The sequence below is a fragment of the Stegostoma tigrinum genome, chromosome 4 (assembly GCF_030684315.1).
Source record: "Stegostoma tigrinum isolate sSteTig4 chromosome 4, sSteTig4.hap1, whole genome shotgun sequence".
Taxonomy (NCBI): domain Eukaryota; kingdom Metazoa; phylum Chordata; class Chondrichthyes; order Orectolobiformes; family Stegostomatidae; genus Stegostoma; species Stegostoma tigrinum.
This window is the reverse complement of record NC_081357.1, coordinates 83,241,518-83,313,389: the sequence shown is the minus strand read 5'-3', so window position 1 is coordinate 83,313,389 and position 71,872 is coordinate 83,241,518.

Below are 71,872 nucleotides of genomic sequence, written 5' to 3'. Positions count from 1 at the left end.
CCAACATTAAAAGTTGACACGTTTTGACAATTTGAGATATCAGTCTTCTGTAGTGCTTATCTCACTGAAATAAGCATTTCAGTGAAACCAACATTAAAAGTTGCTACGTTTTGACAATTTGAGATATCAGTCTTCCGTAGTGCTTATCTCACTCAAATAAGCATTTCAGTGAAACCAGCAACTAAAAGTTGAGTCGTTTGTTGAAGTTGAGATTATGATATCCTGAAGTGCTTATTGTACTGTAATAAGCATTTCAGTGAAACCAGCATGAAATGTTGAGTCAGTTGGTGAAGTTGAGATTTTGCTCTTCTGAAGTGCTTATCTCACTGAAATAAGCATTTCAGTGAAACCATGCATGAAATGCTGAGTCAGTTGGTGAAATTGAGATTCTGATATTCTGAAGTGCTTATCTCACTGAAGTAAGCTTTTCAGTGAAAGCAGAATCAAGAGTTGAGTCGTTTGGTGAAGTTGAGATTTTGCTCTTCTGAAGTGTGCATCGCACTGAAATAAGCATTTCAGTGAAACCAACATTAAAAGTTGTCACGTTTTGACAATTTGAGATATCAGTCTTCTGAAATGCTTATCTCACCTAAATAAGCATTTCAGTGAAACCAGCGTCAAAAGTTGCCTCGTTTGGTGAAGTCGAGATTTTTGTCTTCTGAAGTGCCGGTAGAATTGAAATAACCATTTCAGCGAAACCAGCATTAAAAATTGAGTCGTTTGGTGAAGGTGAGATTGTGATATTATGAAGTGCTTATCTCACTGTAATAAGCATTTCAGTGAAACCAGCATGAAATGTTGAGTCAGTTGGTGAAGTTGAGATTTTGATATTCTGAAGTGCTTATCTGAGTGAAACAAGCTTTCCAGTGAAACCAGGAACAAGATTTGAGTCGTTTGGAGAGGTTGAGATTTTGGTCTTCTGAAGTGCTTATCTCACTGAAATAAGCATTTCAGTGAAACCAGGAACAAGAATTGAGTCGTTTGGAGAAGTTGAGATTTTTGTCTTCTGAAGTGCTTATCTCACTGAAATAAGCAGTTCAGTCAAAGCAAAATCAAAAGTTTAGTCGATTGGTGAAGTTGAGATTTTTATATTCTGAAGTGCTTATCTGAGTGAAACAAGCTTTCCAGTGAAACCAGGACCAAGATTTGAGTCGTTTGGAGAGGGTGAGATTTTGGTCTTCTGAAGTGCTTATCTCACTGAAATAAGCATTTCAGTGAAACCAGCATGAAATGTTGAGTCAGTTGCTGAAGTGCAGATTTTGCTCTTCTGAAGTGCTTATCTCACTGAAGTAAGCTTTTCAGTGAAAGCAGAATCAAGAGTTGAGTCGTTTGGTGAAGTTGAGATTTTTGTTCAACTGAAGTCCTTATCTCACTGAAATAAGCATTTCAGTGAAACCACCATCAAAAGTTGAGTCGATTGGTGAAGATGAGATTTAGCACTTCTGAAGTGCTTATCTCACTGTAATACGCATTTCAGTGAAACCAGAATCTAAAGTTGAGTCGTTTGGTGAAGATGAGAATATGATACTCTCAAGTGCTTATCTCACTGAAATAAGCATTTCAGTGAAACCAACATTAAAAGTTGCCACGTTTTGACAATTTGATATATCAGTCTTCCGAAGGGCTTATTCTCACTCAAATAAGCATTTCAGTGAAACCAGCAACAAAAAGTTGAGTCGTTTGTTGAAGTTGAGATTATGATATTCTGAAGTGCTTATTGTACTGTAATAAGCATTTCAGTGAAACCAGCATGAAATGTTGAGTCAGTTGCTGAAGTTGAGATTTTGATATTCTGAAGTGCTTATCTGAGTGAAACAAGTTTTCCAGTGAAACCAGGAACACGATTTGAGTCGTTTGGAGAAGTTGAGATTTTGTTCTTCTGAAGTGCTTATCTCACTTAAATAAGCATTTCAGTGAAACCATGCATGAAATGTTGAGCCAGTTGGTGAAATTGAGATTTTGATATTCTCAAGTGCTTATCTCACTGAAGTAAGCTTTTCAGTGAAAGCAGAATCAAGATTTGAGTCGTTTGGAGAAGTTGAGATTTTGGTGTTCTGAATTGCTTAGCTCACTGAAATAAGCATTTCAGTGAAACCAACATTAAAAGTTGCCACGTTTTGACAATTTGAGATGTCAGTCTTCTGAAGTACTTATCTGACTCAAATAAGCATTTCCGTGAAACCAGCGTCAAAAGTTGCCTCGTTTGGTGAAGTCGAGATTTTTGTCTTCTGAAGTTCTAGTCTCATTGAAATAAGCTTTTCAGTGAAACCAGCATGAAATGTTGAGTCAGTTGGTGAAATTGAGATTTTGATATTCTGAAGTGCTTATCTCACTGAAGTAAGCTTTTCAGTGAAAGCAGAATCAAGAGTTGAGTCGTTTGGTGAAGTTGAGATTTTGCTCTTCTGAAGTGCTTATCTCAAAGAAGTAAGCAGATCAGTGAAACCACCATCAAAAGTTGAGTCGATTGGTGAAGATGAGATTTAGCACTGCTGAAGTGCTTATCTCACTGAAATAAGCATTTCATGAAACCAGAATCAAAAGTTGAGTCGTTTGGTGAAGATGAGAATATGATACTCTCAAGTGCTTATCTCACTGAAATAAGGATTTCAGTGAAACCAACATTAAAAGTTGCCACGTTTTGAAAATTTGATATATCAGTCTTCCGAAGTGCTTATCTCACTCAAATAAGCATTTCAGTGAAACCAGCATCAAAAAGTTGAGTCGTTTGTTGAAGTTGAGATTATGATATTCTGAAGTGCTTATTGTACTGTAATAAGCATTTCAGTGAAACCAGCATGAAATGTTGAGTCAGTTGGTGAAGTTGAGATTTTGATATTCTGAAGTGCTTAACTGAGTGAAACAAGCTTTCCAGTGAAACCAGGAACACGATTTGAGTCGTTTGGTGAAGTTGAGATTTTGTTCTTCTGAAGTGCTTATCTCACTTAAATAAGCATTTCAGTGAAACCATACATGAAATGTTGAGCCAGTTGGTGAAATTGAGATTTTGATATTCTCAAGTGCTTATCTCACTGAAGTAAGCTTTTCAGTGAAAGCAGAATCAAGAGTTGATTCGTTTGGTGAAGTTGAGATTTTGCTCTTCTGAAGTGTGTATCTCACTGAAATAAGCATTTCAGTGAAACCAGCATGAAATGTTGAGTCAGTTGGTGAAGTTGAGATTTTGATATTCTGAGGTGCTTATCTGAGTGAAACAAGCTTTCCAGTGAAACCAGCATGAAATGTTGAGTCAGTTGCTGAAGTTCACATTTTGCTCTTCTGAAGTGCTTATCTCACTGAAGTAAGCTATTCAGTGTAACCAGAATGAAGAGTTGAGTCGTTTGGTGAAGTTGAGATTTTGCTCTTCTGAAGTGCTTATCTCACTGAAATAAGCAGTTCAATGAAACCACCATCAAAAGTTGAGTCGATTGATGAAGTTGAGATTTAGCTCTTCTGAAGTGCTTGTCTCACTGAAATAAGCATTTCAGTGAAACCAGAATCAAAAGTTGAGTCGTTTGGTGAAGATGAGATTTTGATACTCTGAAGTGCTTATCTCACTGAAATAGCATTTCAGTGAATGCAGAATCAAGAGTTGAGTCGTTTGGTGAAGTTGAGATTTTGCTCTTCTGAAGTGTGTATCTCACTGAAAGAAGCATTTCAGTGAAACCAACATTAAAAGTTGCCACGTTTTGACAATTTGAGATATCAGTCTTCCGTAGTGCTTATCTCACTCAAATAAGCATTTCAGTGAAACCAGCAACAAAAAGTTGAGTCGTTTGTTGAAGTTGAGATTATGATATTCTGAAGTGCTTATTGTACTGTAATAAGCATTTCAGTGAAACCAGCATGAAATGTTGAGTCAGTTGGTGAAGTTGAGATTTTGCTCTTCTGAAGTGCTTATCTCACTGAAGTAAGCTTTTCAGTGAAAGCAGAATCAAGAGTTGAGTCGTTTGGTGAAGTTGAGATTTTGCTCTTCTGAAGTGTGCATCGCACTGAAATAAGCAGTTCAATGAAACCACCATCAAAAGTTGAGTCGATTGATGAAGTTGAGACTTAGCTCTTCTGAAGTGCTTATCTCACTGAAATAAGCATTTCAGTGAAACCAGAATCAAAAGTTGAGTCGTTTGGTGAAGATGAGAATTTGATACTCTGAAGTGCTTATCTCCTTGAAATAGCATTTCAGTGAATGCAGAATCAAGAGTTCAGTCGTTTGGTGAAGTTGAGATTTTGCTCTTCTGAAGTGTGTATCTCACTGAAAGAAGCATTTCAGTGAAACCAACATTAAAAGTTGCCACGTTTTGACAATTTGAGATATCAGTCTTCCGTAGTGCTTATCTCACTCAAATCAGCATTTCAGTGAAACCAGCAACTAAAAGTTGAGTCGTTTGTTGAAGTTGAGATTATGATATTCTGAAGTGCTTATTGTACTGTAATAAGCATTTCAGTGAAACCAGCATGAAATGTTGAGTCAGTTGGTGAAGTTGAGATTTTGCTCTTCTGAAGTGCTTATCTCACTGAAATAAGCATTTCAGTGAAACCATGCATGAAATGTTGAGTCAGTTGGTGAAATTGAGATTTTGATATTCTGAAGTGCTTATCTCCTTGAAATAGCATTTCAGTGAATGCAGAATCAAGAGTTCAGTCGTTTGGTGAAGTTGAGATTTTGCTCTTCTGAAGTGTGTATCTCACTGAAAGAAGCATTTCAGTGAAACCAACATTAAAAGTTGCCACGTTTTGACAATTTGAGATATCAGTCTTCCGTAGTGCTTATCTCACTCAAATAAGCATTTCAGTGAAACCAGCAACAAAAAGTTGAGTCGTTTGTTGAAGTTGAGATTATGATATTCTGAAGTGCTTATTGTACTGTAATAAGCATTTCAGTGAAACCAGCATGAAATGTTGAGTCAGTTGGTGAAGTTGAGATTTTGATATTCTGAAGTGCTTAACTGAGTGAAACAAGCTTTCCAGTGAAACCAGGAACACGATTTGAGTCGTTTGGTGAAGTTGAGATTTTGTTCTTCTGAAGTGCTTATCTCACTTAAATAAGCATTTCAGTGAAACCATGCATGAAATGTTGAGCCAGTTGGTGAAATTGAGATTTTGATATTCTCAAGTGCTTATCTCACTGAAGTAAGCTTTTCAGTGAAAGCAGAATCAAGAGTTGATTCGTTTGGTGAAGTTGAGATTTTGCTCTTCTGAAGTATGTATCTCACTGAAATAAGCATTTCAGTGAAACCAACATTAAAAGTTGCCACGTTTTGACAATTTGAGATATCAGTCTTCTGTACTGCTTATCTCACTGAAATAAGCATTTCAGTGAAACCAGCGTCAAAAGTTGCCTCGTTTGGTGAAGTCGATATTTTTGTCTTCTGATGTGCTAGTCTCATTGAAGTAAGTATTTGAGTGAAACGAGCATTAAAAATTGAGCCGTTTGGTGAAGTTGAGATTATGATATTATGAAGTGCTTATCTCACTGAAATAAGCATTTCAGTGAAACCAGCATGAAATGTTGAGTCAGTTGGTGAAATTGAGATTTTGATATTCTGAAGTGCTTATCTCACTGAAGTAAGCTTTTCAGTGAAAGCAGAATCAAGAGTTGAGTCGTTTGGTGAAGTTGAGATTTTGCTCTTCTGAAGTGTGCATCGCACTGAAATAAGCAGTTCAATGAAACCACCATCAAAAGTTGAGTCGATTGATGAAGTTGAGACTTAGCTCTTCTGAAGTGCTTATCTCACTGAAATAAGCATTTCAGTGAAACCAGAATCAAAAGTTGAGTCGTTTGGTGAAGATGAGATTTTGATACTCTGAAGTGCTTATCTCCTTGAAATAGCATTTCAGTGAATGCAGAATCAAGAGTTCAGTCGTTTGCTGAAGTTGAGATTTTGCTCTTCTGAAGTGTGTATCTCACTGAAAGAAGCATTTCAGTGAAACCAACATTAAAAGTTGACACGTTTTGACAATTTGAGATATCAGTCTTCTGTAGTGCTTATCTCACTGAAATAAGCATTTCAGTGAAACCAGCGTCAAAAGTTGCCTCGTTTGGTGAAGTCGATATTTTTGTCTTCTGATGTGCTAGTCTCATTGAAATAAGTATTCGAGTGAAACGAGCATTAAAAATTGAGCCGTTTGGTGAAGTTGAGATTATGATATTCTGAAGTGCTTATTGTACTGTAATAAGCATTTCAGTGAAACCAGCATGAAATGTTGAGTCAGTTGGTGAAGTTGAGATTTTGCTCTTCTGAAGTGCTTATCTCACTGAAATTAGCATTTCAGTGAAACCATGCATGAAATGTTGAGTCAGTTGGTGAAATTGAGATTTTGATATTCTGAAGTGCTTATCTCACTGAAGTAAGCTTTTCAGTGAAAGCAGAATCAAGAGTTGAGTCGTTTGGTGAAGTTGAGATTTTGCTCTTCTGAAGTGTGCATCGCACTGAAATAAGCATTTCAGTGAAACCAACATTAAAAGTTGTCACGTTTTGACAATTTGAGATATCAGTCTTCTGAAATGCTTATCTCACCTAAATAAGCATTTCAGTGAAACCAGCGTCAAAAGTTGCCTCGTTTGGTGAAGTCGAGATTTTTGTCTTCTGAAGTGCCGGTAGAATTGAAATAACCATTTCAGCGAAACCAGCATTGAAAATTGAGTCGTTTGGTGAAGGTGAGATTGTGATATTATGAAGTGCTTATTGTACTGTAATAAGCATTTCAGTGAAACCAGCATGAAATGTTGAGTCAGTTGGTGAAGTTGAGATTTTGATATTCTGAAGTGCTTATCTGAGTGAAACAAGTTTTCCAGTGAAACCAGGAACACGATTTGAGTCGTTTGGAGAAGTTGAGATTTTGTTCTTCTGAAGTGCTTATCTCACTTAAATAAGCATTTCAGTGAAACCATGCATGAAATGTTGAGCCAGTTGGTGAAATTGAGATTTTGATATTCTCAAGTGCTTATCTCACTGAAGTAAGCTTTTCAGTGAAACCAGAATCAAGAGTTGAGTCGTTTGGTGAAGTTGAGATTTTGCTCTTCTGAAGTGTGTATCTCACTGAAATAAGCATTTCAGTGAAACCAACATTAAAAGTTGCCACCTTTTGACAATTTGAGATATCAGTCTTCTGTAGTGCTTATCTCACTGTAATAAGCATTTCAGTGAAACCAGCGTCAAAAGTTGCCTCGTTTGGTGAAGTCGATACTTTTGTCTTCTGATGTGCTAGTCTCATTGAAATCAGCATTTGAGTGAAACGAGCATTAAAAATTGAGTCGTTTGGTGAAGTTGAGATTGTGATATTATGAAGTGCTTATCTCACTGTAATAAGCATTTCAGTGAAACCAGCATGAAATGTTGAGTCAGTTGGTGAAGTTGAGATTTTGATATTCTGAAGTGCTTATCTGAGTGAAACAAGCTTTCCTGTGAAACCAGGATCAAGATTTGAGTCGTTTGGAGAAGTTGAGTTTTTGGTCTTCTGAATTGCTTATCTCACTGAAATAAGCATTTCAGTGAAACCAACATTAAAAGTTGCCACGTTTTGACAATTTGAGATGTCAGTCTTCTGAAGTACTTATCTCACTCAAATAAGCATTTCAGTTGAACCAGCGTCATAAGTTGCCTCGTTTGGTGAAGTCGAGATTTTTGTCTTCTGAATTTCTAGTCACATTGAAATAAGCTTTTCAGTGAAACCAGCATGAAATGTTGAGTCAGTTGGTGAAATTGAGATTTTGATATTCTGAAGTGCTTATCTCACTGAAGTAAGCTTTTCAGTGAAAGCAGAATCAAGAGTTGAGTCGTTTGGTGAAGTTGAGATTTTGCTCTTCTGAAGTGCTTATCTCACTGAAATAAGCAGTTCAATGAAACCACCATCAAAAGTTGAGTCGATTGATGAAGTTGAGACTTAGCTCTTCTGAAGTGCTTATCTCACTGAAATAAGCATTTCAGTGAAACCAGAATCAAAAGTTGAGTCGTTTGGTGAAGATGAGATTTTGATACTCTGAAGTGCTTATCTCCTTGAAATAGCATTTCAGTGAATGCAGAATCAAGAGTTCAGTCGTTTGGTGAAGTTGAGATTTTGCTCTTCTGAAGTGTGTATCTCACTGAAAGAAGCATTTCAGTGAAACCAACATTAAAAGTTGCCACGTTTGGACAATTTGAGATATCAGTCTTCCGTAGTGCTTATCTCACTCAAATAAGCATTTCAGTGAAACCAGCAACAAAAAGTTGAGTCGTTTGTTGAAGTTGAGATTATGATATTCTGAAGTGCTTATTGTACTGTAATAAGCATTTCAGTGAAACCAGCATGAAATGTTGAGTCAGTTGGTGAAGTTGAGATTTTGATATTCTGAAGTGCTTAACTGAGTGAAACAAGCTTTCCAGTGAAACCAGGAACACGATTTGAGTCGTTTGGTGAAGTTAAGATTTTGTTCTTCTGAAGTGCTTATCTCACTCAAATAAGCATTTCAGTGAAACCATGCATGAAATGTTGAGCCAGTTGGTGAAATTGAGATTTTGATATTCTCAAGTGCTTATCTCACTGAAGTAAGCTTTTCAGTGAAAGCAGAATCAAGAGTTGATTCGTTTGGTGAAGTTGAGATTTTGCTCTTCTGAAGTATGTATCTCACTGAAATAAGCATTTCAGTGAAACCAACATTAAAAGTTGCCACGTTTTGACAATTTGAGATATCAGTCTTCTGTAGTGCTTATCTCACTCAAATAAGCATTTCAGTGAAACCAGCGTCAAAAGTTGCCTCGTTTGGTGAAGTCGATATTTTTGTCTTCTGATGTGCTAGTCTCATTGAAGTAAGTATTTGAGTGAAACGAGCATTAAAAATTGAGCCGTTTGGTGAAGTTGAGATTATGATATTATGAAGTGCTTATCTCACTGAAATAAGCATTTCAGTGAAACCAGCATGAAATGTTGAGTCAGTTGGTGAAGTTGAGATTTTGCTCTTCTGAAGTGCTTATCTCACTGAAGTAAGCTTTTCAGTGAAAGCAGAATCAAGAGTTGAGTCGTTTGGTGAAGTTGAGATTTTGCTCTTCTGAAGTGTGCATCGCACTGAAATAAGCAGTTCAATGAAACCACCATCAAAAGTTGAGTCGATTGATGAAGTTGAGACTTAGCTCTTCTGAAGTGCTTATCTCACTGAAATAAGCATTTCAGTGAAACCAGAATCAAAAGTTGAGTCGTTTGGTGAAGATGAGATTTTGATACTCTGAAGTGCTTATCTCCTTGAAATAGCATTTCAGTGAATGCAGAATCAAGAGTTCAGTCGTTTGCTGAAGTTGAGATTTTGCTCTTCTGAAGTGTGTATCTCACTGAAAGAAGCATTTCAGTGAAACCAACATTAAAAGTTGACACGTTTTGACAATTTGAGATATCAGTCTTCTGTAGTGCTTATCTCACTGAAATAAGCATTTCAGTGAAACCAACATTAAAAGTTGCTACGTTTTGACAATTTGAGATATCAGTCTTCCGTAGTGCTTATCTCACTCAAATAAGCATTTCAGTGAAACCAGCAACAAAAAGTTGAGTCGTTTGTTGAAGTTGAGATTATGATATTCTGAAGTGCTTATTGTACTGTAATAAGCATTTCAGTGAAACCAGCATGAAATGTTGAGTCAGTTGGTGAAGTTGAGATTTTGCTCTTCTGAAGTGCTTATCTCACTGAAATAAGCATTTCAGTGAAACCATGCATGAAATGTTGAGTCAGTTGGTGAAATTGAGATTTTGATATTCTGAAGTGCTTATCTCACTGAAGTAAGCTTTTCAGTGAAAGCAGAATCAAGAGTTGAGTCGTTTGGTGAAGTTGAGATTTTGCTCTTCTGAAGTGTGCATCGCACTGAAATAAGCATTTCAGTGAAACCAACATTAAAAGTTGCCACGTTTTGACAATTTGAGATATCAGTCTTCCGTAGTGCTTATCTCACTCAAATAAGCATTTCAGTGAAACCAGCAACAAAAAGTTGAGTCGTTTGTTGAAGTTGAGATTATGATATTCTGAAGTGCTTATTGTACTGTAATAAGCATTTCAGTGAAACCAGCATGAAATGTTGAGTCAGTTGGTGAAGTTGAGATTTTGATATTCTGAAGTGCTTAACTGAGTGAAACAAGCTTTCCAGTGAAACCAGGAACACGATTTGAGTCGTTTGGTGAAGTTGAGATTTTGTTCTTCTGAAGTGCTTATCTCACTTAAATAAGCATTTCAGTGAAACCATGCATGAAATGTTGAGCCAGTTGGTGAAATTGAGATTTTGATATTCTCAAGTGCTTATCTCACTGAAGTAAGCTTTTCAGTGAAAGCAGAATCAAGAGTTGATTCGTTTGGTGAAGTTGAGATTTTGCTCTTCTGAAGTATGTATCTCACTGAAATAAGCATTTCAGTGAAACCAACATTAAAAGTTGCCACGTTTTGACAATTTGAGATATCAGTCTTCTGTACTGCTTATCTCACTGAAATAAGCATTTCAGTGAAACCAGCGTCAAAAGTTGCCTCGTTTGGTGAAGTCGATATTTTTGTCTTCTGATGTGCTAGTCTCATTGAAGTAAGTATTTGAGTGAAACGAGCATTAAAAATTGAGCCGTTTGGTGAAGTTGAGATTATGATATTATGAAGTGCTTATCTCACTGAAATAAGCATTTCAGTGAAACCAGCATGAAATGTTGAGTCAGTTGGTGAAATTGAGATTTTGATATTCTGAAGTGCTTATCTCACTGAAGTAAGCTTTTCAGTGAAAGCAGAATCAAGAGTTGAGTCGTTTGGTGAAGTTGAGATTTTGCTCTTCTGAAGTGTGCATCGCACTGAAATAAGCAGTTCAATGAAACCACCATCAAAAGTTGAGTCGATTGATGAAGTTGAGACTTAGCTCTTCTGAAGTGCTTATCTCACTGAAATAAGCATTTCAGTGAAACCAGAATCAAAAGTTGAGTCGTTTGGTGAAGATGAGATTTTGATACTCTGAAGTGCTTATCTCCTTGAAATAGCATTTCAGTGAATGCAGAATCAAGAGTTCAGTCGTTTGCTGAAGTTGAGATTTTGCTCTTCTGAAGTGTGTATCTCACTGAAAGAAGCATTTCAGTGAAACCAACATTAAAAGTTGACACGTTTTGACAATTTGAGATATCAGTCTTCTGTAGTGCTTATCTCACTGAAATAAGCATTTCAGTGAAACCAGCGTCAAAAGTTGCCTCGTTTGGTGAAGTCGATATTTTTGTCTTCTGATGTGCTAGTCTCATTGAAATAAGTATTCGAGTGAAACGAGCATTAAAAATTGAGCCGTTTGGTGAAGTTGAGATTATGATATTCTGAAGTGCTTATTGTACTGTAATAAGCATTTCAGTGAAACCAGCATGAAATGTTGAGTCAGTTGGTGAAGTTGAGATTTTGCTCTTCTGAAGTGCTTATCTCACTGAAATTAGCATTTCAGTGAAACCATGCATGAAATGTTGAGTCAGTTGGTGAAATTGAGATTTTGATATTCTGAAGTGCTTATCTCACTGAAGTAAGCTTTTCAGTGAAAGCAGAATCAAGAGTTGAGTCGTTTGGTGAAGTTGAGATTTTGCTCTTCTGAAGTGTGCATCGCACTGAAATAAGCATTTCAGTGAAACCAACATTAAAAGTTGTCACGTTTTGACAATTTGAGATATCAGTCTTCTGAAATGCTTATCTCACCTAAATAAGCATTTCAGTGAAACCAGCGTCAAAAGTTGCCTCGTTTGGTGAAGTCGAGATTTTTGTCTTCTGAAGTGCCGGTAGAATTGAAATAACCATTTCAGCGAAACCAGCATTGAAAATTGAGTCGTTTGGTGAAGGTGAGATTGTGATATTATGAAGTGCTTATTGTACTGTAATAAGCATTTCAGTGAAACCAGCATGAAATGTTGAGTCAGTTGGTGAAGTTGAGATTTTGATATTCTGAAGTGCTTATCTGAGTGAAACAAGTTTTCCAGTGAAACCAGGAACACGATTTGAGTCGTTTGGAGAAGTTGAGATTTTGTTCTTCTGAAGTGCTTATCTCACTTAAATAAGCATTTCAGTGAAACCATGCATGAAATGTTGAGCCAGTTGGTGAAATTGAGATTTTGATATTCTCAAGTGCTTATCTCACTGAAGTAAGCTTTTCAGTGAAACCAGAATCAAGAGTTGAGTCGTTTGGTGAAGTTGAGATTTTGCTCTTCTGAAGTGTGTATCTCACTGAAATAAGCATTTCAGTGAAACCAACATTAAAAGTTGCCACCTTTTGACAATTTGAGATATCAGTCTTCTGTAGTGCTTATCTCACTGTAATAAGCATTTCAGTGAAACCAGCGTCAAAAGTTGCCTCGTTTGGTGAAGTCGATACTTTTGTCTTCTGATGTGCTAGTCTCATTGAAATCAGCATTTGAGTGAAACGAGCATTAAAAATTGAGTCGTTTGGTGAAGTTGAGATTGTGATATTATGAAGTGCTTATCTCACTGTAATAAGCATTTCAGTGAAACCAGCATGAAATGTTGAGTCAGTTGGTGAAGTTGAGATTTTGATATTCTGAAGTGCTTATCTGAGTGAAACAAGCTTTCCTGTGAAACCAGGATCAAGATTTGAGTCGTTTGGAGAAGTTGAGTTTTTGGTCTTCTGAATTGCTTATCTCACTGAAATAAGCATTTCAGTGAAACCAACATTAAAAGTTGCCACGTTTTGACAATTTGAGATGTCAGTCTTCTGAAGTACTTATCTCACTCAAATAAGCATTTCAGTTGAACCAGCGTCATAAGTTGCCTCGTTTGGTGAAGTCGAGATTTTTGTCTTCTGAATTTCTAGTCACATTGAAATAAGCTTTTCAGTGAAACCAGCATGAAATGTTGAGTCAGTTGGTGAAATTGAGATTTTGATATTCTGAAGTGCTTATCTCACTGAAGTAAGCTTTTCAGTGAAAGCAGAATCAAGAGTTGAGTCGTTTGGTGAAGTTGAGATTTTGCTCTTCTGAAGTGCTTATCTCACTGAAATAAGCAGTTCAATGAAACCACCATCAAAAGTTGAGTCGATTGATGAAGTTGAGACTTAGCTCTTCTGAAGTGCTTATCTCACTGAAATAAGCATTTCAGTGAAACCAGAATCAAAAGTTGAGTCGTTTGGTGAAGATGAGATTTTGATACTCTGAAGTGCTTATCTCCTTGAAATAGCATTTCAGTGAATGCAGAATCAAGAGTTCAGTCGTTTGGTGAAGTTGAGATTTTGCTCTTCTGAAGTGTGTATCTCACTGAAAGAAGCATTTCAGTGAAACCAACATTAAAAGTTGCCACGTTTGGACAATTTGAGATATCAGTCTTCCGTAGTGCTTATCTCACTCAAATAAGCATTTCAGTGAAACCAGCAACAAAAAGTTGAGTCGTTTGTTGAAGTTGAGATTATGATATTCTGAAGTGCTTATTGTACTGTAATAAGCATTTCAGTGAAACCAGCATGAAATGTTGAGTCAGTTGGTGAAGTTGAGATTTTGATATTCTGAAGTGCTTAACTGAGTGAAACAAGCTTTCCAGTGAAACCAGGAACACGATTTGAGTCGTTTGGTGAAGTTAAGATTTTGTTCTTCTGAAGTGCTTATCTCACTCAAATAAGCATTTCAGTGAAACCATGCATGAAATGTTGAGCCAGTTGGTGAAATTGAGATTTTGATATTCTCAAGTGCTTATCTCACTGAAGTAAGCTTTTCAGTGAAAGCAGAATCAAGAGTTGATTCGTTTGGTGAAGTTGAGATTTTGCTCTTCTGAAGTATGTATCTCACTGAAATAAGCATTTCAGTGAAACCAACATTAAAAGTTGCCACGTTTTGACAATTTGAGATATCAGTCTTCTGTAGTGCTTATCTCACTCAAATGAGCATTTCAGTGAAACCAGCGTCAAAAGTTGCCTCGTTTGGTGAAGTCGATATTTTTGTCTTCTGATGTGCTAGTCTCATTGAAGTAAGTATTTGAGTGAAACGAGCATTAAAAATTGAGCCGTTTGGTGAAGTTGAGATTATGATATTATGAAGTGCTTATCTCACTGAAATAAGCATTTCAGTGAAACCAGCATGAAATGTTGAGTCAGTTGGTGAAGTTGAGATTTTGCTCTTCTGAAGTGCTTATCTCACTGAAGTAAGCTTTTCAGTGAAAGCAGAATCAAGAGTTGAGTCGTTTGGTGAAGTTGAGATTTTGCTCTTCTGAAGTGTGCATCGCACTGAAATAAGCAGTTCAATGAAACCACCATCAAAAGTTGAGTCGATTGATGAAGTTGAGACTTAGCTCTTCTGAAGTGCTTATCTCACTGAAATAAGCATTTCAGTGAAACCAGAATCAAAAGTTGAGTCGTTTGGTGAAGATGAGATTTTGATACTCTGAAGTGCTTATCTCCTTGAAATAGCATTTCAGTGAATGCAGAATCAAGAGTTCAGTCGTTTGGTGAAGTTGAGATTTTGCTCTTCTGAAGTGTGTATCTCACTGAAAGAAGCATTTCAGTGAAACCAACATTAAAAGTTGCCACGTTTTGACAATTTCAGATATCAGTCTTCCGTAGTGCTTATCTCACTCAAATAAGCATTTCAGTGAAACCAGCAACAAAAAGTTGAGTCGTTTGTTGAAGTTGAGATTATGATATTCTGAAGTGCTTATTGTACTGTAATAAGCATTTCAGTGAAACCAGCATGAAATGTTGAGTCAGTTGGTGAAGTTGAGATTTTGCTCTTCTGAAGTGCTTAACTCACTGAAGTAAGCTTTTCAGTGAAAGCAGAATCAAGAGTTGAGTCGTTTGGTGAAGTTGAGATTTTGCTCTTCTGAAGTGTGCATCGCACTGAAATAAGCAGTTCAATGAAACCACCATCAAAAGTTGAGTCGATTGATGAAGTTGAGACTTAGCTCTTCTGAAGTGCTTATCTCACTGAAATAAGCATTTCAGTGAAACCAGAATCAAAAGTTGAGTCGTTTGGTGAAGATGAGAATTTGATACTCTGAAGTGCTTATCTCCTTGAAATAGCATTTCAGTGAATGCAGAATCACGTGTTCAGTCGTTTGGTGAAGTTGAGATTTTGCTCTTCTGAAGTGTGTATCTCACTGAAAGAAGCATTTCAGTGAAACCAACATTAAAAGTTGCCACGTTTTGACAATTTGAGATATCAGTCTTCCGTAGTGCTTATCTCACTCAAATCAGCATTTCAGTGAAACCAGCAACTAAAAGTTGAGTCGTTTGTTGAAGTTCAGATTATGATATTCTGAAGTGCTTGTTGTACTGTAATAAGCATTTCAGTGAAACCAGCATGAAATGTTGAGTCAGTTGGTGAAGTTGAGATTTTGCTCTTCTGAAGTGCTTATCTCACTGAAATAAGCATTTCAGTGAAACCATGCATGAAATGCTGAGTCAGTTGGTGAAATTGAGATTCTGATATTCTGAAGTGCTTATCTCACTGAAGTAAGCTTTTCAGTGAAAGCAGAATCAAGAGTTGAGTCGTTTGGTGAAGTTGAGATTTTTGTTCAACTGAAGTCCTTATCTCACTGAAATAAGCATTTCAGTGAAACCACCATCAAAAGTTGAGTCGATTGGTGAAGATGAGATTTAGCACTTCTGAAGTGCTTATCTCACTGTAATACGCATTTCAGTGAAACCAGAATGTAAAGTTGAGTCGTTTGGTGAAGATGAGAATATGATACTCTCAAGTGCTTATCTCACTGAAATAAGCATTTCAGTGAAACCAACATTAAAAGTTGCCACGTTTTGACAATTTGATATATCAGTCTTCCGAAGGGCTTATTCTCACTCAAATAAGCATTTCAGTGAAACCAGCAACAAAAAGTTGAGTCGTTTGTTGAAGTTGAGATTATGATATTCTGAAGTGCTTATTGTACTGTAATAAGCATTTCAGTGAAACCAGCATGAAATGTTGAGTCAGTTGCTGAAGTTGAGATTTTGATATTCTGAAGTGCTTATCTGAGTGAAACAAGTTTTCCAGTGAAACCAGGAACACGATTTGAGTCGTTTGGAGAAGTTGAGATTTTGTTCTTCTGAAGTGCTTATCTCACTTAAATAAGCATTTCAGTGAAACCATGCATGAAATGTTGAGCCAGTTGGTGAAATTGAGATTTTGATATTCTCAAGTGCTTATCTCACTGAAGTAAGCTTTTCAGTGAAAGCAGAATCAAGATTTGAGTCGTTTGGAGAAGTTGAGATTTTGGTGTTCTGAATTGCTTAGCTCACTGAAATAAGCATTTCAGTGAAACCAACATTAAAAGTTGCCACGTTTTGACAATTTGAGATGTCAGTCTTCTGAAGTACTTATCTGACTCAAATAAGCATTTCCGTGAAACCAGCGTCAAAAGTTGCCTCGTTTGGTGAAGTCGAGATTTTTGTCTTCTGAAGTTCTAGTCTCATTGAAATAAGCTTTTCAGTGAAACCAGCATGAAATGTTGAGTCAGTTGGTGAAATTGAGATTTTGATATTCTGAAGTGCTTATCTCACTGAAGTAAGCTTTTCAGTGAAAGCAGAATCAAGAGTTGAGTCGTTTGGTGAAGTTGAGATTTTGCTCTTCTGAAGTGCTTATCTCAAAGAAGTAAGCAGATCAGTGAAACCACCATCAAAAGTTGAGTCGATTGGTGAAGATGAGATTTAGCACTGCTGAAGTGCTTATCTCACTGAAATAAGCATTTCATGAAACCAGAATCAAAAGTTGAGTCGTTTGGTGAAGATGAGAATATGATACTCTCAAGTGCTTATCTCACTGAAATAAGGATTTCAGTGAAACCAACATTAAAAGTTGCCACGTTTTGAAAATTTGATATATCAGTCTTCCGAAGTGCTTATCTCACTCAAATAAGCATTTCAGTGAAACCAGCATCAAAAAGTTGAGTCGTTTGTTGAAGTTGAGATTATGATATTCTGAAGTGCTTATTGTACTGTAATAAGCATTTCAGTGAAACCAGCATGAAATGTTGAGTCAGTTGGTGAAGTTGAGATTTTGATATTCTGAAGTGCTTAACTGAGTGAAACAAGCTTTCCAGTGAAACCAGGAACACGATTTGAGTCGTTTGGTGAAGTTGAGATTTTGTTCTTCTGAAGTGCTTATCTCACTTAAATAAGCATTTCAGTGAAACCATACATGAAATGTTGAGCCAGTTGGTGAAATTGAGATTTTGATATTCTCAAGTGCTTATCTCACTGAAGTAAGCTTTTCAGTGAAAGCAGAATCAAGAGTTGATTCGTTTGGTGAAGTTGAGATTTTGCTCTTCTGAAGTGTGTATCTCACTGAAATAAGCATTTCAGTGAAACCAGCATGAAATGTTGAGTCAGTTGGTGAAGTTGAGATTTTGATATTCTGAGGTGCTTATCTGAGTGAAACAAGCTTTCCAGTGAAACCAGCATGAAATGTTGAGTCAGTTGCTGAAGTTCACATTTTGCTCTTCTGAAGTGCTTATCTCACTGAAGTAAGCTATTCAGTGTAACCAGAATGAAGAGTTGAGTCGTTTGGTGAAGTTGAGATTTTGCTCTTCTGAAGTGCTTATCTCACTGAAATAAGCAGTTCAATGAAACCACCATCAAAAGTTGAGTCGATTGATGAAGTTGAGATTTAGCTCTTCTGAAGTGCTTATCTCACTGAAATAAGCATTTCAGTGAAACCAGAATCAAAAGTTGAGTCGTTTGGTGAAGATGAGATTTTGATACTCTGAAGTGCTTATCTCACTGAAATAGCATTTCAGTGAATGCAGAATCAAGAGTTGAGTCGTTTGGTGAAGTTGAGATTTTGCTCTTCTGAAGTGTGTATCTCACTGAAAGAAGCATTTCAGTGAAACCAACATTAAAAGTTGCCACGTTTTGACAATTTCAGATATCAGTCTTCCGTAGTGCTTATCTCACTCAAATAAGCATTTCAGTGAAACCAGCAACAAAAAGTTGAGTCGTTTGTTGAAGTTGAGATTATGATATTCTGAAGTGCTTATTGTACTGTAATAAGCATTTCAGTGAAACCAGCATGAAATGTTGAGTCAGTTGGTGAAGTTGAGATTTTGCTCTTCTGAAGTGCTTATCTCACTGAAGTAAGCTTTTCAGTGAAAGCAGAATCAAGAGTTGAGTCGTTTGGTGAAGTTGAGATTTTGCTCTTCTGAAGTGTGCATCGCACTGAAATAAGCAGTTCAATGAAACCACCATCAAAAGTTGAGTCGATTGATGAAGTTGAGACTTAGCTCTTCTGAAGTGCTTATCTCACTGAAATAAGCATTTCAGTGAAACCAGAATCAAAAGTTGAGTCGTTTGGTGAAGATGAGAATTTGATACTCTGAAGTGCTTATCTCCTTGAAATAGCATTTCAGTGAATGCAGAATCAAGAGTTCAGTCGTTTGGTGAAGTTGAGATTTTGCTCTTCTGAAGTGTGTATCTCACTGAAAGAAGCATTTCAGTGAAACCAACATTAAAAGTTGCCACGTTTTGACAATTTGAGATATCAGTCTTCCGTAGTGCTTATCTCACTCAAATCAGCATTTCAGTGAAACCAGCAACTAAAAGTTGAGTCGTTTGTTGAAGTTGAGATTATGATATTCTGAAGTGCTTATTGTACTGTAATAAGCATTTCAGTGAAACCAGCATGAAATGTTGAGTCAGTTGGTGAAGTTGAGATTTTGCTCTTCTGAAGTGCTTATCTCACTGAAATAAGCATTTCAGTGAAACCATGCATGAAATGTTGAGTCAGTTGGTGAAATTGAGATTTTGATATTCTGAAGTGCTTATCTCCTTGAAATAGCATTTCAGTGAATGCAGAATCAAGAGTTCAGTCGTTTGGTGAAGTTGAGATTTTGCTCTTCTGAAGTGTGTATCTCACTGAAAGAAGCATTTCAGTGAAACCAACATTAAAAGTTGCCACGTTTTGACAATTTGAGATATCAGTCTTCCGTAGTGCTTATCTCACTCAAATAAGCATTTCAGTGAAACCAGCAACAAAAAGTTGAGTCGTTTGTTGAAGTTGAGATTATGATATTCTGAAGTGCTTATTGTACTGTAATAAGCATTTCAGTGAAACCAGCATGAAATGTTGAGTCAGTTGGTGAAGTTGAGATTTTGATATTCTGAAGTGCTTAACTGAGTGAAACAAGCTTTCCAGTGAAACCAGGAACACGATTTGAGTCGTTTGGTGAAGTTGAGATTTTGTTCTTCTGAAGTGCTTATCTCACTTAAATAAGCATTTCAGTGAAACCATGCATGAAATGTTGAGCCAGTTGGTGAAATTGAGATTTTGATATTCTCAAGTGCTTATCTCACTGAAGTAAGCTTTTCAGTGAAAGCAGAATCAAGAGTTGATTCGTTTGGTGAAGTTGAGATTTTGCTCTTCTGAAGTATGTATCTCACTGAAATAAGCATTTCAGTGAAACCAACATTAAAAGTTGCCACGTTTTGACAATTTGAGATATCAGTCTTCTGTACTGCTTATCTCACTGAAATAAGCATTTCAGTGAAACCAGCGTCAAAAGTTGCCTCGTTTGGTGAAGTCGATATTTTTGTCTTCTGATGTGCTAGTCTCATTGAAGTAAGTATTTGAGTGAAACGAGCATTAAAAATTGAGCCGTTTGGTGAAGTTGAGATTATGATATTATGAAGTGCTTATCTCACTGAAATAAGCATTTCAGTGAAACCAGCATGAAATGTTGAGTCAGTTGGTGAAATTGAGATTTTGATATTCTGAAGTGCTTATCTCACTGAAGTAAGCTTTTCAGTGAAAGCAGAATCAAGAGTTGAGTCGTTTGGTGAAGTTGAGATTTTGCTCTTCTGAAGTGTGCATCGCACTGAAATAAGCAGTTCAATGAAACCACCATCAAAAGTTGAGTCGATTGATGAAGTTGAGACTTAGCTCTTCTGAAGTGCTTATCTCACTGAAATAAGCATTTCAGTGAAACCAGAATCAAAAGTTGAGTCGTTTGGTGAAGATGAGATTTTGATACTCTGAAGTGCTTATCTCCTTGAAATAGCATTTCAGTGAATGCAGAATCAAGAGTTCAGTCGTTTGGTGAAGTTGAGATTTTGCTCTTCTGAAGTGTGTATCTCACTGAAAGAAGCATTTCAGTGAAACCAACATTAAAAGTTGCCACGTTTTGACAATTTGAGATATCAGTCTTCCGTAGTGCTTATCTCACTCAAATAAGCATTTCAGTGAAACCAGCAACAAAAAGTTGAGTCGTTTGTTGAAGTTGAGATTATGATATTCTGAAGTGCTTATTGTACTGTAATAAGCATTTCAGTGAAACCAGCATGAAATGTTGAGTCAGTTGGTGAAGTTGAGATTTTGATATTCTGAAGTGCTTAACTGAGTGAAACAAGCTTTCCAGTGAAACCAGGAACACGATTTGAGTCGTTTGGTGAAGTTGAGATTTTGTTCTTCTGAAGTGCTTATCTCACTTAAATAAGCATTTCAGTGAAACCATGCATGAAATGTTGAGCCAGTTGGTGAAATTGAGATTTTGATATTCTCAAGTGCTTATCTCACTGAAGTAAGCTTTTCAGTGAAAGCAGAATCAAGAGTTGATTCGTTTGGTGAAGTTGAGATTTTGCTCTTCTGAAGTATGTATCTCACTGAAATAAGCATTTCAGTGAAACCAACATTAAAAGTTGCCACGTTTTGACAATTTGAGATATCAGTCTTCTGTACTGCTTATCTCACTGAAATAAGCATTTCAGTGAAACCAGCGTCAAAAGTTGCCTCGTTTGGTGAAGTCGATATTTTTGTCTTCTGATGTGCTAGTCTCATTGAAGTAAGTATTTGAGTGAAACGAGCATTAAAAATTGAGCCGTTTGGTGAAGTTGAGATTATGATATTATGAAGTGCTTATCTCACTGAAATAAGCATTTCAGTGAAACCAGCATGAAATGTTGAGTCAGTTGGTGAAGTTGAGATTTTGCTCTTCTGAAGTGCTTATCTCACTGAAGTAAGCTTTTCAGTGAAAGCAGAATCAAGAGTTGAGTCGTTTGGTGAAGTTGAGATTTTGCTCTTCTGAAGTGTGCATCGCACTGAAATAAGCAGTTCAATGAAACCACCATCAAAAGTTGAGTCGATTGATGAAGTTGAGACTTAGCTCTTCTGAAGTGCTTATCTCACTGAAATAAGCATTTCAGTGAAACCAGAATCAAAAGTTGAGTCGTTTGGTGAAGATGAGATTTTGATACTCTGAAGTGCTTATCTCCTTGAAATAGCATTTCAGTGAATGCAGAATCAAGAGTTCAGTCGTTTGCTGAAGTTGAGATTTTGCTCTTCTGAAGTGTGTATCTCACTGAAAGAAGCATTTCAGTGAAACCAACATTAAAAGTTGACACGTTTTGACAATTTGAGATATCAGTCTTCTGTAGTGCTTATCTCACTGAAATAAGCATTTCAGTGAAACCAGCGTCAAAAGTTGCCTCGTTTGGTGAAGTCGATATTTTTGTCTTCTGATGTGCTAGTCTCATTGAAATAAGTATTCGAGTGAAACGAGCATTAAAAATTGAGCCGTTTGGTGAAGTTGAGATTATGATATTCTGAAGTGCTTATTGTACTGTAATAAGCATTTCAGTGAAACCAGCATGAAATGTTGAGTCAGTTGGTGAAGTTGAGATTTTGCTCTTCTGAAGTGCTTATCTCACTGAAATTAGCATTTCAGTGAAACCATGCATGAAATGTTGAGTCAGTTGGTGAAATTGAGATTTTGATATTCTGAAGTGCTTATCTCACTGAAGTAAGCTTTTCAGTGAAAGCAGAATCAAGAGTTGAGTCGTTTGGTGAAGTTGAGATTTTGCTCTTCTGAAGTGTGCATCGCACTGAAATAAGCATTTCAGTGAAACCAACATTAAAAGTTGTCACGTTTTGACAATTTGAGATATCAGTCTTCTGAAATGCTTATCTCACCTAAATAAGCATTTCAGTGAAACCAGCGTCAAAAGTTGCCTCGTTTGGTGAAGTCGAGATTTTTGTCTTCTGAAGTGCCGGCAGAATTGAAATAACCATTTCAGCGAAACCAGCATTGAAAATTGAGTCGTTTGGTGAAGGTGAGATTGTGATATTATGAAGTGCTTATTGTACTGTAATAAGCATTTCAGTGAAACCAGCATGAAATGTTGAGTCAGTTGGTGAAGTTGAGATTTTGATATTCTGAAGTGCTTATCTGAGTGAAACAAGTTTTCCAGTGAAACCAGGAACACGATTTGAGTCGTTTGGAGAAGTTGAGATTTTGTTCTTCTGAAGTGCTTATCTCACTTAAATAAGCATTTCAGTGAAACCATGCATGAAATGTTGAGCCAGTTGGTGAAATTGAGATTTTGATATTCTCAAGTGCTTATCTCACTGAAGTAAGCTTTTCAGTGAAACCAGAATCAAGAGTTGAGTCGTTTGGTGAAGTTGAGATTTTGCTCTTCTGAAGTGTGTATCTCACTGAAATAAGCATTTCAGTGAAACCAACATTAAAAGTTGCCACCTTTTGACAATTTGAGATATCAGTCTTCTGTAGTGCTTATCTCACTGTAATAAGCATTTCAGTGAAACCAGCGTCAAAAGTTGCCTCGTTTGGTGAAGTCGATACTTTTGTCTTCTGATGTGCTAGTCTCATTGAAATCAGCATTTGAGTGAAACGAGCATTAAAAATTGAGTCGTTTGGTGAAGTTGAGATTGTGATATTATGAAGTGCTTATCTCACTGTAATAAGCATTTCAGTGAAACCAGCATGAAATGTTGAGTCAGTTGGTGAAGTTGAGATTTTGATATTCTGAAGTGCTTATCTGAGTGAAACAAGCTTTCCTGTGAAACCAGGATCAAGATTTGAGTCGTTTGGAGAAGTTGAGTTTTTGGTCTTCTGAATTGCTTATCTCACTGAAATAAGCATTTCAGTGAAACCAACATTAAAAGTTGCCACGTTTTGACAATTTGAGATGTCAGTCTTCTGAAGTACTTATCTCACTCAAATAAGCATTTCAGTTGAACCAGCGTCATAAGTTGCCTCGTTTGGTGAAGTCGAGATTTTTGTCTTCTGAATTTCTAGTCACATTGAAATAAGCTTTTCAGTGAAACCAGCATGAAATGTTGAGTCAGTTGGTGAAATTGAGATTTTGATATTCTGAAGTGCTTATCTCACTGAAGTAAGCTTTTCAGTGAAAGCAGAATCAAGAGTTGAGTCGTTTGGTGAAGTTGAGATTTTGCTCTTCTGAAGTGCTTATCTCACTGAAATAAGCAGTTCAATGAAACCACCATCAAAAGTTGAGTCGATTGATGAAGTTGAGACTTAGCTCTTCTGAAGTGCTTATCTCACTGAAATAAGCATTTCAGTGAAACCAGAATCAAAAGTTGAGTCGTTTGGTGAAGATGAGATTTTGATACTCTGAAGTGCTTATCTCCTTGAAATAGCATTTCAGTGAATGCAGAATCAAGAGTTCAGTCGTTTGGTGAAGTTGAGATTTTGCTCTTCTGAAGTGTGTATCTCACTGAAAGAAGCATTTCAGTGAAACCAACATTAAAAGTTGCCACGTTTGGACAATTTGAGATATCAGTCTTCCGTAGTGCTTATCTCACTCAAATAAGCATTTCAGTGAAACCAGCAACAAAAAGTTGAGTCGTTTGTTGAAGTTGAGATTATGATATTCTGAAGTGCTTATTGTACTGTAATAAGCATTTCAGTGAAACCAGCATGAAATGTTGAGTCAGTTGGTGAAGTTGAGATTTTGATATTCTGAAGTGCTTAACTGAGTGAAACAAGCTTTCCAGTGAAACCAGGAACACGATTTGAGTCGTTTGGTGAAGTTAAGATTTTGTTCTTCTGAAGTGCTTATCTCACTTAAATAAGCATTTCAGTGAAACCATGCATGAAATGTTGAGCCAGTTGGTGAAATTGAGATTTTGATATTCTCAAGTGCTTATCTCACTGAAGTAAGCTTTTCAGTGAAAGCAGAATCAAGAGTTGATTCGTTTGGTGAAGTTGAGATTTTGCTCTTCTGAAGTATGTATCTCACTGAAATAAGCATTTCAGTGAAACCAACATTAAAAGTTGCCACGTTTTGACAATTTGAGATATCAGTCTTCTGTAGTGCTTATCTCACTCAAATAAGCATTTCAGTGAAACCAGCGTCAAAAGTTGCCTCGTTTGGTGAAGTCGATATTTTTGTCTTCTGATGTGCTAGTCTCATTGAAGTAAGTATTTGAGTGAAACGAGCATTAAAAATTGAGCCGTTTGGTGAAGTTGAGATTATGATATTATGAAGTGCTTATCTCACTGAAATAAGCATTTCAGTGAAACCAGCATGAAATGTTGAGTCAGTTGGTGAAGTTGAGATTTTGCTCTTCTGAAGTGCTTATCTCACTGAAGTAAGCTTTTCAGTGAAAGCAGAATCAAGAGTTGAGTCGTTTGGTGAAGTTGAGATTTTGCTCTTCTGAAGTGTGCATCGCACTGAAATAAGCAGTTCAATGAAACCACCATCAAAAGTTGAGTCGATTGATGAAGTTGAGACTTAGCTCTTCTGAAGTGCTTATCTCACTGAAATAAGCATTTCAGTGAAACCAGAATCAAAAGTTGAGTCGTTTGGTGAAGATGAGATTTTGATACTCTGAAGTGCTTATCTCCTTGAAATAGCATTTCAGTGAATGCAGAATCAAGAGTTCAGTCGTTTGCTGAAGTTGAGATTTTGCTCTTCTGAAGTGTGTATCTCACTGAAAGAAGCATTTCAGTGAAACCAACATTAAAAGTTGACACGTTTTGACAATTTGAGATATCAGTCTTCTGTAGTGCTTATCTCACTGAAATAAGCATTTCAGTGAAACCAACATTAAAAGTTGCTACGTTTTGACAATTTGAGATATCAGTCTTCCGTAGTGCTTATCTCACTCAAATAAGCATTTCAGTGAAACCAGCAACAAAAAGTTGAGTCGTTTGTTGAAGTTGAGATTATGATATTCTGAAGTGCTTATTGTACTGTAATAAGCATTTCAGTGAAACCAGCATGAAATGTTGAGTCAGTTGGTGAAGTTGAGATTTTGCTCTTCTGAAGTGCTTATCTCACTGAAATAAGCATTTCAGTGAAACCATGCATGAAATGTTGAGTCAGTTGGTGAAATTGAGATTTTGATATTCTGAAGTGCTTATCTCACTGAAGTAAGCTTTTCAGTGAAAGCAGAATCAAGAGTTGAGTCGTTTGGTGAAGTTGAGATTTTGCTCTTCTGAAGTGTGCATCGCACTGAAATAAGCATTTCAGTGAAACCAACATTAAAAGTTGTCACGTTTTGACAATTTGAGATATCAGTCTTCTGAAATGCTTATCTCACCTAAATAAGCATTTCAGTGAAACCAGCGTCAAAAATTGCCTCGTTTGGTGAAGTCGAGATTTTTGTCTTCTGAAGTGCCGGTAGAATTGAAATAACCATTTCAGCGAAACCAGCATTAAAAATTGAGTCGTTTGGTGAAGGTGAGATTGTGATATTATGAAGTGCTTATCTCACTGTAATAAGCATTTCAGTGAAACCAGCATGAAATGTTGAGTCAGTTGGTGAAGTTGAGATTTTGATATTCTGAAGTGCTTATCTGAGTGAAACAAGCTTTCCAGTGAAACCAGGAACAAGATTTGAGTCGTTTGGAGAGGTTGAGATTTTGGTCTTCTGAAGTGCTTATCTCACTGAAATAAGCATTTCAGTGAAACCAGGAACAAGAATTGAGTCGTTTGGAGAAGTTGAGATTTTTGTCTTCTGAAGTGCTTATCTCACTGAAATAAGCAGTTCAGTCAAAGCAAAATCAAAAGTTTAGTCGATTGGTGAAGTTGAGATTTTTATATTCTGAAGTGCTTATCTGAGTGAAACAAGCTTTCCAGTGAAACCAGGACCAAGATTTGAGTCGTTTGGAGAGGGTGAGATTTTGGTCTTCTGAAGTGCTTATCTCACTGAAATAAGCATTTCAGTGAAACCAGCATGAAATGTTGAGTCAGTTGCTGAAGTGCAGATTTTGCTCTTCTGAAGTGCTTATCTCACTGAAGTAAGCTTTTCAGTGAAAGCAGAATCAAGAGTTGAGTCGTTTGGTGAAGTTGAGATTTTTGTTCAACTGAAGTCCTTATCTCACTGAAATAAGCATTTCAGTGAAACCACCATCAAAAGTTGAGTCGATTGGTGAAGATGAGATTTAGCACTTCTGAAGTGCTTATCTCACTGTAATACGCATTTCAGTGAAACCAGAATCTAAAGTTGAGTCGTTTGGTGAAGATGAGAATATGATACTCTCAAGTGCTTATCTCACTGAAATAAGCATTTCAGTGAAACCAACATTAAAAGTTGCCACGTTTTGACAATTTGATATATCAGTCTTCCGAAGGGCTTATTCTCACTCAAATAAGCATTTCAGTGAAACCAGCAACAAAAAGTTGAGTCGTTTGTTGAAGTTGAGATTATGATATTCTGAAGTGCTTATTGTACTGTAATAAGCATTTCAGTGAAACCAGCATGAAATGTTGAGTCAGTTGCTGAAGTTGAGATTTTGATATTCTGAAGTGCTTATCTGAGTGAAACAAGTTTTCCAGTGAAACCAGGAACACGATTTGAGTCGTTTGGAGAAGTTGAGATTTTGTTCTTCTGAAGTGCTTATCTCACTTAAATAAGCATTTCAGTGAAACCATGCATGAAATGTTGAGCCAGTTGGTGAAATTGAGATTTTGATATTCTCAAGTGCTTATCTCACTGAAGTAAGCTTTTCAGTGAAAGCAGAATCAAGATTTGAGTCGTTTGGAGAAGTTGAGATTTTGGTGTTCTGAATTGCTTAGCTCACTGAAATAAGCATTTCAGTGAAACCAACATTAAAAGTTGCCACGTTTTGACAATTTGAGATGTCAGTCTTCTGAAGTACTTATCTGACTCAAATAAGCATTTCCGTGAAACCAGCGTCAAAAGTTGCCTCGTTTGGTGAAGTCGAGATTTTTGTCTTCTGAAGTTCTAGTCTCATTGAAATAAGCTTTTCAGTGAAACCAGCATGAAATGTTGAGTCAGTTGGTGAAATTGAGATTTTGATATTCTGAAGTGCTTATCTCACTGAAGTAAGCTTTTCAGTGAAAGCAGAATCAAGAGTTGAGTCGTTTGGTGAAGTTGAGATTTTGCTCTTCTGAAGTGCTTATCTCAAAGAAGTAAGCAGATCAGTGAAACCACCATCAAAAGTTGAGTCGATTGGTGAAGATGAGATTTAGCACTGCTGAAGTGCTTATCTCACTGAAATAAGCATTTCATGAAACCAGAATCAAAAGTTGAGTCGTTTGGTGAAGATGAGAATATGATACTCTCAAGTGCTTATCTCACTGAAATAAGGATTTCAGTGAAACCAACATTAAAAGTTGCCACGTTTTGAAAATTTGATATATCAGTCTTCCGAAGTGCTTATCTCACTCAAATAAGCATTTCAGTGAAACCAGCATCAAAAAGTTGAGTCGTTTGTTGAAGTTGAGATTATGATATTCTGAAGTGCTTATTGTACTGTAATAAGCATTTCAGTGAAACCAGCATGAAATGTTGAGTCAGTTGGTGAAGTTGAGATTTTGATATTCTGAAGTGCTTAACTGAGTGAAACAAGCTTTCCAGTGAAACCAGGAACACGATTTGAGTCGTTTGGTGAAGTTGAGATTTTGTTCTTCTGAAGTGCTTATCTCACTTAAATAAGCATTTCAGTGAAACCATACATGAAATGTTGAGCCAGTTGGTGAAATTGAGATTTTGATATTCTCAAGTGCTTATCTCACTGAAGTAAGCTTTTCAGTGAAAGCAGAATCAAGAGTTGATTCGTTTGGTGAAGTTGAGATTTTGCTCTTCTGAAGTGTGTATCTCACTGAAATAAGCATTTCAGTGAAACCAGCATGAAATGTTGAGTCAGTTGGTGAAGTTGAGATTTTGATATTCTGAGGTGCTTATCTGAGTGAAACAAGCTTTCCAGTGAAACCAGCATGAAATGTTGAGTCAGTTGCTGAAGTTCACATTTTGCTCTTCTGAAGTGCTTATCTCACTGAAGTAAGCTATTCAGTGTAACCAGAATGAAGAGTTGAGTCGTTTGGTGAAGTTGAGATTTTGCTCTTCTGAAGTGCTTATCTCACTGAAATAAGCAGTTCAATGAAACCACCATCAAAAGTTGAGTCGATTGATGAAGTTGAGATTTAGCTCTTCTGAAGTGCTTATCTCACTGAAATAAGCATTTCAGTGAAACCAGAATCAAAAGTTGAGTCGTTTGGTGAAGATGAGATTTTGATACTCTGAAGTGCTTATCTCACTGAAATAGCATTTCAGTGAATGCAGAATCAAGAGTTGAGTCGTTTGGTGAAGTTGAGATTTTGCTCTTCTGAAGTGTGTATCTCACTGAAAGAAGCATTTCAGTGAAACCAACATTAAAAGTTGCCACGTTTTGACAATTTGAGATATCAGTCTTCCGTAGTGCTTATCTCACTCAAATAAGCATTTCAGTGAAACCAGCAACAAAAAGTTGAGTCGTTTGTTGAAGTTGAGATTATGATATTCTGAAGTGCTTATTGTACTGTAATAAGCATTTCAGTGAAACCAGCATGAAATGTTGAGTCAGTTGGTGAAGTTGAGATTTTGCTCTTCTGAAGTGCTTATCTCACTGAAGTAAGCTTTTCAGTGAAAGCAGAATCAAGAGTTGAGTCGTTTGGTGAAGTTGAGATTTTGCTCTTCTGAAGTGTGCATCGCACTGAAATAAGCAGTTCAATGAAACCACCATCAAAAGTTGAGTCGATTGATGAAGTTGAGACTTAGCTCTTCTGAAGTGCTTATCTCACTGAAATAAGCATTTCAGTGAAACCAGAATCAAAAGTTGAGTCGTTTGGTGAAGATGAGAATTTGATACTCTGAAGTGCTTATCTCCTTGAAATAGCATTTCAGTGAATGCAGAATCAAGAGTTCAGTCGTTTGGTGAAGTTGAGATTTTGCTCTTCTGAAGTGTGTATCTCACTGAAAGAAGCATTTCAGTGAAACCAACATTAAAAGTTGCCACGTTTTGACAATTTGAGATATCAGTCTTCCGTAGTGCTTATCTCACTCAAATCAGCATTTCAGTGAAACCAGCAACTAAAAGTTGAGTCGTTTGTTGAAGTTCAGATTATGATATTCTGAAGTGCTTATTGTACTGTAATAAGCATTTCAGTGAAACCAGCATGAAATGTTGAGTCAGTTGGTGAAGTTGAGATTTTGCTCTTCTGAAGTGCTTATCTCACTGAAATAAGCATTTCAGTGAAACCATGCATGAAATGCTGAGTCAGTTGGTGAAATTGAGATTCTGATATTCTGAAGTGCTTATCTCACTGAAGTAAGCTTTTCAGTGAAAGCAGAATCAAGAGTTGAGTCGTTTGGTGAAGTTGAGATTTTGCTCTTCTGAAGTGTGCATCGCACTGAAATAAGCATTTCAGTGAAACCAACATTAAAAGTTGTCACGTTTTGACAATTTGAGATATCAGTCTTCTGAAATGCTTATCTCACCTAAATAAGCATTTCAGTGAAACCAGCGTCAAAAGTTGCCTCGTTTGGTGAAGTCGAGATTTTTGTCTTCTGAAGTGCCGGTAGAATTGAAATAACCATTTCAGCGAAACCAGCATTAAAAATTGAGTCGTTTGGTGAAGGTGAGATTGTGATATTATGAAGTGCTTATCTCACTGTAATAAGCATTTCAGTGAAACCAGCATGAAATGTTGAGTCAGTTGGTGAAGTTGAGATTTTGATATTCTGAAGTGCTTATCTGAGTGAAACAAGCTTTCCAGTGAAACCAGGAACAAGATTTGAGTCGTTTGGAGAGGTTGAGATTTTGGTCTTCTGAAGTGCTTATCTCACTGAAATAAGCATTTCAGTGAAACCAGGAACAAGAATTGAGTCGTTTGGAGAAGTTGAGATTTTTGTCTTCTGAAGTGCTTATCTCACTGAAATAAGCAGTTCAGTCAAAGCAAAATCAAAAGTTTAGTCGATTGGTGAAGTTGAGATTTTTATATTCTGAAGTGCTTATCTGAGTGAAACAAGCTTTCCAGTGAAACCAGGACCAAGATTTGAGTCGTTTGGAGAGGGTGAGATTTTGGTCTTCTGAAGTGCTTATCTCACTGAAATAAGCATTTCAGTGAAACCAGCATGAAATGTTGAGTCAGTTGCTGAAGTGCAGATTTTGCTCTTCTGAAGTGCTTATCTCACTGAAGTAAGCTTTTCAGTGAAAGCAGAATCAAGAGTTGAGTCGTTTGGTGAAGTTGAGATTTTTGTTCAACTGAAGTCCTTATCTCATTGAAATAAGCATTTCAGTGAAACCACCATCAAAAGTTGAGTCGATTGGTGAAGATGAGATTTAGCACTTCTGAAGTGCTTATCTCACTGTAATACGCATTTCAGTGAAACCAGAATCAAAAGTTGAGTCGTTTGGTGAAGATGAGAATATGATACTCTCAAGTGCTTATCTCACTGAAATAAGCATTTCAGTGAAACCAACATTAAAAGTTGCCACGTTTTGACAATTTGATATATCAGTCTTCCGAAGGGCTTATTCTCACTCAAATAAGCATTTCAGTGAAACCAGCAACAAAAAGTTGAGTCGTTTGTTGAAGTTGAGATTATGATATTCTGAAGTGCTTATTGTACTGTAATAAGCATTTCAGTGAAACCAGCATGAAATGTTGAGTCAGTTGCTGAAGTTGAGATTTTGATATTCTGAAGTGCTTATCTGAGTGAAACAAGTTTTCCAGTGAAACCAGGAACACGATTTGAGTCGTTTGGAGAAGTTGAGATTTTGTTCATGTGAAGTGCTTATCTCACTTAAATAAGCATTTCAGTGAAACCATGCATGAAATGTTGAGCCAGTTGCTGAAATTGAGATTTTGATATTCTCAAGTGCTTATCTCACTGAAGTAAGCTTTTCAGTGAAAGCAGAATCAAGATTTGAGTCGTTTGGAGAAGTTGAGATTTTGGTCTTCTGAATTGCTTAGCTCACTGAAATAGGCATTTCAGTGAAACCAACATTAAAAGTTGCCACGTTTTGACAATTTGAGATGTCAGTCTTCTGAAGTACTTATCTGACTCAAATAAGCATTTCCGTGAAACCAGCGTCAAAAGTTGCCTCGTTTGGTGAAGTCGAGATTTTTGTCTTCTGAAGTTCTAGTCTCATTGAAATAAGCTTTTCAGTGAAACCAGCATGAAATGTTGAGTCAGTTGGTGAAATTGAGATTTTGATATTCTGAAGTGCTTATCTCACTGAAGTAAGCTTTTCAGTGAAAGCAGAATCAAGAGTTGATTCGTTTGGTGAAGTTGAGATTTTGCTCTTCTGAAGTGTGTATCTCACTGAAATAAGCATTTCAGTGAAACCAGCATGAAATGTTGAGTCAGTTGGTGAAGTTGAGATTTTGATATTCTGAGGTGCTTATCTGAGTGAAACAAGCTTTCCAGTGAAACCAGCATGAAATGTTGAGTCAGTTGCTGAAGTTCGCATTTTGCTCTTCTGAAGTGCTTATCTCACTGAAGTAAGCTATTCAGTGTAACCAGAATGAAGAGTTGAGTCGTTTGGTGAAGTTGAGATTTTGCTCTTCTGAAGTGCTTATCTCACTGAAATAAGCAGTTCAATGAAACCACCATCAAAAGTTGAGTCGATTGATGAAGTTGAGATTTAGCTCTTCTGAAGTGCTTATCTCACTGAAATAAGCATTTCAGTGAAACCAGAATCAAAAGTTGAGTCGTTTGGTGAAGATGAGATTTTGATACTCTGAAGTGCTTATCTCACTGAAATAGCATTTCAGTGAATGCAGAATCAAGAGTTGAGTCGTTTGGTGAAGTTGAGATTTTGCTCTTCTGAAGTGTGTATCTCACTGAAAGAAGCATTTCAGTGAAACCAACATTAAAAGTTGCCACGTTTTGACAATTTGAGATATCAGTCTTCCGTAGTGCTTATCTCACTCAAATAAGCATTTCAGTGAAACCAGCAACAAAAAGTTGAGTCGTTTGTTGAAGTTGAGATTATGATATTCTGAAGTGCTTATTGTACTGTAATAAGCATTTCAGTGAAACCAGCATGAAATGTTGAGTCAGTTGGTGAAGTTGAGATTTTGCTCTTCTGAAGTGCTTATCTCACTGAAGTAAGCTTTTCAGTGAAAGCAGAATCAAGAGTTGAGTCGTTTGGTGAAGTTGAGATTTTGCTCTTCTGAAGTGTGCATCGCACTGAAATAAGCAGTTCAATGAAACCACCATCAAAAGTTGAGTCGATTGATGAAGTTGAGACTTAGCTCTTCTGAAGTGCTTATCTCACTGAAATAAGCATTTCAGTGAAACCAGAATCAAAAGTTGAGTCGTTTGGTGAAGATGAGAATTTGATACTCTGAAGTGCTTATCTCCTTGAAATAGCATTTCAGTGAATGCAGAATCAAGAGTTCAGTCGTTTGGTGAAGTTGAGATTTTGCTCTTCTGAAGTGTGTATCTCACTGAAAGAAGCATTTCAGTGAAACCAACATTAAAAGTTGCCACGTTTTGACAATTTGAGATATCAGTCTTCCGTAGTGCTTATCTCACTCAAATCAGCATTTCAGTGAAACCAGCAACTAAAAGTTGAGTCGTTTGTTGAAGTTGAGATTATGATATTCTGAAGTGCTTATTGTACTGTAATAAGCATTTCAGTGAAACCAGCATGAAATGTTGAGTCAGTTGGTGAAGTTGAGATTTTGCTCTTCTGAAGTGCTTATCTCACTGAAATAAGCATTTCAGTGAAACCATGCATGAAATGTTGAGTCAGTTGGTGAAATTGAGATTTTGATATTCTGAAGTGCTTATCTCCTTGAAATAGCATTTCAGTGAATGCAGAATCAAGAGTTCAGTCGTTTGGTGAAGTTGAGATTTTGCTCTTCTGAAGTGTGTATCTCACTGAAAGAAGCATTTCAGTGAAACCAACATTAAAAGTTGCCACGTTTTGACAATTTGAGATATCAGTCTTCCGTAGTGCTTATCTCACTCAAATAAGCATTTCAGTGAAACCAGCAACAAAAAGTTGAGTCGTTTGTTGAAGTTGAGATTATGATATTCTGAAGTGCTTATTGTACTGTAATAAGCATTTCAGTGAAACCAGCATGAAATGTTGAGTCAGTTGGTGAAGTTGAGATTTTGATATTCTGAAGTGCTTAACTGAGTGAAACAAGCTTTCCAGTGAAACCAGGAACACGATTTGAGTCGTTTGGTGAAGTTGAGATTTTGTTCTTCTGAAGTGCTTATCTCACTTAAATAAGCATTTCAGTGAAACCATGCATGAAATGTTGAGCCAGTTGGTGAAATTGAGATTTTGATATTCTCAAGTGCTTATCTCACTGAAGTAAGCTTTTCAGTGAAAGCAGAATCAAGAGTTGATTCGTTTGGTGAAGTTGAGATTTTGCTCTTCTGAAGTATGTATCTCACTGAAATAAGCATTTCAGTGAAACCAACATTAAAAGTTGCCACGTTTTGACAATTTGAGATATCAGTCTTCTGTACTGCTTATCTCACTGAAATAAGCATTTCAGTGAAACCAGCGTCAAAAGTTGCCTCGTTTGGTGAAGTCGATATTTTTGTCTTCTGATGTGCTAGTCTCATTGAAGTAAGTATTTGAGTGAAACGAGCATTAAAAATTGAGCCGTTTGGTGAAGTTGAGATTATGATATTATGAAGTGCTTATCTCACTGAAATAAGCATTTCAGTGAAACCAGCATGAAATGTTGAGTCAGTTGGTGAAATTGAGATTTTGATATTCTGAAGTGCTTATCTCACTGAAGTAAGCTTTTCAGTGAAAGCAGAATCAAGAGTTGAGTCGTTTGGTGAAGTTGAGATTTTGCTCTTCTGAAGTGTGCATCGCACTGAAATAAGCAGTTCAATGAAACCACCATCAAAAGTTGAGTCGATTGATGAAGTTGAGACTTAGCTCTTCTGAAGTGCTTATCTCACTGAAATAAGCATTTCAGTGAAACCAGAATCAAAAGTTGAGTCGTTTGGTGAAGATGAGATTTTGATACTCTGAAGTGCTTATCTCCTTGAAATAGCATTTCAGTGAATGCAGAATCAAGAGTTCAGTCGTTTGGTGAAGTTGAGATTTTGCTCTTCTGAAGTGTGTATCTCACTGAAAGAAGCATTTCAGTGAAACCAACATTAAAAGTTGCCACGTTTTGACAATTTGAGATATCAGTCTTCCGTAGTGCTTATCTCACTCAAATAAGCATTTCAGTGAAACCAGCAACAAAAAGTTGAGTCGTTTGTTGAAGTTGAGATTATGATATTCTGAAGTGCTTATTGTACTGTAATAAGCATTTCAGTGAAACCAGCATGAAATGTTGAGTCAGTTGGTGAAGTTGAGATTTTGATATTCTGAAGTGCTTAACTGAGTGAAACAAGCTTTCCAGTGAAACCAGGAACACGATTTGAGTCGTTTGGTGAAGTTGAGATTTTGTTCTTCTGAAGTGCTTATCTCACTTAAATAAGCATTTCAGTGAAACCATGCATGAAATGTTGAGCCAGTTGGTGAAATTGAGATTTTGATATTCTCAAGTGCTTATCTCACTGAAGTAAGCTTTTCAGTGAAAGCAGAATCAAGAGTTGATTCGTTTGGTGAAGTTGAGATTTTGCTCTTCTGAAGTATGTATCTCACTGAAATAAGCATTTCAGTGAAACCAACATTAAAAGTTGCCACGTTTTGACAATTTGAGATATCAGTCTTCTGTACTGCTTATCTCACTGAAATAAGCATTTCAGTGAAACCAGCGTCAAAAGTTGCCTCGTTTGGTGAAGTCGATATTTTTGTCTTCTGATGTGCTAGTCTCATTGAAGTAAGTATTTGAGTGAAACGAGCATTAAAAATTGAGCCGTTTGGTGAAGTTGAGATTATGATATTATGAAGTGCTTATCTCACTGAAATAAGCATTTCAGTGAAACCAGCATGAAATGTTGAGTCAGTTGGTGAAGTTGAGATTTTGCTCTTCTGAAGTGCTTATCTCACTGAAGTAAGCTTTTCAGTGAAAGCAGAATCAAGAGTTGAGTCGTTTGGTGAAGTTGAGATTTTGCTCTTCTGAAGTGTGCATCGCACTGAAATAAGCAGTTCAATGAAACCACCATCAAAAGTTGAGTCGATTGATGAAGTTGAGACTTAGCTCTTCTGAAGTGCTTATCTCACTGAAATAAGCATTTCAGTGAAACCAGAATCAAAAGTTGAGTCGTTTGGTGAAGATGAGATTTTGATACTCTGAAGTGCTTATCTCCTTGAAATAGCATTTCAGTGAATGCAGAATCAAGAGTTCAGTCGTTTGCTGAAGTTGAGATTTTGCTCTTCTGAAGTGTGTATCTCACTGAAAGAAGCATTTCAGTGAAACCAACATTAAAAGTTGACACGTTTTGACAATTTGAGATATCAGTCTTCTGTAGTGCTTATCTCACTGAAATAAGCATTTCAGTGAAACCAGCGTCAAAAGTTGCCTCGTTTGGTGAAGTCGATATTTTTGTCTTCTGATGTGCTAGTCTCATTGAAATAAGTATTCGAGTGAAACGAGCATTAAAAATTGAGCCGTTTGGTGAAGTTGAGATTATGATATTCTGAAGTGCTTATTGTACTGTAATAAGCATTTCAGTGAAACCAGCATGAAATGTTGAGTCAGTTGGTGAAGTTGAGATTTTGCTCTTCTGAAGTGCTTATCTCACTGAAATTAGCATTTCAGTGAAACCATGCATGAAATGTTGAGTCAGTTGGTGAAATTGAGATTTTGATATTCTGAAGTGCTTATCTCACTGAAGTAAGCTTTTCAGTGAAAGCAGAATCAAGAGTTGAGTCGTTTGGTGAAGTTGAGATTTTGCTCTTCTGAAGTGTGCATCGCACTGAAATAAGCATTTCAGTGAAACCAACATTAAAAGTTGTCACGTTTTGACAATTTGAGATATCAGTCTTCTGAAATGCTTATCTCACCTAAATAAGCATTTCAGTGAAACCAGCGTCAAAAGTTGCCTCGTTTGGTGAAGTCGAGATTTTTGTCTTCTGAAGTGCCGGTAGAATTGAAATAACCATTTCAGCGAAACCAGCATTGAAAATTGAGTCGTTTGGTGAAGGTGAGATTGTGATATTATGAAGTGCTTATTGTACTGTAATAAGCATTTCAGTGAAACCAGCATGAAATGTTGAGTCAGTTGGTGAAGTTGAGATTTTGATATTCTGAAGTGCTTATCTGAGTGAAACAAGTTTTCCAGTGAAACCAGGAACACGATTTGAGTCGTTTGGAGAAGTTGAGATTTTGTTCTTCTGAAGTGCTTATCTCACTTAAATAAGCATTTCAGTGAAACCATGCATGAAATGTTGAGCCAGTTGGTGAAATTGAGATTTTGATATTCTCAAGTGCTTATCTCACTGAAGTAAGCTTTTCAGTGAAACCAGAATCAAGAGTTGAGTCGTTTGGTGAAGTTGAGATTTTGCTCTTCTGAAGTGTGTATCTCACTGAAATAAGCATTTCAGTGAAACCAACATTAAAAGTTGCCACCTTTTGACAATTTGAGATATCAGTCTTCTGTAGTGCTTATCTCACTGTAATAAGCATTTCAGTGAAACCAGCGTCAAAAGTTGCCTCGTTTGGTGAAGTCGATACTTTTGTCTTCTGATGTGCTAGTCTCATTGAAATCAGCATTTGAGTGAAACGAGCATTAAAAATTGAGTCGTTTGGTGAAGTTGAGATTGTGATATTATGAAGTGCTTATCTCACTGTAATAAGCATTTCAGTGAAACCAGCATGAAATGTTGAGTCAGTTGGTGAAGTTGAGATTTTGATATTCTGAAGTGCTTATCTGAGTGAAACAAGCTTTCCTGTGAAACCAGGATCAAGATTTGAGTCGTTTGGAGAAGTTGAGTTTTTGGTCTTCTGAATTGCTTATCTCACTGAAATAAGCATTTCAGTGAAACCAACATTAAAAGTTGCCACGTTTTGACAATTTGAGATGTCAGTCTTCTGAAGTACTTATCTCACTCAAATAAGCATTTCAGTTGAACCAGCGTCATAAGTTGCCTCGTTTGGTGAAGTCGAGATTTTTGTCTTCTGAATTTCTAGTCACATTGAAATAAGCTTTTCAGTGAAACCAGCATGAAATGTTGAGTCAGTTGGTGAAATTGAGATTTTGATATTCTGAAGTGCTTATCTCACTGAAGTAAGCTTTTCAGTGAAAGCAGAATCAAGAGTTGAGTCGTTTGGTGAAGTTGAGATTTTGCTCTTCTGAAGTGCTTATCTCACTGAAATAAGCAGTTCAATGAAACCACCATCAAAAGTTGAGTCGATTGATGAAGTTGAGACTTAGCTCTTCTGAAGTGCTTATCTCACTGAAATAAGCATTTCAGTGAAACCAGAATCAAAAGTTGAGTCGTTTGGTGAAGATGAGATTTTGATACTCTGAAGTGCTTATCTCCTTGAAATAGCATTTCAGTGAATGCAGAATCAAGAGTTCAGTCGTTTGGTGAAGTTGAGATTTTGCTCTTCTGAAGTGTGTATCTCACTGAAAGAAGCATTTCAGTGAAACCAACATTAAAAGTTGCCACGTTTGGACAATTTGAGATATCAGTCTTCCGTAGTGCTTATCTCACTCAAATAAGCATTTCAGTGAAACCAGCAACAAAAAGTTGAGTCGTTTGTTGAAGTTGAGATTATGATATTCTGAAGTGCTTATTGTACTGTAATAAGCATTTCAGTGAAACCAGCATGAAATGTTGAGTCAGTTGGTGAAGTTGAGATTTTGATATTCTGAAGTGCTTAACTGAGTGAAACAAGCTTTCCAGTGAAACCAGGAACACGATTTGAGTCGTTTGGTGAAGTTAAGATTTTGTTCTTCTGAAGTGCTTATCTCACTTAAATAAGCATTTCAGTGAAACCATGCATGAAATGTTGAGCCAGTTGGTGAAATTGAGATTTTGATATTCTCAAGTGCTTATCTCACTGAAGTAAGCTTTTCAGTGAAAGCAGAATCAAGAGTTGATTCGTTTGGTGAAGTTGAGATTTTGCTCTTCTGAAGTATGTATCTCACTGAAATAAGCATTTCAGTGAAACCAACATTAAAAGTTGCCACGTTTTGACAATTTGAGATATCAGTCTTCTGTAGTGCTTATCTCACTCAAATAAGCATTTCAGTGAAACCAGCGTCAAAAGTTGCCTCGTTTGGTGAAGTCGATATTTTTGTCTTCTGATGTGCTAGTCTCATTGAAGTAAGTATTTGAGTGAAACGAGCATTAAAAATTGAGCCGTTTGGTGAAGTTGAGATTATGATATTATGAAGTGCTTATCTCACTGAAATAAGCATTTCAGTGAAACCAGCATGAAATGTTGAGTCAGTTGGTGAAGTTGAGATTTTGCTCTTCTGAAGTGCTTATCTCACTGAAGTAAGCTTTTCAGTGAAAGCAGAATCAAGAGTTGAGTCGTTTGGTGAAGTTGAGATTTTGCTCTTCTGAAGTGTGCATCGCACTGAAATAAGCAGTTCAATGAAACCACCATCAAAAGTTGAGTCGATTGATGAAGTTGAGACTTAGCTCTTCTGAAGTGCTTATCTCACTGAAATAAGCATTTCAGTGAAACCAGAATCAAAAGTTGAGTCGTTTGGTGAAGATGAGATTTTGATACTCTGAAGTGCTTATCTCCTTGAAATAGCATTTCAGTGAATGCAGAATCAAGAGTTCAGTCGTTTGCTGAAGTTGAGATTTTGCTCTTCTGAAGTGTGTATCTCACTGAAAGAAGCATTTCAGTGAAACCAACATTAAAAGTTGACACGTTTTGACAATTTGAGATATCAGTCTTCTGTAGTGCTTATCTCACTGAAATAAGCATTTCAGTGAAACCAACATTAAAAGTTGCTACGTTTTGACAATTTGAGATATCAGTCTTCCGTAGTGCTTATCTCACTCAAATAAGCATTTCAGTGAAACCAGCAACAAAAAGTTGAGTCGTTTGTTGAAGTTGAGATTATGATATTCTGAAGTGCTTATTGTACTGTAATAAGCATTTCAGTGAAACCAGCATGAAATGTTGAGTCAGTTGGTGAAGTTGAGATTTTGCTCTTCTGAAGTGCTTATCTCACTGAAATAAGCATTTCAGTGAAACCATGCATGAAATGTTGAGTCAGTTGGTGAAATTGAGATTTTGATATTCTGAAGTGCTTATCTCACTGAAGTAAGCTTTTCAGTGAAAGCAGAATCAAGAGTTGAGTCGTTTGGTGAAGTTGAGATTTTGCTCTTCTGAAGTGTGCATCGCACTGAAATAAGCATTTCAGTGAAACCAACATTAAAAGTTGTCACGTTTTGACAATTTGAGATATCAGTCTTCTGAAATGCTTATCTCACCTAAATAAGCATTTCAGTGAAACCAGCGTCAAAAATTGCCTCGTTTGGTGAAGTCGAGATTTTTGTCTTCTGAAGTGCCGGTAGAATTGAAATAACCATTTCAGCGAAACCAGCATTAAAAATTGAGTCGTTTGGTGAAGGTGAGATTGTGATATTATGAAGTGCTTATCTCACTGTAATAAGCATTTCAGTGAAACCAGCATGAAATGTTGAGTCAGTTGGTGAAGTTGAGATTTTGATATTCTGAAGTGCTTATCTGAGTGAAACAAGCTTTCCAGTGAAACCAGGAACAAGATTTGAGTCGTTTGGAGAGGTTGAGATTTTGGTCTTCTGAAGTGCTTATCTCACTGAAATAAGCATTTCAGTGAAACCAGGAACAAGAATTGAGTCGTTTGGAGAAGTTGAGATTTTTGTCTTCTGAAGTGCTTATCTCACTGAAATAAGCAGTTCAGTCAAAGCAAAATCAAAAGTTTAGTCGATTGGTGAAGTTGAGATTTTTATATTCTGAAGTGCTTATCTGAGTGAAACAAGCTTTCCAGTGAAACCAGGACCAAGATTTGAGTCGTTTGGAGAGGGTGAGATTTTGGTCTTCTGAAGTGCTTATCTCACTGAAATAAGCATTTCAGTGAAACCAGCATGAAATGTTGAGTCAGTTGCTGAAGTGCAGATTTTGCTCTTCTGAAGTGCTTATCTCACTGAAGTAAGCTTTTCAGTGAAAGCAGAATCAAGAGTTGAGTCGTTTGGTGAAGTTGAGATTTTTGTTCAACTGAAGTCCTTATCTCACTGAAATAAGCATTTCAGTGAAACCACCATCAAAAGTTGAGTCGATTGGTGAAGATGAGATTTAGCACTTCTGAAGTGCTTATCTCACTGTAATACGCATTTCAGTGAAACCAGAATCTAAAGTTGAGTCGTTTGGTGAAGATGAGAATATGATACTCTCAAGTGCTTATCTCACTGAAATAAGCATTTCAGTGAAACCAACATTAAAAGTTGCCACGTTTTGACAATTTGATATATCAGTCTTCCGAAGGGCTTATTCTCACTCAAATAAGCATTTCAGTGAAACCAGCAACAAAAAGTTGAGTCGTTTGTTGAAGTTGAGATTATGATATTCTGAAGTGCTTATTGTACTGTAATAAGCATTTCAGTGAAACCAGCATGAAATGTTGAGTCAGTTGCTGAAGTTGAGATTTTGATATTCTGAAGTGCTTATCTGAGTGAAACAAGTTTTCCAGTGAAACCAGGAACACGATTTGAGTCGTTTGGAGAAGTTGAGATTTTGTTCTTCTGAAGTGCTTATCTCACTTAAATAAGCATTTCAGTGAAACCATGCATGAAATGTTGAGCCAGTTGGTGAAATTGAGATTTTGATATTCTCAAGTGCTTATCTCACTGAAGTAAGCTTTTCAGTGAAAGCAGAATCAAGATTTGAGTCGTTTGGAGAAGTTGAGATTTTGGTGTTCTGAATTGCTTAGCTCACTGAAATAAGCATTTCAGTGAAACCAACATTAAAAGTTTGCCACGTTTTGACAATTTGAGATGTCAGTCTTCTGAAGTACTTATCTGACTCAAATAAGCATTTCCGTGAAACCAGCGTCAAAAGTTGCCTCGTTTGGTGAAGTCGAGATTTTTGTCTTCTGAAGTTCTAGTCTCATTGAAATAAGCTTTTCAGTGAAACCAGCATGAAATGTTGAGTCAGTTGGTGAAATTGAGATTTTGATATTCTGAAGTGCTTATCTCACTGAAGTAAGCTTTTCAGTGAAAGCAGAATCAAGAGTTGAGTCGTTTGGTGAAGTTGAGATTTTGCTCTTCTGAAGTGCTTATCTCAAAGAAGTAAGCAGATCAGTGAAACCACCATCAAAAGTTGAGTCGATTGGTGAAGATGAGATTTAGCACTGCTGAAGTGCTTATCTCACTGAAATAAGCATTTCATGAAACCAGAATCAAAAGTTGAGTCGTTTGGTGAAGATGAGAATATGATACTCTCAAGTGCTTATCTCACTGAAATAAGGATTTCAGTGAAACCAACATTAAAAGTTGCCACGTTTTGAAAATTTGATATATCAGTCTTCCGAAGTGCTTATCTCACTCAAATAAGCATTTCAGTGAAACCAGCATCAAAAAGTTGAGTCGTTTGTTGAAGTTGAGATTATGATATTCTGAAGTGCTTATTGTACTGTAATAAGCATTTCAGTGAAACCAGCATGAAATGTTGAGTCAGTTGGTGAAGTTGAGATTTTGATATTCTGAAGTGCTTAACTGAGTGAAACAAGCTTTCCAGTGAAACCAGGAACACGATTTGAGTCGTTTGGTGAAGTTGAGATTTTGTTCTTCTGAAGTGCTTATCTCACTTAAATAAGCATTTCAGTGAAACCATACATGAAATGTTGAGCCAGTTGGTGAAATTGAGATTTTGATATTCTCAAGTGCTTATCTCACTGAAGTAAGCTTTTCAGTGAAAGCAGAATCAAGAGTTGATTCGTTTGGTGAAGTTGAGATTTTGCTCTTCTGAAGTGTGTATCTCACTGAAATAAGCATTTCAGTGAAACCAGCATGAAATGTTGAGTCAGTTGGTGAAGTTGAGATTTTGATATTCTGAGGTGCTTATCTGAGTGAAACAAGCTTTCCAGTGAAACCAGCATGAAATGTTGAGTCAGTTGCTGAAGTTCACATTTTGCTCTTCTGAAGTGCTTATCTCACTGAAGTAAGCTATTCAGTGTAACCAGAATGAAGAGTTGAGTCGTTTGGTGAAGTTGAGATTTTGCTCTTCTGAAGTGCTTATCTCACTGAAATAAGCAGTTCAATGAAACCACCATCAAAAGTTGAGTCGATTGATGAAGTTGAGATTTAGCTCTTCTGAAGTGCTTATCTCACTGAAATAAGCATTTCAGTGAAACCAGAATCAAAAGTTGAGTCGTTTGGTGAAGATGAGATTTTGATACTCTGAAGTGCTTATCTCACTGAAATAGCATTTCAGTGAATGCAGAATCAAGAGTTGAGTCGTTTGGTGAAGTTGAGATTTTGCTCTTCTGAAGTGTGTATCTCACTGAAAGAAGCATTTCAGTGAAACCAACATTAAAAGTTGCCACGTTTTGACAATTTCAGATATCAGTCTTCCGTAGTGCTTATCTCACTCAAATAAGCATTTCAGTGAAACCAGCAACAAAAAGTTGAGTCGTTTGTTGAAGTTGAGATTATGATATTCTGAAGTGCTTATTGTACTGTAATAAGCATTTCAGTGAAACCAGCATGAAATGTTGAGTCAGTTGGTGAAGTTGAGATTTTGCTCTTCTGAAGTGCTTATCTCACTGAAGTAAGCTTTTCAGTGAAAGCAGAATCAAGAGTTGAGTCGTTTGGTGAAGTTGAGATTTTGCTCTTCTGAAGTGTGCATCGCACTGAAATAAGCAGTTCAATGAAACCACCATCAAAAGTTGAGTCGATTGATGAAGTTGAGACTTAGCTCTTCTGAAGTGCTTATCTCACTGAAATAAGCATTTCAGTGAAACCAGAATCAAAAGTTGAGTCGTTTGGTGAAGATGAGAATTTGATACTCTGAAGTGCTTATCTCCTTGAAATAGCATTTCAGTGAATGCAGAATCAAGAGTTCAGTCGTTTGGTGAAGTTGAGATTTTGCTCTTCTGAAGTGTGTATCTCACTGAAAGAAGCATTTCAGTGAAACCAACATTAAAAGTTGCCACGTTTTGACAATTTGAGATATCAGTCTTCCGTAGTGCTTATCTCACTCAAATCAGCATTTCAGTGAAACCAGCAACTAAAAGTTGAGTCGTTTGTTGAAGTTCAGATTATGATATTCTGAAGTGCTTATTGTACTGTAATAAGCATTTCAGTGAAACCAGCATGAAATGTTGAGTCAGTTGGTGAAGTTGAGATTTTGCTCTTCTGAAGTGCTTATCTCACTGAAATAAGCATTTCAGTGAAACCATGCATGAAATGCTGAGTCAGTTGGTGAAATTGAGATTCTGATATTCTGAAGTGCTTATCTCACTGAAGTAAGCTTTTCAGTGAAAGCAGAATCAAGAGTTGAGTCGTTTGGTGAAGTTGAGATTTTGCTCTTCTGAAGTGTGCATCGCACTGAAATAAGCATTTCAGTGAAACCAACATTAAAAGTTGTCACGTTTTGACAATTTGAGATATCAGTCTTCTGAAATGCTTATCTCACCTAAATAAGCATTTCAGTGAAACCAGCGTCAAAAGTTGCCTCGTTTGGTGAAGTCGAGATTTTTGTCTTCTGAAGTGCCGGTAGAATTGAAATAACCATTTCAGCGAAACCAGCATTAAAAATTGAGTCGTTTGGTGAAGGTGAGATTGTGATATTATGAAGTGCTTATCTCACTGTAATAAGCATTTCAGTGAAACCAGCATGAAATGTTGAGTCAGTTGGTGAAGTTGAGATTTTGATATTCTGAAGTGCTTATCTGAGTGAAACAAGCTTTCCAGTGAAACCAGGAACAAGATTTGAGTCGTTTGGAGAGGTTGAGATTTTGGTCTTCTGAAGTGCTTATCTCACTGAAATAAGCATTTCAGTGAAACCAGGAACAAGAATTGAGTCGTTTGGAGAAGTTGAGATTTTTGTCTTCTGAAGTGCTTATCTCACTGAAATAAGCAGTTCAGTCAAAGCAAAATCAAAAGTTTAGTCGATTGGTGAAGTTGAGATTTTTATATTCTGAAGTGCTTATCTGAGTGAAACAAGCTTTCCAGTGAAACCAGGACCAAGATTTGAGTCGTTTGGAGAGGGTGAGATTTTGGTCTTCTGAAGTGCTTATCTCACTGAAATAAGCATTTCAGTGAAACCAGCATGAAATGTTGAGTCAGTTGCTGAAGTGCAGATTTTGCTCTTCTGAAGTGCTTATCTCACTGAAGTAAGCTTTTCAGTGAAAGCAGAATCAAGAGTTGAGTCGTTTGGTGAAGTTGAGATTTTTGTTCAACTGAAGTCCTTATCTCATTGAAATAAGCATTTCAGTGAAACCACCATCAAAAGTTGAGTCGATTGGTGAAGATGAGATTTAGCACTTCTGAAGTGCTTATCTCACTGTAATACGCATTTCAGTGAAACCAGAATCAAAAGTTGAGTCGTTTGGTGAAGATGAGAATATGATACTCTCAAGTGCTTATCTCACTGAAATAAGCATTTCAGTGAAACCAACATTAAAAGTTGCCACGTTTTGACAATTTGATATATCAGTCTTCCGAAGGGCTTATTCTCACTCAAATAAGCATTTCAGTGAAACCAGCAACAAAAAGTTGAGTCGTTTGTTGAAGTTGAGATTATGATATTCTGAAGTGCTTATTGTACTGTAATAAGCATTTCAGTGAAACCAGCATGAAATGTTGAGTCAGTTGCTGAAGTTGAGATTTTGATATTCTGAAGTGCTTATCTGAGTGAAACAAGTTTTCCAGTGAAACCAGGAACACGATTTGAGTCGTTTGGAGAAGTTGAGATTTTGTTCTTCTGAAGTGCTTATCTCACTTAAATAAGCATTTCAGTGAAACCATGCATGAAATGTTGAGCCAGTTGGTGAAATTGAGATTTTGATATTCTCAAGTGCTTATCTCACTGAAGTAAGCTTTTCAGTGAAAGCAGAATCAAGATTTGAGTCGTTTGGAGAAGTTGAGATTTTGGTCTTCTGAATTGCTTAGCTCACTGAAATAGGCATTTCAGTGAAACCAACATTAAAAGTTGCCACGTTTTGACAATTTGAGATGTCAGTCTTCTGAAGTACTTATCTGACTCAAATAAGCATTTCCGTGAAACCAGCGTCAAAAGTTGCCTCGTTTGGTGAAGTCGAGATTTTTGTCTTCTGAAGTTCTAGTCTCATTGAAATAAGCTTTTCAGTGAAACCAGCATGAAATGTTGAGTCAGTTGGTGAAATTGAGATTTTGATATTCTGAAGTGCTTATCTCACTGAAGTAAGCTTTTCAGTGAAAGCAGAATCAAGAGTTGAGTCGTTTGGTGAAGTTGAGATTTTGCTCTTCTGAAGTGCTTATCTCAAAGAAGTAAGCAGATCAGTGAAACCACCATCAAAAGTTGAGTCGATTGGTGAAGATGAGATTTAGCACTGCTGAAGTGCTTATCTCACTGAAATAAGCATTTCATGAAACCAGAATCAAAAGTTGAGTCGTTTGGTGAAGATGAGAATATGATACTCTCAAGTGCTTATCTCACTGAAATAAGGATTTCAGTGAAACCAACATTAAAAGTTGCCACGTTTTGAAAATTTGATATATCAGTCTTCCGAAGTGCTTATCTCACTCAAATAAGCATTTCAGTGAAACCAGCTTCAAAAAGTTGAGTCGATTGTTGAAGTTGAGATTATGATATTCTGAAGTGCTTATTGTACTGTAATAAGCATTTCAGTGAAACCAGCATGAAATGTTGAGTCAGTTGGTGAAGTTGAGATTTTGATATTCTGAAGTGCTTAACTGAGTGAACCAAGCTTTCCAGTGAAACCAGGAACACGATTTGAGTCGTTTGGTGAAGTTGAGATTTTGTTCTTCTGAAGTGCTTATCTCACTTAAATAAGCATTTCAGTGAAACCATACATGAAATGTTGAGCCAGTTGGTGAAATTGAGATTTTGATATTCTCAAGTGCTTATCTCACTGAAGTAAGCTTTTCAGTGAAAGCAGAATCAAGAGTTGATTCGTTTGGTGAAGTTGAGATTTTGCTCTTCTGAAGTGTGTATCTCACTGAAATAAGCATTTCAGTGAAACCAACATTAAAAGTTGCCACGTTTTGACAATTTGAGATATCAGTCTTCTGTAGTGCTTATTTGAGTGAGCTCAAATAAGCATTTCAGTGAAACCAGCGTCAAAAGTTGCCTCGTTTGGTGAAGTCGATATTTTTGTCTTCTGATGTGCTAGTCTCATTGAAATAAGCATTTGAGTGAAACGAGCATTAAAAATTGAGCCGTTTGGTGAAGTTGAGATTATGATATTATGAAGTGCTTATCTCACTGAAATAAGCATTTCAGTGAAACCAGCATGAAATGTTGAGTCAGTTGGTGAAGTTGAGATTTTGATATTCTGAGGTGCTTATCTGAGTGAAACAAGCTTTCCAGTGAAACCAGCATGAAATGTTGAGTCAGTTGCTGAAGTTCACATTTTGCTCTTCTGAAGTGCTTATCTCACTGAAGTAAGCTATTCAGTGTAACCAGAATGAAGAGTTGAGTCGTTTGGTGAAGTTGAGATTTTGCTCTTCTGAAGTGCTTATCTCACTGAAATAAGCAGTTCAATGAAACCACCATCAAAAGTTGAGTCGATTGATGAAGTTGAGACTTAGCTCTTCTGAAGTGCTTATCTCACTGAAATAAGCATTTCAGTGAAACCAGAATCAAAAGTTGAGTCGTTTGGTGAAGATGAGATTTTGATACTCTGAAGTGCTTATCTCACTGAAATAGCATTTCAGTGAATGCAGAATCAAGAGTTGAGTCGTTTGGTGAAGTTGAGATTTTGCTCTTCTGAAGTGCTTATCTCACTAAAATAAGCAGTTCAATGAAACCACCATCAAAAGTTGAGTCGTTTGGTGAAGATGAGATTTTGATACTCTGAAGTGCTTATCTCCTTGAAATAGCATTTCAGTGAATGCAGAATCAAGAGTTCAGTCGTTTGGTGAAGTTGAGATTTTGCTCTTCTGAAGTGTGTATCTCACTGAAAGAAGCATTTCAGTGAAACCAACATTAAAAGTTGCCACGTTTGGACAATTTGAGATATCAGTCTTCCGTAGTGCTTATCTCACTCAAATAAGCATTTCAGTGAAACCAGCAACAAAAAGTTGAGTCGTTTGTTGAAGTTGAGATTATGATATTCTGAAGTGCTTATTGTACTGTAATAAGCATTTCAGTGAAACCAGCATGAAATGTTGAGTCAGTTGGTGAAGTTGAGATTTTGATATTCTGAAGTGCTTAACTGAGTGAAACAAGCTTTCCAGTGAAACCAGGAACACGATTTGAGTCGTTTGGTGAAGTTGAGATTTTGTTCTTCTGAAGTGCTTATCTCACTTAAATAAGCATTTCAGTGAAACCATGCATGAAATGTTGAGCCAGTTGGTGAAATTGAGATTTTGATATTCTCAAGTGCTTATCTCACTGAAGTAAGCTTTTCAGTGAAAGCAGAATCAAGAGTTGATTCGTTTGGTGAAGTTGAGATTTTGCTCTTCTGAAGTATGTATCTCACTGAAATAAGCATTTCAGTGAAACCAACATTAAAAGTTGCCACGTTTTGACAATTTGAGATATCAGTCTTCTGTAGTGCTTATCTCACTCAAATAAGCATTTCAGTGAAACCAGCGTCAAAAGTTGCCTCGTTTGGTGAAGTCGATATTTTTGTCTTCTGATGTGCTAGTCTCATTGAAGTAAGTATTTGAGTGAAACGAGCATTAAAAATTGAGCCGTTTGGTGAAGTTGAGATTATGATATTATGAAGTGCTTATCTCACTGAAATAAGCATTTCAGTGAAACCAGCATGAAATGTTGAGTCAGTTGGTGAAGTTGAGATTTTGCTCTTCTGAAGTGCTTATCTCACTGAAGTAAGCTTTTCAGTGAAAGCAGAATCAAGAGTTGAGTCGTTTGGTGAAGTTGAGATTTTGCTCTTCTGAAGTGTGCATCGCACTGAAATAAGCAGTTCAATGAAACCACCATCAAAAGTTGAGTCGATTGATGAAGTTGAGACTTAGCTCTTCTGAAGTGCTTATCTCACTGAAATAAGCATTTCAGTGAAACCAGAATCAAAAGTTGAGTCGTTTGGTGAAGATGAGATTTTGATACTCTGAAGTGCTTATCTCCTTGAAATAGCATTTCAGTGAATGCAGAATCAAGAGTTCAGTCGTTTGCTGAAGTTGAGATTTTGCTCTTCTGAAGTGTGTATCTCACTGAAAGAAGCATTTCAGTGAAACCAACATTAAAAGTTGACACGTTTTGACAATTTGAGATATCAGTCTTCTGTAGAACTTATCTCACTGAAATAAGCATTTCAGTGAAACCAACATTAAAAGTTGCCACGTTTTGACAATTTGAGATATCAGTCTTCCGTAGTGCTTATCTCACTCAAATAAGCATTTCAGTGAAACCAGCAACAAAAAGTTGAGTCGTTTGTTGAAGTTGAGATTATGATATTCTGAAGTGCTTATTGTACTGTAATAAGCATTTCAGTGAAACCAGCATGAAATGTTGAGTCAGTTGGTGAAGTTGAGATTTTGCTCTTCTGAAGTGCTTATCTCACTGAAATAAGCATTTCAGTGAAACCATGCATGAAATGTTGAGTCAGTTTGTGAAATTGAGATTTTGATATTCTGAAGTGCTTATCTCACTGAAGTAAGCTTTTCAGTGAAAGCAGAATCAAGAGTTGAGTCGTTTGGTGAAGTTGAGATTTTGCTCTTCTGAAGTGTGCATCGCACTGAAATAAGCATTTCAGTGAAACCAACATTAAAAGTTGTCACGTTTTGACAATTTGAGATATCAGTCTTCTGAAATGCTTATCTCACCTAAATAAGCATTTCAGTGAAACCAGCGTCAAAAGTTGCCTCGTTTGGTGAAGTCGAGATTTTTGTCTTCTGAAGTGCCGGTAGAATTGAAATAACCATTTCAGCGAAACCAGCATTAAAAATTGAGTCGTTTGGTGAAGGTGAGATTGTGATATTATGAAGTGCTTATCTCACTGTAATAAGCATTTCAGTGAAACCAGCATGAAATGTTGAGTCAGTTGGTGAAGTTGAGATTTTGATATTCTGAAGTGCTTATCTGAGTGAAACAAGCTTTCCAGTGAAACCAGGAACAAGATTTGAGTCGTTTGGAGAGGTTGAGATTTTGGTCTTCTGAAGTGCTTATCTCACTGAAATAAGCATTTCAGTGAAACCAGGAACAAGAATTGAGTCGTTTGGAGAAGTTGAGATTTTTGTCTTCTGAAGTGCTTATCTCACTGAAATAAGCAGTTCAGTCAAAGCAAAATCAAAAGTTTAGTCGATTGGTGAAGTTGAGATTTTTATATTCTGAAGTGCTTATCTGAGTGAAACAAGCTTTCCAGTGAAACCAGGACCAAGATTTGAGTCGTTTGGAGAGGGTGAGATTTTGGTCTTCTGAAGTGCTTATCTCACTGAAATAAGCATTTCAGTGAAACCAGCATGAAATGTTGAGTCAGTTGCTGAAGTGCAGATTTTGCTCTTCTGAAGTGCTTATCTCACTGAAGTAAGCTTTTCAGTGAAAGCAGAATCAAGAGTTGAGTCGTTTGGTGAAGTTGAGATTTTTGTTCAACTGAAGTCCTTATCTCACTGAAATAAGGATTTCAGTGAAACCACCATCAAAAGTTGAGTCGATTGGTGAAGATGAGATTTAGCACTTCTGAAGTGCTTATCTCACTGTAATACGCATTTCAGTGAAACCAGAATCTAAAGTTGAGTCGTTTGGTGAAGATGAGAATATGATACTCTCAAGTGCTTATCTCACTGAAATAAGCATTTCAGTGAAACCAACATTAAAAGTTGCCACGTTTTGACAATTTGATATATCAGTCTTCCGAAGGGCTTATTCTCACTCAAATAAGCATTTCAGTGAAACCAGCAACAAAAAGTTGAGTCGTTTGTTGAAGTTGAGATTATGATATTCTGAAGTGCTTATTGTACTGTAATAAGCATTTCAGTGAAACCAGCATGAAATGTTGAGTCAGTTGCTGAAGTTGAGATTTTGATATTCTGAAGTGCTTATCTGAGTGAAACAAGTTTTCCAGTGAAACCAGGAACACGATTTGAGTCGTTTGGAGAAGTTGAGATTTTGTTCTTCTGAAGTGCTTATCTCACTTAAATAAGCATTTCAGTGAAACCATGCATGAAATGTTGAGCCAGTTGGTGAAATTGAGATTTTGATATTCTCAAGTGCTTATCTCACTGAAGTAAGCTTTTCAGTGAAAGCAGAATCAAGATTTGAGTCGTTTGGAGAAGTTGAGATTTTGGTCTTCTGAATTGCTTAGCTCACTGAAATAAGCATTTCAGTGAAACCAACATTAAAAGTTGCCACGTTTTGACAATTTGAGATGTCAGTCTTCTGAAGTACTTATCTGACTCAAATAAGCATTTCCGTGAAACCAGCGTCAAAAGTTGCCTCGTTTGGTGAAGTCGAGATTTTTGTCTTCTGAAGTTCTAGTCTCATTGAAATAAGCTTTTCAGTGAAACCAGCATGAAATGTTGAGTCAGTTGGTGAAATTGAGATTTTGATATTCTGAAGTGCTTATCTCACTGAAGTAAGCTTTTCAGTGAAAGCAGAATCAAGAGTTGAGTCGTTTGGTGAAGTTGAGATTTTGCTCTTCTGAAGTGCTTATCTCAAAGAAGTAAGCAGATCAGTGAAACCACCATCAAAAGTTGAGTCGATTGGTGAAGATGAGATTTAGCACTGCTGAAGTGCTTATCTCACTGAAATAAGCATTTCATGAAACCAGAATCAAAAGTTGAGTCGTTTGGTGAAGATGAGAATATGATACTCTCAAGTGCTTATCTCACTGAAATAAGGATTTCAGTGAAACCAACATTAAAAGTTGCCACGTTTTGAAAATTTGATATATCAGTCTTCCGAAGTGCTTATCTCACTCAAATAAGCATTTCAGTGAAACCAGCATCAAAAAGTTGAGTCGTTTGTTGAAGTTGAGATTATGATATTCTGAAGTGCTTATTGTACTGTAATAAGCATTTCAGTGAAACCAGCATGAAATGTTGAGTCAGTTGGTGAAGTTGAGATTTTGCTATTCTGAAGTGCTTAACTGAGTGAAACAAGCTTTCCAGTGAAACCAGGAACACGATTTGAGTCGTTTGGTGAAGTTGAGATTTTGTTCTTCTGAAGTGCTTATCTCACTTAAATAAGCATTTCAGTGAAACCATACATGAAATGTTGAGCCAGTTGGTGAAATTGAGATTTTGATATTCTCAAGTGCTTATCTCACTGAAGTAAGCTTTTCAGTGAAAGCAGAATCAAGAGTTGATTCGTTTGGTGAAGTTGAGATTTTGCTCTTCTGAAGTGTGTATCTCACTGAAATAAGCATTTCAGTGAAACCAGCATGAAATGTTGAGTCAGTTGGTGAAGTTGAGATTTTGATATTCTGAGGTGCTTATCTGAGTGAAACAAGCTTTCCAGTGAAACCAGCATGAAATGTTGAGTCAGTTGCTGAAGTTCACATTTTGCTCTTCTGAAGTGCTTATCTCACTGAAGTAAGCTATTCAGTGTAACCAGAATGAAGAGTTGAGTCGTTTGGTGAAGTTGAGATTTTGCTCTTCTGAAGTGCTTATCTCACTGAAATAAGCAGTTCAATGAAACCACCATCAAAAGTTGAGTCGATTGATGAAGTTGAGATTTAGCTCTTCTGAAGTGCTTATCTCACTGAAATAAGCATTTCAGTGAAACCAGAATCAAAAGTTGAGTCGTTTGGTGAAGATGAGATTTTGATACTCTGAAGTGCTTATCTCACTGAAATAGCATTTCAGTGAATGCAGAATCAAGAGTTGAGTCGTTTGGTGAAGTTGAGATTTTGCTCTTCTGAAGTGTGTATCTCACTGAAAGAAGCATTTCAGTGAAACCAACATTAAAAGTTGCCACGTTTTGACAATTTGAGATATCAGTCTTCCGTAGTGCTTATCTCACTCAAATAAGCATTTCAGTGAAACCAGCAACAAAAAGTTGAGTCGTTTGTTGAAGTTGAGATTATGATATTCTGAAGTGCTTATTGTACTGTAATAAGCATTTCAGTGAAACCAGCATGAAATGTTGAGTCAGTTGGTGAAGTTGAGATTTTGCTCTTCTGAAGTGCTTATCTCACTGAAGTAAGCTTTTCAGTGAAAGCAGAATCAAGAGTTGAGTCGTTTGGTGAAGTTGAGATTTTGCTCTTCTGAAGTGTGCATCGCACTGAAATAAGCAGTTCAATGAAACCACCATCAAAAGTTGAGTCGATTGATGAAGTTGAGACTTAGCTCTTCTGAAGTGCTTATCTCACTGAAATAAGCATTTCAGTGAAACCAGAATCAAAAGTTGAGTCGTTTGGTGAAGATGAGAATTTGATACTCTGAAGTGCTTATCTCCTTGAAATAGCATTTCAGTGAATGCAGAATCAAGAGTTCAGTCGTTTGGTGAAGTTGAGATTTTGCACTTCTGAAGTGTGTATCTCACTGAAAGAAGCATTTCAGTGAAACCAACATTAAAAGTTGCCACGTTTTGACAATTTGAGATATCAGTCTTCCGTAGTGCTTATCTCACTCAAATCAGCATTTCAGTGAAACCAGCAACTAAAAGTTGAGTCGTTTGTTGAAGTTGAGATTATGATATTCTGAAGTGCTTATTGTACTGTAATAAGCATTTCAGTGAAACCAGCATGAAATGTTGAGTCAGTTGGTGAAGTTGAGATTTTGCTCTTCTGAAGTGCTTATCTCACTGAAATAAGCATTTCAGTGAAACCATGCATGAAATGCTGAGTCAGTTGGTGAAATTGAGATTCTGATATTCTGAAGTGCTTATCTCACTGAAGTAAGCTTTTCAGTGAAAGCAGAATCAAGAGTTGAGTCGTTTGGTGAAGTTGAGATTTTGCTCTTCTGAAGTGTGCATCGCACTGAAATAAGCATTTCAGTGAAACCAACATTAAAAGTTGTCACGTTTTGACAATTTGAGATATCAGTCTTCTGAAATGCTTATCTCACCTAAATAAGCATTTCAGTGAAACCAGCGTCAAAAGTTGCCTCGTTTGGTGAAGTCGAGATTTTTGTCTTCTGAAGTGCCGGTAGAATTGAAATAACCATTTCAGCGAAACCAGCATTAAAAATTGAGTCGTTTGGTGAAGGTGAGATTGTGATATTATGAAGTGCTTATCTCACTGTAATAAGCATTTCAGTGAAACCAGCATGAAATGTTGAGTCAGTTGGTGAAGTTGAGATTTTGATATTCTGAAGTGCTTATCTGAGTGAAACAAGCTTTCCAGTGAAACCAGGAACAAGATTTGTGTCGTTTGGAGAGGTTGAGATTTTGGTCTTCTGAAGTGCTTATCTCACTGAAATAAGCATTTCAGTGAAACCAGGAACAAGAATTGAGTCGTTTGGAGAAGTTGAGATTTTTGTCTTCTGAAGTGCTTATCTCACTGAAATAAGCAGTTCAGTCAAAGCAAAATCAAAAGTTTAGTCGATTGGTGAAGTTGAGATTTTTATATTCTGAAGTGCTTATCTGAGTGAAACAAGCTTTCCAGTGAAACCAGGACCAAGATTTGAGTCGTTTGGAGAGGGTGAGATTTTGGTCTTCTGAAGTGCTTATCTCACTGAAATAAGCATTTCAGTGAAACCAGCATGAAATGTTGAGTCAGTTGCTGAAGTGCAGATTTTGCTCTTCTGAAGTGCTTATCTCACTGAAGTAAGCTTTTCAGTGAAAGCAGAATCAAGAGTTGAGTCGTTTGGTGAAGTTGAGATTTTTGTTCAACTGAAGTCCTTATCTCATTGAAATAAGCATTTCAGTGAAACCACCATCAAAAGTTGAGTCGATTGGTGAAGATGAGATTTAGCACTTCTGAAGTGCTTATCTCACTGTAATACGCATTTCAGTGAAACCAGAATCAAAAGTTGAGTCGTTTGGTGAAGATGAGAATATGATACTCTCAAGTGCTTATCTCACTGAAATAAGCATTTCAGTGAAACCAACATTAAAAGTTGCCACGTTTTGACAATTTGATATATCAGTCTTCCGAAGGGCTTATTCTCACTCAAATAAGCATTTCAGTGAAACCAGCAACAAAAAGTTGAGTCGTTTGTTGAAGTTGAGATTATGATATTCTGAAGTGCTTATTGTACTGTAATAAGCATTTCAGTGAAACCAGCATGAAATGTTGAGTCAGTTGGTGAAGTTGAGATTTTGATATTCTGAAGTGCTTAACTGAGTGAAACAAGTTTTCCAGTGAAACCAGGAACACGATTTGAGTCGTTTGGAGAAGTTGAGATTTTGTTCTTCTGAAGTGCTTATCTCACTTAAATAAGCATTTCAGTTAAACCATGCATGAAATGTTGAGCCAGTTGGTGAAATTGAGATTTTGATATTCTCAAGTGCTTATCTCACTGAAGTAAGCTTTTCAGTGAAAGCAGAATCAAGATTTGAGTCGTTTGGAGAAGTTGAGATTTTGGTGTTCTGAATTGCTTAGCTCACTGAAATAAGCATTTCAGTGAAACCAACATTAAAAGTTGCCACGTTTTGACAATTTGAGATGTCAGTCTTCTGAAGTACTTATCTGACTCAAATAAGCATTTCCGTGAAACCAGCGTCAAAAGTTGCCTCGTTTGGTGAAGTCGAGATTTTTGTCTTCTGAAGTTCTAGTCTCATTGAAATAAGCTTTTCAGTGAAACCAGCATGAAATGTTGAGTCAGTTGGTGAAATTGAGATTTTGATATTCTGAAGTGCTTATCTCACTGAAGTAAGCTTTTCAGTGAAAGCAGAATCAAGAGTTGAGTCGTTTGGTGAAGTTGAGATTTTGCTCTTCTGAAGTGCTTATCTCAAAGAAGTAAGCAGATCAGTGAAACCACCATCAAAAGTTGAGTCGATTGGTGAAGATGAGATTTAGCACTGCTGAAGTGCTTATCTCACTGAAATAAGCATTTCATGAAACCAGAATCAAAAGTTGAGTCGTTTGGTGAAGATGAGAATATGATACTCTCAAGTGCTTATCTCACTGAAATAAGGATTTCAGTGAAACCAACATTAAAAGTTGCCACGTTTTGAAAATTTGATATATCAGTCTTCCGAAGTGCTTATCTCACTCAAATAAGCATTTCAGTGAAACCAGCTTCAAAAAGTTGAGTCGATTGTTGAAGTTGAGATTATGATATTCTGAAGTGCTTATTGTACTGTAATAAGCATTTCAGTGAAACCAGCATGAAATGTTGAGTCAGTTGGTGAAGTTGAGATTTTGATATTCTGAAGTGCTTAACTGAGTGAACCAAGCTTTCCAGTGAAACCAGGAACACGATTTGAGTCGTTTGGTGAAGTTGAGATTTTGTTCTTCTGAAGTGCTTATCTCACTTAAATAAGCATTTCAGTGAAACCATACATGAAATGTTGAGCCAGTTGGTGAAATTGAGATTTTGATATTCTCAAGTGCTTATCTCACTGAAGTAAGCTTTTCAGTGAAAGCAGAATCAAGAGTTGATTCGTTTGGTGAAGTTGAGATTTTGCTCTTCTGAAGTGTGTATCTCACTGAAATAAGCATTTCAGTGAAACCAACATTAAAAGTTGCCACGTTTTGACAATTTGAGATATCAGTCTTCTGTAGTGCTTATTTGAGTGAGCTCAAATAAGCATTTCAGTGAAACCAGCGTCAAAAGTTGCCTCGTTTGGTGAAGTCGATATTTTTGTCTTCTGATGTGCTAGTCTCATTGAAATAAGCATTTGAGTGAAACGAGCATTAAAAATTGAGCCGTTTGGTGAAGTTGAGATTATGATATTATGAAGTGCTTATCTCACTGAAATAAGCATTTCAGTGAAACCAGCATGAAATGTTGAGTCAGTTGGTGAAGTTGAGATTTTGATATTCTGAGGTGCTTATCTGAGTGAAACAAGCTTTCCAGTGAAACCAGCATGAAATGTTGAGTCAGTTGCTGAAGTTCACATTTTGCTCTTCTGAAGTGCTTATCTCACTGAAGTAAGCTATTCAGTGTAACCAGAATGAAGAGTTGAGTCGTTTGGTGAAGTTGAGATTTTGCTCTTCTGAAGTGCTTATCTCACTGAAATAAGCAGTTCAATGAAACCACCATCAAAAGTTGAGTCGATTGATGAAGTTGAGACTTAGCTCTTCTGAAGTGCTTATCTCACTGAAATAAGCATTTCAGTGAAACCAGAATCAAAAGTTGAGTCGTTTGGTGAAGATGAGATTTTGATACTCTGAAGTGCTTATCTCACTGAAATAGCATTTCAGTGAATGCAGAATCAAGAGTTGAGTCGTTTGGTGAAGTTGAGATTTTGCTCTTCTGAAGTGCTTATCTCACTGAAATAAGCAGTTCAATGAAACCACCATCAAAAGTTGAGTCGTTTGGTGAAGATGAGATTTTGATACTCTGAAGTGCTTATCTCCTTGAAATAGCATTTCAGTGAATGCAGAATCAAGAGTTCAGTCGTTTGGTGAAGTTGAGATTTTGCTCTTCTGAAGTGTGTATCTCACTGAAAGAAGCATTTCAGTGAAACCAACATTAAAAGTTGCCACGTTTGGACAATTTGAGATATCAGTCTTCCGTAGTGCTTATCTCACTCAAATAAGCATTTCAGTGAAACCAGCAACAAAAAGTTGAGTCGTTTGTTGAAGTTGAGATTATGATATTCTGAAGTGCTTATTGTACTGTAATAAGCATTTCAGTGAAACCAGCATGAAATGTTGAGTCAGTTGGTGAAGTTGAGATTTTGATATTCTGAAGTGCTTAACTGAGTGAAACAAGCTTTCCAGTGAAACCAGGAACACGATTTGAGTCGTTTGGTGAAGTTGAGATTTTGTTCTTCTGAAGTGCTTATCTCACTTAAATAAGCATTTCAGTGAAACCATGCATGAAATGTTGAGCCAGTTGGTGAAATTGAGATTTTGATATTCTCAAGTGCTTATCTCACTGAAGTAAGCTTTTCAGTGAAAGCAGAATCAAGAGTTGATTCGTTTGGTGAAGTTGAGATTTTGCTCTTCTGAAGTATGTATCTCACTGAAATAAGCATTTCAGTGAAACCAACATTAAAAGTTGCCACGTTTTGACAATTTGAGATATCAGTCTTCTGTAGTGCTTATCTCACTCAAATAAGCATTTCAGTGAAACCAGCGTCAAAAGTTGCCTCGTTTGGTGAAGTCGATATTTTTGTCTTCTGATGTGCTAGTCTCATTGAAGTAAGTATTTGAGTGAAACGAGCATTAAAAATTGAGCCGTTTGGTGAAGTTGAGATTATGATATTATGAAGTGCTTATCTCACTGAAATAAGCATTTCAGTGAAACCAGCATGAAATGTTGAGTCAGTTGGTGAAGTTGAGATTTTGCTCTTCTGAAGTGCTTATCTCACTGAAGTAAGCTTTTCAGTGAAAGCAGAATCAAGAGTTGAGTCGTTTGGTGAAGTTGAGATTTTGCTCTTCTGAAGTGTGCATCGCACTGAAATAAGCAGTTCAATGAAACCACCATCAAAAGTTGAGTCGATTGATGAAGTTGAGACTTAGCTCTTCTGAAGTGCTTATCTCACTGAAATAAGCATTTCAGTGAAACCAGAATCAAAAGTTGAGTCGTTTGGTGAAGATGAGATTTTGATACTCTGAAGTGCTTATCTCCTTGAAATAGCATTTCAGTGAATGCAGAATCAAGAGTTCAGTCGTTTGCTGAAGTTGAGATTTTGCTCTTCTGAAGTGTGTATCTCACTGAAAGAAGCATTTCAGTGAAACCAACATTAAAAGTTGACACGTTTTGACAATTTGAGATATCAGTCTTCTGTAGAACTTATCTCACTGAAATAAGCATTTCAGTGAAACCAACATTAAAAGTTGCCACGTTTTGACAATTTGAGATATCAGTCTTCCGTAGTGCTTATCTCACTCAAATAAGCATTTCAGTGAAACCAGCAACAAAAAGTTGAGTCGTTTGTTGAAGTTGAGATTATGATATTCTGAAGTGCTTATTGTACTGTAATAAGCATTTCAGTGAAACCAGCATGAAATGTTGAGTCAGTTGGTGAAGTTGAGATTTTGCTCTTCTGAAGTGCTTATCTCACTGAAATAAGCATTTCAGTGAAACCATGCATGAAATGTTGAGTCAGTTTGTGAAATTGAGATTTTGATATTCTGAAGTGCTTATCTCACTGAAGTAAGCTTTTCAGTGAAAGCAGAATCAAGAGTTGAGTCGTTTGGTGAAGTTGAGATTTTGCTCTTCTGAAGTGTGCATCGCACTGAAATAAGCATTTCAGTGAAACCAACATTAAAAGTTGTCACGTTTTGACAATTTGAGATATCAGTCTTCTGAAATGCTTATCTCACCTAAATAAGCATTTCAGTGAAACCAGCGTCAAAAGTTGCCTCGTTTGGTGAAGTCGAGATTTTTGTCTTCTGAAGTGCCGGTAGAATTGAAATAACCATTTCAGCGAAACCAGCATTAAAAATTGAGTCGTTTGGTGAAGGTGAGATTGTGATATTATGAAGTGCTTATCTCACTGTAATAAGCATTTCAGTGAAACCAGCATGAAATGTTGAGTCAGTTGGTGAAGTTGAGATTTTGATATTCTGAAGTGCTTATCTGAGTGAAACAAGCTTTCCAGTGAAACCAGGAACAAGATTTGAGTCGTTTGGAGAGGTTGAGATTTTGGTCTTCTGAAGTGCTTATCTCACTGAAATAAGCATTTCAGTGAAACCAGGAACAAGAATTGAGTCGTTTGGAGAAGTTGAGATTTTTGTCTTCTGAAGTGCTTATCTCACTGAAATAAGCAGTTCAGTCAAAGCAAAATCAAAAGTTTAGTCGATTGGTGAAGTTGAGATTTTTATATTCTGAAGTGCTTATCTGAGTGAAACAAGCTTTCCAGTGAAACCAGGACCAAGATTTGAGTCGTTTGGAGAGGGTGAGATTTTGGTCTTCTGAAGTGCTTATCTCACTGAAATAAGCATTTCAGTGAAACCAGCATGAAATGTTGAGTCAGTTGCTGAAGTGCAGATTTTGCTCTTCTGAAGTGCTTATCTCACTGAAGTAAGCTTTTCAGTGAAAGCAGAATCAAGAGTTGAGTCGTTTGGTGAAGTTGAGATTTTTGTTCAACTGAAGTCCTTATCTCACTGAAATAAGGATTTCAGTGAAACCACCATCAAAAGTTGAGTCGATTGGTGAAGATGAGATTTAGCACTTCTGAAGTGCTTATCTCACTGTAATACGCATTTCAGTGAAACCAGAATCTAAAGTTGAGTCGTTTGGTGAAGATGAGAATATGATACTCTCAAGTGCTTATCTCACTGAAATAAGCATTTCAGTGAAACCAACATTAAAAGTTGCCACGTTTTGACAATTTGATATATCAGTCTTCCGAAGGGCTTATTCTCACTCAAATAAGCATTTCAGTGAAACCAGCAACAAAAAGTTGAGTCGTTTGTTGAAGTTGAGATTATGATATTCTGAAGTGCTTATTGTACTGTAATAAGCATTTCAGTGAAACCAGCATGAAATGTTGAGTCAGTTGCTGAAGTTGAGATTTTGATATTCTGAAGTGCTTATCTGAGTGAAACAAGTTTTCCAGTGAAACCAGGAACACGATTTGAGTCGTTTGGAGAAGTTGAGATTTTGTTCTTCTGAAGTGCTTATCTCACTTAAATAAGCATTTCAGTGAAACCATGCATGAAATGTTGAGCCAGTTGGTGAAATTGAGATTTTGATATTCTCAAGTGCTTATCTCACTGAAGTAAGCTTTTCAGTGAAAGCAGAATCAAGATTTGAGTCGTTTGGAGAAGTTGAGATTTTGGTCTTCTGAATTGCTTAGCTCACTGAAATAAGCATTTCAGTGAAACCAACATTAAAAGTTGCCACGTTTTGACAATTTGAGATGTCAGTCTTCTGAAGTACTTATCTGACTCAAATAAGCATTTCCGTGAAACCAGCGTCAAAAGTTGCCTCGTTTGGTGAAGTCGAGATTTTTGTCTTCTGAAGTTCTAGTCTCATTGAAATAAGCTTTTCAGTGAAACCAGCATGAAATGTTGAGTCAGTTGGTGAAATTGAGATTTTGATATTCTGAAGTGCTTATCTCACTGAAGTAAGCTTTTCAGTGAAAGCAGAATCAAGAGTTGAGTCGTTTGGTGAAGTTGAGATTTTGCTCTTCTGAAGTGCTTATCTCAAAGAAGTAAGCAGATCAGTGAAACCACCATCAAAAGTTGAGTCGATTGGTGAAGATGAGATTTAGCACTGCTGAAGTGCTTATCTCACTGAAATAAGCATTTCATGAAACCAGAATCAAAAGTTGAGTCGTTTGGTGAAGATGAGAATATGATACTCTCAAGTGCTTATCTCACTGAAATAAGGATTTCAGTGAAACCAACATTAAAAGTTGCCACGTTTTGAAAATTTGATATATCAGTCTTCCGAAGTGCTTATCTCACTCAAATAAGCATTTCAGTGAAACCAGCATCAAAAAGTTGAGTCGTTTGTTGAAGTTGAGATTATGATATTCTGAAGTGCTTATTGTACTGTAATAAGCATTTCAGTGAAACCAGCATGAAATGTTGAGTCAGTTGGTGAAGTTGAGATTTTGCTATTCTGAAGTGCTTAACTGAGTGAAACAAGCTTTCCAGTGAAACCAGGAACACGATTTGAGTCGTTTGGTGAAGTTGAGATTTTGTTCTTCTGAAGTGCTTATCTCACTTAAATAAGCATTTCAGTGAAACCATACATGAAATGTTGAGCCAGTTGGTGAAATTGAGATTTTGATATTCTCAAGTGCTTATCTCACTGAAGTAAGCTTTTCAGTGAAAGCAGAATCAAGAGTTGATTCGTTTGGTGAAGTTGAGATTTTGCTCTTCTGAAGTGTGTATCTCACTGAAATAAGCATTTCAGTGAAACCAGCATGAAATGTTGAGTCAGTTGGTGAAGTTGAGATTTTGATATTCTGAGGTGCTTATCTGAGTGAAACAAGCTTTCCAGTGAAACCAGCATGAAATGTTGAGTCAGTTGCTGAAGTTCACATTTTGCTCTTCTGAAGTGCTTATCTCACTGAAGTAAGCTATTCAGTGTAACCAGAATGAAGAGTTGAGTCGTTTGGTGAAGTTGAGATTTTGCTCTTCTGAAGTGCTTATCTCACTGAAATAAGCAGTTCAATGAAACCACCATCAAAAGTTGAGTCGATTGATGAAGTTGAGATTTAGCTCTTCTGAAGTGCTTATCTCACTGAAATAAGCATTTCAGTGAAACCAGAATCAAAAGTTGAGTCGTTTGGTGAAGATGAGATTTTGATACTCTGAAGTGCTTATCTCACTGAAATAGCATTTCAGTGAATGCAGAATCAAGAGTTGAGTCGTTTGGTGAAGTTGAGATTTTGCTCTTCTGAAGTGTGTATCTCACTGAAAGAAGCATTTCAGTGAAACCAACATTAAAAGTTGCCACGTTTTGACAATTTGAGATATCAGTCTTCCGTAGTGCTTATCTCACTCAAATAAGCATTTCAGTGAAACCAGCAACAAAAAGTTGAGTCGTTTGTTGAAGTTGAGATTATGATATTCTGAAGTGCTTATTGTACTGTAATAAGCATTTCAGTGAAACCAGCATGAAATGTTGAGTCAGTTGGTGAAGTTGAGATTTTGCTCTTCTGAAGTGCTTATCTCACTGAAGTAAGCTTTTCAGTGAAAGCAGAATCAAGAGTTGAGTCGTTTGGTGAAGTTGAGATTTTGCTCTTCTGAAGTGTGCATCGCACTGAAATAAGCAGTTCAATGAAACCACCATCAAAAGTTGAGTCGATTGATGAAGTTGAGACTTAGCTCTTCTGAAGTGCTTATCTCACTGAAATAAGCATTTCAGTGAAACCAGAATCAAAAGTTGAGTCGTTTGGTGAAGATGAGAATTTGATACTCTGAAGTGCTTATCTCCTTGAAATAGCATTTCAGTGAATGCAGAATCAAGAGTTCAGTCGTTTGGTGAAGTTGAGATTTTGCACTTCTGAAGTGTGTATCTCACTGAAAGAAGCATTTCAGTGAAACCAACATTAAAAGTTGCCACGTTTTGACAATTTGAGATATCAGTCTTCCGTAGTGCTTATCTCACTCAAATCAGCATTTCAGTGAAACCAGCAACTAAAAGTTGAGTCGTTTGTTGAAGTTGAGATTATGATATTCTGAAGTGCTTATTGTACTGTAATAAGCATTTCAGTGAAACCAGCATGAAATGTTGAGTCAGTTGGTGAAGTTGAGATTTTGCTCTTCTGAAGTGCTTATCTCACTGAAATAAGCATTTCAGTGAAACCATGCATGAAATGCTGAGTCAGTTGGTGAAATTGAGATTCTGATATTCTGAAGTGCTTATCTCACTGAAGTAAGCTTTTCAGTGAAAGCAGAATCAAGAGTTGAGTCGTTTGGTGAAGTTGAGATTTTGCTCTTCTGAAGTGTGCATCGCACTGAAATAAGCATTTCAGTGAAACCAACATTAAAAGTTGTCACGTTTTGACAATTTGAGATATCAGTCTTCTGAAATGCTTATCTCACCTAAATAAGCATTTCAGTGAAACCAGCGTCAAAAGTTGCCTCGTTTGGTGAAGTCGAGATTTTTGTCTTCTGAAGTGCCGGTAGAATTGAAATAACCATTTCAGCGAAACCAGCATTAAAAATTGAGTCGTTTGGTGAAGGTGAGATTGTGATATTATGAAGTGCTTATCTCACTGTAATAAGCATTTCAGTGAAACCAGCATGAAATGTTGAGTCAGTTGGTGAAGTTGAGATTTTGATATTCTGAAGTGCTTATCTGAGTGAAACAAGCTTTCCAGTGAAACCAGGAACAAGATTTGTGTCGTTTGGAGAGGTTGAGATTTTGGTCTTCTGAAGTGCTTATCTCACTGAAATAAGCATTTCAGTGAAACCAGGAACAAGAATTGAGTCGTTTGGAGAAGTTGAGATTTTTGTCTTCTGAAGTGCTTATCTCACTGAAATAAGCAGTTCAGTCAAAGCAAAATCAAAAGTTTAGTCGATTGGTGAAGTTGAGATTTTTATATTCTGAAGTGCTTATCTGAGTGAAACAAGCTTTCCAGTGAAACCAGGACCAAGATTTGAGTCGTTTGGAGAGGGTGAGATTTTGGTCTTCTGAAGTGCTTATCTCACTGAAATAAGCATTTCAGTGAAACCAGCATGAAATGTTGAGTCAGTTGCTGAAGTGCAGATTTTGCTCTTCTGAAGTGCTTATCTCACTGAAGTAAGCTTTTCAGTGAAAGCAGAATCAAGAGTTGAGTCGTTTGGTGAAGTTGAGATTTTTGTTCAACTGAAGTCCTTATCTCATTGAAATAAGCATTTCAGTGAAACCACCATCAAAAGTTGAGTCGATTGGTGAAGATGAGATTTAGCACTTCTGAAGTGCTTATCTCACTGTAATACGCATTTCAGTGAAACCAGAATCAAAAGTTGAGTCGTTTGGTGAAGATGAGAATATGATACTCTCAAGTGCTTATCTCACTGAAATAAGCATTTCAGTGAAACCAACATTAAAAGTTGCCACGTTTTGACAATTTGATATATCAGTCTTCCGAAGGGCTTATTCTCACTCAAATAAGCATTTCAGTGAAACCAGCAACAAAAAGTTGAGTCGTTTGTTGAAGTTGAGATTATGATATTCTGAAGTGCTTATTGTACTGTAATAAGCATTTCAGTGAAACCAGCATGAAATGTTGAGTCAGTTGGTGAAGTTGAGATTTTGATATTCTGAAGTGCTTAACTGAGTGAAACAAGTTTTCCAGTGAAACCAGGAACACGATTTGAGTCGTTTGGAGAAGTTGAGATTTTGTTCTTCTGAAGTGCTTATCTCACTTAAATAAGCATTTCAGTTAAACCATGCATGAAATGTTGAGCCAGTTGGTGAAATTGAGATTTTGATATTCTCAAGTGCTTATCTCACTGAAGTAAGCTTTTCAGTGAAAGCAGAATCAAGATTTGAGTCGTTTGGAGAAGTTGAGATTTTGGTGTTCTGAATTGCTTAGCTCACTGAAATAAGCATTTCAGTGAAACCAACATTAAAAGTTGCCACGTTTTGACAATTTGAGATGTCAGTCTTCTGAAGTACTTATCTGACTCAAATAAGCATTTCCGTGAAACCAGCGTCAAAAGTTGCCTCGTTTGGTGAAGTCGAGATTTTTGTCTTCTGAAGTTCTAGTCTCATTGAAATAAGCTTTTCAGTGAAACCAGCATGAAATGTTGAGTCAGTTGGTGAAATTGAGATTTTGATATTCTGAAGTGCTTATCTCACTGAAGTAAGCTTTTCAGTGAAAGCAGAATCAAGAGTTGAGTCGTTTGGTGAAGTTGAGATTTTGCTCTTCTGAAGTGCTTATCTCAAAGAAGTAAGCAGATCAGTGAAACCACCATCAAAAGTTGAGTCGATTGGTGAAGATGAGATTTAGCACTGCTGAAGTGCTTATCTCACTGAAATAAGCATTTCATGAAACCAGAATCAAAAGTTGAGTCGTTTGGTGAAGATGAGAATATGATACTCTCAAGTGCTTATCTCACTGAAATAAGGATTTCAGTGAAACCAACATTAAAAGTTGCCACGTTTTGAAAATTTGATATATCAGTCTTCCGAAGTGCTTATCTCACTCAAATAAGCATTTCAGTGAAACCAGCATCAAAAAGTTGAGTCGTTTGTTGAAGTTGAGATTATGATATTCTGAAGTGCTTATTGTACTGTAATAAGCATTTCAGTGAAACCAGCATGAAATGTTGAGTCAGTTGGTGAAGTTGAGATTTTGATATTCTGAAGTGCTTAACTGAGTGAAACAAGCTTTCCAGTGAAACCAGGAACACGATTTGAGTCGTTTGGTGAAGTTGAGATTTTGTTCTTCTGAAGTGCTTATCTCACTTAAATAAGCATTTCAGTGAAACCATACATGAAATGTTGAGCCAGTTGGTGAAATTGAGATTTTGATATTCTCAAGTGCTTATCTCACTGAAGTAAGCTTTTCAGTGAAAGCAGAATCAAGAGTTGATTCGTTTGGTGAAGTTGAGATTTTGCTCTTCTGAAGTGTGTATCTCACTGAAATAAGCATTTCAGTGAAACCAGCATGAAATGTTGAGTCAGTTGGTGAAGTTGAGATTTTGATATTCTGAGGTGCTTATCTGAGTGAAACAAGCTTTCCAGTGAAACCAGCATGAAATGTTGAGTCAGTTGCTGAAGTTCACATTTTGCTCTTCTGAAGTGCTTATCTCACTGAAGTAAGCTATTCAGTGTAACCAGAATGAAGAGTTGAGTCGTTTGGTGAAGTTGAGATTTTGCTCTTCTGAAGTGCTTATCTCACTGAAATAAGCAGTTCAATGAAACCACCATCAAAAGTTGAGTCGATTGATGAAGTTGAGATTTAGCTCTTCTGAAGTGCTTATCTCACTGAAATAAGCATTTCAGTGAAACCAGAATCAAAAGTTGAGTCGTTTGGTGAAGATGAGATTTTGATACTCTGAAGTGCTTATCTCACTGAAATAGCATTTCAGTGAATGCAGAATCAAGAGTTGAGTCGTTTGGTGAAGTTGAGATTTTGCTCTTCTGAAGTGTGTATCTCACTGAAAGAAGCATTTCAGTGAAACCAACATTAAAAGTTGCCACGTTTTGACAATTTGAGATATCAGTCTTCCGTAGTGCTTATCTCACTCAAATAAGCATTTCAGTGAAACCAGCAACAAAAAGTTGAGTCGTTTGTTGAAGTTGAGATTATGATATTCTGAAGTGCTTATTGTACTGTAATAAGCATTTCAGTGAAACCAGCATGAAATGTTGAGTCAGTTGGTGAAGTTGAGATTTTGCTCTTCTGAAGTGCTTATCTCACTGAAGTAAGCTTTTCAGTGAAAGCAGAATCAAGAGTTGAGTCGTTTGGTGAAGTTGAGATTTTGCTCTTCTGAAGTGTGCATCGCACTGAAATAAGCAGTTCAATGAAACCACCATCAAAAGTTGAGTCGATTGATGAAGTTGAGACTTAGCTCTTCTGAAGTGCTTATCTCACTGAAATAAGCATTTCAGTGAAAACAGAATCAAAAGTTGAGTCGTTTGGTGAAGATGAGAATTTGATACTCTGAAGTGCTTATCTCCTTGAAATAGCATTTCAGTGAATGCAGAATCAAGAGTTCAGTCGTTTGGTGAAGTTGAGATTTTGCTCTTCTGAAGTGTGTATCTCACTGAAAGAAGCATTTCAGTGAAACCAACATTAAAAGTTGCCACGTTTTGACAATTTGAGATATCAGTCTTCCGTAGTGCTTATTTCACTCAAATCAGCATTTCAGTGAAACCAGCAACTAAAAGTTGAGTCGTTTGTTGAAGTTGAGATTATGATATTCTGAAGTGCTTATTGTACTGTAATAAGCATTTCAGTGAAACCAGCATGAAATGTTGAGTCAGTTGGTGAAGTTGAGATTTTGCTCTTCTGAAGTGCTTATCTCACTGAAATAAGCATTTCAGTGAAACCATGCATGAAATGCTGAGTCAGTTGGTGAAATTGAGATTCTGATATTCTGAAGTGCTTATCTCACTGAAGTAAGCTTTTCAGTGAAAGCAGAATCAAGAGTTGAGTCGTTTGGTGAAGTTGAGATTTTGCTCTTCTGAAGTGTGCATCGCACTGAAATAAGCATTTCAGTGAAACCAACATTAAAAGTTGTCACGTTTTGACAATTTGAGATATCAGTCTTCTGAAATGCTTATCTCACCTAAATAAGCATTTCAGTGAAACCAGCGTCAAAAGTTGCCTCGTTTGGTGAAGTCGAGATTTTTGTCTTCTGAAGTGCCGGTAGAATTGAAATAACCATTTCAGCGAAACCAGCATTAAAAATTGAGTCGTTTGGTGAAGGTGAGATTGTGATATTATGAAGTGCTTATCTCACTGTAATAAGCATTTCAGTGAAACCAGCATGAAATGTTGAGTCAGTTGGTGAAGTTGAGATTTTGATATTCTGAAGTGCTTATCTGAGTGAAACAAGCTTTCCAGTGAAACCAGGAACAAGATTTGAGTCGTTTGGAGAGGTTGAGATTTTGGTCTTCTGAAGTGCTTATCTCACTGAAATAAGCATTTCAGTGAAACCAGGAACAAGAATTGAGTCGTTTGGAGAAGTTGAGATTTTTGTCTTCTGAAGTGCTTATCTCACTGAAATAAGCAGTTCAGTCAAAGCAAAATCAAAAGTTTAGTCGATTGGTGAAGTTGAGATTTTTATATTCTGAAGTGCTTATCTGAGTGAAACAAGCTTTCCAGTGAAACCAGGACCAAGATTTGAGTCGTTTGGAGAGGGTGAGATGTTGGTCTTCTGAAGTGCTTATCTCACTGAAATAAGCATTTCAGTGAAACCAGCATGAAATGTTGAGTCAGTTGCTGAAGTGCAGATTTTGCTCTTCTGAAGTGCTTATCTCACTGAAGTAAGCTTTTCAGTGAAAGCAGAATCAAGAGTTGAGTCGTTTGGTGAAGTTGAGATTTTTGTTCAACTGAAGTCCTTATCTCATTGAAATAAGCATTTCAGTGAAACCACCATCAAAAGTTGAGTCGATTGGTGAAGATGAGATTTAGCACTTCTGAAGTGCTTATCTCACTGTAATACGCATTTCAGTGAAACCAGAATCAAAAGTTGAGTCGTTTGGTGAAGATGAGAATATGATACTCTCAAGTGCTTATCTCACTGAAATAAGCATTTCAGTGAAACCAACATTAAAAGTTGCCACGTTTTGACAATTTGATATATCAGTCTTCCGAAGGGCTTATTCTCACTCAAATAAGCATTTCAGTGAAACCAGCAACAAAAAGTTGAGTCGTTTGTTGAAGTTGAGATTATGATATTCTGAAGTGCTTATTGTACTGTAATAAGCATTTCAGTGAAACCAGCATGAAATGTTGAGTCAGTTGGTGAAGTTGAGATTTTGCTCTTCTGAAGTGCTTATCTCACTGAAATAAGCATTTCAGTGAAACCATGCATGAAATGTTGAGTCAGTTGGTGAAATTGAGATTTTGATATTCTGAAGTGCTTATCTCACTGAAGTAAGCTTTTCAGTGAAAGCAGAATCAAGAGTTGAGTCGTTTGGTGAAGTTGAGATTTTGCTCTTCTGAAGTGTGCATCGCACTGAAATAAGCATTTCAGTGAAACCAACATTAAAAGTTGCCACGTTTTGACAATTTGAGATATCAGTCTTCTGAAATGCTTATCTCACCTAAATAAGCATTTCAGTGAAACCAGCGTCAAAAGTTGCCTCGTTTGGTGAAGTCGAGATTTTTGTCTTCTGAAGTGCCGGTAGAATTGAAATAACAATTTCAGCGAAACCAGCATTAAAAATTGAGTCGTTTGGTGAAGGTGAGATTGTGATATTATGAAGTGCTTATCTCACTGTAATAAGCATTTCAGTGAAACCAGCATGAAATGTTGAGACAGTTGGTGAAGTTGAGATTTTGATATTCTGAAGTGCTTATCTGAGTGAAACAAGCTTTCCAGTGAAACCAGGAACAAGATTTGAGTCGTTTGGAGAGGTTGAGATTTTGGTCTTCTGAAGTGCTTATCTCACTGAAGTAAGCTTTTCAGTGAAAGCAGAATCAAGAGTTGAGTCGTTTGGTGAAGTTGAGATTTTTGTTCAACTGAAGTCCTTATCTCACTGAAATAAGCATTTCAGTGAAACCACCATCAAAAGTTGAGTCGATTGTTGACGATGAGATTTAGCACTTCTGAAGTGCTTATCTCACTGTAATACGCATTTCAGTGAAACCAGAATCAAAAGTTGAGTCGTTTGGTGAAGATGAGAATATGATACTCTCAAGTGCTTATCTCACTGAAATAAGCATTTCAGTGAAACCAACATTAAAAGTTGCCACGTTTTGACAATTTGATATATCAGTCTTCCGAAGGGCTTATTCTCACTCAAATAAGCATTTCAGTGAAACCAGCAACAAAAAGTTGAGTCGTTTGTTGAAGTTGAGATTATGATATTCTGAAGTGCTTATTGTACTGTAATAAGCATTTCAGTGAAACCAGCATGAAATGTTGAGTCAGTTGCTGAAGTTGAGATTTTGATATTCTGAAGTGCTTATCTGAGTGAAACAAGTTTTCCAGTGAAACCAGGAACACGATTTGAGTCGTTTGGAGAAGTTGAGATTTTGTTCTTCTGAAGTGCTTATCTCACTTAAATAAGCATTTCAGTGAAACCATGCATGAAATGTTGAGCCAGTTGGTGAAATTGAGATTTTGATATTCTCAAGTGCTTATCTCACTGAAGTCAGCTTTTCAGTGAAAGCAGAATCAAGATTTGAGTCGTTTGGAGAAGTTGAGATTTTGGTCTTCTGAATTGCTTATCTCACTGAAATAAGCATTTCAGTGAAACCAACATTAAAAGTTGCCACGTTTTGACAATTTGAGATATCAGTCTTCTGAAATGCTTATCTCACCTAAATAAGCATTTCAGTGAAACCAGCGTCAAAAGTTGCCTCGTTTGGTGAAGTCGAGATTTTTGTCTTCTGAAGAGCCGGTAGAATTGAAATAACCATTTCAGTGAAACCAGCATGAAATGTTGAGTCAGTTGGTGAAGTTGAGATTTTGATATTCTGAAGTGCTTATCTGAGTGAAACAAGCTTTCCAGTGAAACCAGGAACAAGATTTGAGTCGTTTGGAGAGGTTGAGATTTTGGTCTTCTGAAGTGCTTATCTCACTGAAATAAGCATTTCAGTGAAACCAGCATCAAAAGTTGAGTCGTTTGGTGAAGATGAGACTATGATACTTTGAAGTGCTTATCTCACTGAAATAAGCATTTCAGTGAAAGCAGAATCAAGAGTTGAGTCGTTTGGTGAAGTTGAGATTTTGCTCTTCTGAAGTGTGTGTCTCACTGAAATAAGCATTTCAGTGAAACCAACATTAAAAGTTGCCACGTTTTGACATTTTGAGATATCAGTCTTCTGAAGTGCTTATCTCACTCAAATAAGCATTTCAGTGAAACCAGCGTCAAAAGTTGCCTCGTTTGGTGAAGTCGAGATTTTTGTCTTCCGAAGTGCTAGTCTCATTGAAATAAGCATTTCAGTGAAACCAACATTAAAAGTTGCCACGTTTTGACATTTTGAGATATCAGTCTTCCGAAGTGCTTATCTCACTCAAATAAGCATTTCAGTGAAACCAGCAACAAAAAGTTGAGTCGTTTGTTGAAGTTGAGATTATGATATTCTGAAGTGCTTATTGTACTGTAATAAGCATTTCAGTGAAACCAGCATGAAATGTTGAGTCAGTTGGTGAAGTTGAGATTTTGATATTCTGAAGTGCTTAACTGAGTGAAACAAGCTTTCCAGTGAAACCAGGAACACGATTTGAGTCGTTTGGTGAAGTTAAGATTTTGTTCTTCTGAAGTGCTTATCTCACTTAAATAAGCATTTCAGTGAAACCATGCATGAAATGTTGAGCCAGTTGGTGAAATTGAGATTTTGATATTCTCAAGTGCTTATCTCACTGAAGTAAGCTTTTCAGTGAATGCAGAATCAAGAGTTGATTCGTTTGGTGAAGTTGAGATTTTGCTCTTCTGAAGTATGTATCTCACTGAAATAAGCATTTCAGTGAAACCAACATTAAAAGTTGCCACGTTTTGACAATTTGAGATATCAGTCTTCTGTAGTGCTTATCTCACTCAAATAAGCATTTCAGTGAAACCAGCGTCAAAAGTTGCCTCGATTGGTGAAGTCGATATTTTTGTCTTCTGATGTGCTAGTCTCATTGAAGTAAGTATTTGAGTGAAACGAGCATTAAAAATTGAGCCGTTTGGTGAAGTTGAGATTATGATATTATGAAGTGCTTATCTCACTGAAATAAGCATTTCAGTGAAACCAGCATGAAATGTTGAGTCAGTTGGTGAAGTTGAGATTTTGCTCTTCTGAAGTGCTTATCTCACTGAAGTAAGCTTTTCAGTGAAAGCAGAATCAAGAGTTGAGTCGTTTGGTGAAGTTGAGATTTTGCTCTTCTGAAGTGTGCATCGCACTGAAATAAGCAGTTCAATGAAACCACCATCAAAAGTTGAGTCGATTGATGAAGTTGAGACTTAGCTCTTCTGAAGTGCTTATCTCACTGAAATAAGCATTTCAGTGAAACCAGAATCAAAAGTTGAGTCGTTTGGTGAAGATGAGATTTTGATACTCTGAAGTGCTTATCTCCTTGAAATAGCATTTCAGTGAATGCAGAATCAAGAGTTCAGTCGTTTGCTGAAGTTGAGATTTTGCTCTTCTGAAGTGTGTATCTCACTGAAAGAAGCATTTCAGTGAAACCAACATTAAAAGTTGACACGTTTTGACAATTTGAGATATCAGTCTTCTGTAGTGCTTATCTCACTGAAATAAGCATTTCAGTGAAACCAACATTAAAAGTTGCCACGTTTTGACAATTTGAGATATCAGTCTTCCGTAGTGCTTATCTCACTCAAATAAGCATTTCAGTGAAACCAGCAACAAAAAGTTGAGTCGTTTGTTGAAGTTGAGATTATGATATTCTGAAGTGCTTATTGTACTGTAATAAGCATTTCAGTGAAACCAGCATGAAATGTTGAGTCAGTTGGTGAAGTTGAGATTTTGCTCTTCTGAAGTGCTTATCTCACTGAAATAAGCATTTCAGTGAAACCATGCATGAAATGTTGAGTCAGTTGGTGAAATTGAGATTTTGATATTCTGAAGTGCTTATCTCACTGAAGTAAGCTTTTCAGTGAAAGCAGAATCAAGAGTTGAGTCGTTTGGTGAAGTTGAGATTTTGCTCTTCTGAAGTGTGCATCGCACTGAAATAAGCATTTCAGTGAAACCAACATTAAAAGTTGTCACGTTTTGACAATTTGAGATATCAGTCTTCTGAAATGCTTATCTCACCTAAATAAGCATTTCAGTGAAACCAGCGTCAAAAGTTGCCTCGTTTGGTGAAGTCGAGATTTTTGTCTTCTGAAGTGCCGGTAGAATTGAAATAACCATTTCAG